The sequence below is a fragment of the Lampetra fluviatilis genome, chromosome 12, assembly GCF_964198595.1.
Source record: "Lampetra fluviatilis chromosome 12, kcLamFluv1.1, whole genome shotgun sequence".
Taxonomy (NCBI): domain Eukaryota; kingdom Metazoa; phylum Chordata; class Hyperoartia; order Petromyzontiformes; family Petromyzontidae; genus Lampetra; species Lampetra fluviatilis.
In genome coordinates this window covers 424,147-492,270 of record NC_136286.1, presented here as the reverse complement: position 1 = coordinate 492,270, position 68,124 = coordinate 424,147, and the positions used below count along the sequence as shown (strand labels likewise).

The window sequence follows — 68,124 nt, the reverse complement described above, 5'->3', positions numbered from 1 at the left end:
GCTCCCCTCTCCCATGGGAGTGCTCGCCGAGATCCCGCGGGATGGCCAAGGGTGTCGGAGCAGGGCGAGGGGACGATCGGAATCCCCACGAGGGGGGGCGGGGATGTGGGCGATGTCCCCCGCCCGACCTCCCCCCGTGTTTATCCATTCTCACAGCGGTGCCCGAGGAGGGCCGTGGAGGTCTCGGATTGTGCTCCGATTCCCAGGAATGGAGGAATCGTGTTTTCATTCCGAGACGATGCTGTCTTTGGCTCATTGGGGTCGGACGCACGCGGATTTATGGGGCAGCTTCGGAAAACAATCGCGGGGCTCGGCCCGCCCAGGAATGAGGGCAGCCGCGAGACTCGGGGGCCCCTCCTGCTCAAACACCGTCTCAGCCACAACGCAGAGACACCCACAGGAAAACAAAAAGATCCCCCGTGATTTTCCTAACCGACTGTTGGGGCAAGTGCTGTCAGCGAGCACCTATGAAGGCCGGCACGGCACACAACAGGGTGGGGTGACCCGAGCGACGATGTTTACAAACTCCACACGAGCACGAAGTGTGAGCTGTCGGTGACACTCATGCCTTGTGGTGCAGGGCACGTGTGGCCACTTCCAATAATGGGTGATTGGCTGTCACTGGGGTCATCTCTCACTTGAGTCTCCCCCCACCCTTAATCTCCCACCTGAGTCTCCCACCTGTGTCTCCTCTCTCCCCGCGGCTTGCTGGTTTCCTGTCCCGTGAAGCCACCGAGGCGGCGGCTTTGAAGCGCCGAGGCTGAAGTCTCGGTCTCGCCAGGATCGTAAAACAGCGGCTGGAGTTTATTTTCTTTATTCCGCTGTTTTCATTATCGCCAGAAGAAGAACAAAAAACGGGTCGCGGAATTTGCGTTAAAACACCGCGCAGTTTCCGTGCTGGAGAGCTCGTCCCCGTGACCCTGCCGCACCTGCCCTCCGCTCGCCCCGACGCACCTGGGCGCCCCTATCCGCATACCCCCCTCCTCCTGCTTTCCCCCCCCCTCCTGCAGCTCCCTCGCCTCCTCTAGGACCCCACAGCCATCCATTGATTTCTCCACCCTTGTTGAGAACTCGGTATATCCACTGTTTCGTCTCAACCATACTGTTGAACCACCTCACTGCAGGTCCCACCAACACACTCACTCACCCACCCACTCATGCGCACACTTATTCACGCACTCATCCGCTTCTCTCTTGTTCGTCCATCATAGTTGATGATGACCATGGCACGTTTGTCATTTTGTTGGGCTTACTCACCCAGTCACCCACCCATGAACTCACCACCCTGCCAGGTCACCTCACTCTTCCCTTTGAATCTTCCTCGCACTGCTCCGCTTTAGAATTCGCTTCAATTTGGAATTACCTCCCATCGTCGTCTCTTTACCGCAGCTCTTACAATAATAATGTCGCTCTATTACAGACACGCGTTACACTGTTATCTCCTACAACTCGGATAAAGGGTGCCGTCTATGGCTGGCCGCTTACGATTTTGGTTTTTGGGACTGTGCCCAAATCAAACCTCAGAATCTCGTCTCTCTGGGTGAAGGGTTCCTCCTCGGGACTCCGTCAAGGTGAGAGCCGTGACTCCAACTGAGCAGTGCCGCTCTCTGGCGCTGCCTATAAAGGGCCGGAACGTCACCAGCCTGGATTCACGCAACGCCTGACTCTGCTGATGCGACACTAAATGTCGAAACCAGTCCACAGTTTGTGTTTAACCAACGCTGCTGTAACGATACACTTACAGGCCGTGTGGCTGATGGGATGTGTCAACACAGACGGCTGTGTGAAGGAGGCGCATCGTCTGCGTGTTCCTGTTGCTATATTCTCCACCACGACGCTCATGATTGTGTGCCGATGATTGGGGGAGTGGTTCTTGGTCTGCGTGAATCCTGCCGTCTGATCCGTGGTCCCGAGTTCCTGTTCCCTGGTTACTTGGCATCTGTCTGCTGCTGACGGTACGGGAGAGGAGGGGGGCAGGCCTGCCCCCTGTGTTTGTTTAGGGGAGCGCCACGGTAGCTAGGAGATGTTAACTACCTCGCCTGCTATACAGGAGGTCGTGGGTTCGATCCCGAACCTGACGCCTGCTATTTTGACTTTTTCGCTGAGAAACATACGTTTGGAGTAATTGGCGCCGATACATTTCCACGCGATACGCCGCTTCGTTAAGCTATCATTTGTGGCCAGGTCGCTTCTGAAAATGACTCAGTGGGCCTTACCTGGCAAACAATTATAGTTAGGGAGTCGCTGCAGGAGGGAAAGAAGATTTATGTTTCATTTCAGGGACCAAATTTACTCAGCAGCAGCATCAGCAGCTGCATGTGACTCCGCTTTCCTGCACTGCTGCTTCTTCTGATGCTGCTGCACCTGATTGGGCTGTTCTACTTCTACTGCTGCCTCCAGACATCAACAGCCCGTTGTCGTCTGCCGTCCACAGGTGACGGCGATGAGGACCGCGGAGAGTTGGGGCGCAGGAGTGGGGAAGAGCAAGGAGAGTGGGGGTGATGGAAGAGAGTGGGGAGGATGGAGAAGAGTGGGGAGGATGGAGGAGCGGGGGGGCAGCGGGAAGGAGGGAGCGGCTAGAGTGGAATGCGTTCGTTGTGTTGTGAGAGCTGAGGCACGACTGGGCACAGCAAGGGTGTGTGGAGAAAGAGTAGGAGGAGAGGAAGCAGGAGCAGCTGGGGGAGGGAGGGGATCAGGGAGACGCGTGGAGTCGAGGAGACAGCCCCGACACGGATACAACGGCTACATCTCAACTACACACGCGCGCGTGGGAGTCGGGGAGGGAGAGCGGGGAGGAGGAGGGAGGGAGAGAGAGCTACTCTAGCCCGGCCTCATTAAATCAGCTGAGCTTGGCGTGAGGGAGACCCCGTCGCGGGGTCGGGCCGGGGATAACGAGGCGTGATTACGGGACGCGACCGGCGGAGCCCGCGGGACAGCGGGAGTCGCGCGCGCCCGCCACCCCCTCCCCCTCCCTCTAGCCCCCCCTCCTCCTCCTCTCCCCCTCCCGCCGCAGGGCTCCACAATGCACGTGTAGAGACGAGGCCTGGTGGAGTGGCTCTCCCTGGGGGGCGTCTGTCTCGCTGGTTATGGACGAAGTGCTGTGCTGGTCGCGGAGCACTCCGAACGCCGCGTTTATCGTGGTTTTGCCGAATTAAGATGGAGAGGGAAAAAACCCACACGAATTTCGTGCGATGGGTTTTTATGCAGTCGTCCGTGGTGACCTCGCCACGACTGAGAACCCGGATTGATCACGGGCGGCCGGAACCCGGCATCCGCGGTGCCGGCTCAGGGGATTCGTCACGACCATGTCAGAAATACTGAGCCGCCGGGGGTCAACCTATTGTGGGGACCTCTCACTGGGACCCTGACCAATGTCTGTAAACAAAGGCGTGCGCACGGGTGACGATAGTGAGGCGCGAGTCGCGTGCAATCAAATTTATTCTGCGTTCTGCAGATCAAGCAACACGATCCAGAGATCAGAAGCACCGCGAGACACAATCGGCAAGAGACGTCACGCACCGACCGTGCTACTAATTGTCCACGGCTTGGCCGTGACTGCAGAGGCACCCACAGCGGAGGTCGTGCCATCGGGGTCCTCCTTCAGAGCGCCGAGTGGAGCGCGGGACACGCGTGTCCCTTGAGACGGCGCAACGCGGCGCGCGCGGCCCCGCCGCCACCGCCGTCGAGGCGGAAGGCGGCCGTGAGCAAGAGGCGATGCCCCGCGCGGCGACCCATGACGAGGAGGGGAGCGGCCCCGCGAGGCGCATCGAGCTGCGGGCACGAGCAGCGCGCCCCGTTCTTCAGCGTCAGCACGAGGCGCCGCAGGTCCCGGGGCCGCAGGGGCCCCGCGCGCAGGATCCGCCGCCTCTTGCGGCTCCCGATGACGCGGCGGTCCCGCTCGGTGCGACGGACCTCCTTGATGCGCATTCTCAGGGCTGTAGGTACGGGAGGGCACGGCAGGTGGGGGCAGGTCAATGCTAGTACGAGGGGGCACGTGCGCGCACGGCAGGTCATGGGTGGTCACCGGAAGTCGTGGGCTCAGGGGAATCGCAAATGTAAGGAATGCCATGGACGAACTCCCAAGGAGATCACATCGCAGGTGGGCACAGGACGTGGGAGGTAACGAAGATCTTGCGAGGTCAGAGACCATCACTAAAAGCCATGACGGTCACGAAAGGTCATGGACGGGCACGGGAAGTCGCAAGCAGCCACAGGTGGTCGTGGGGGAGGGGCGAAGGAGTCTCGGTGGCTGGAAGCGTCTTCATGGCGGCATTTGAAAAAGGCGTTGTGGAAACCCACACGATAACAATGAGAATGATGATTCTAACGATGGTGATGCTTACCCTAAATATGTAAATGATTATTTAATTTGACCCTCAAATGTCCCCGGGACATAATACTGAGTGGGCAGAGAATCTCATTGACCTCCTTGCTCCCTGTTAAAGCGAAGGAGTAAGGGAACAAGAGACCCGTCTACCCCCCCCTCCTCATCTCCCTCCGCCCTCCCCTAAACCCGGGCACACCCTCCCAAGCACAAAGCCGCGTCTCTCTCCCTCGTGCAACTCTCTGCGCTTCCTGGGATGGAGGTGATGGAGTCGCGGCCTCTTCCGCGTGCCGGAGCCGAGGGCCTCTGTGCGGCAACAGCGGGGCCTTTGTCAGAGACAACTCCAGCGGGGCCTTTGTCAGAGACAACTCCAGCGGAGGAGGGGAGGGGGACGGGGGGGTCTCCCCCCGCGAGGAGGGGGAGGAGCGGCGCAGCCGAGGAACTATCTCACGCAGAGAGACGCATGGTGCAAATTCTAATTAACTTCTAGAAGGTCCAGATAACTCAAGTTTAGCACAGGTGCGTCTATCCCTGTAGTTGTACAACCTTTACATCAGTACGGTAGTTTAGAAGATTCGGGCCCACACAGGGCGAGTTGGTTTCATCCTATGTGCCAGACGAAAGTTTTGCGTCGCTATTACTCTCGTGCCGATCGTTTACGAAATAACCACCAGAATCGGCGAAGTCGTGGGGCCTCCACACCCGTCCGGTGTGACGCTAAAGCCAATACAAAGCGGCTGATGCGCGACTGCTCCTCTCGGAAATTCTCCACGAGTCTCAAGATTCTTATTCTCGAGGGTCCTGCATTGGCATGTTTGGCAAAATGAATGGTTGGCTTCGTTTAAAGAGGGCACTGAATTCCAAAGTAAAAAAAAATCACCACGCACACGACTGGAACGCACGAACCCACGTGTTGTGCCGAGCACCTTACAGCCCAGCGCGTGCGGCAGTTTCACAAGTCTCTGCGTGATCCACTAACCCTGAGCTTCGAAAGATCCGTTTCAGAGGCGCGTGACATTGCATCCGAAGGCCCAATCATCGCTCTCATTTCCGACAGCGACTTCCAGCCTTCCATCGTCGCAGCAGAACGCCCCATAACCACCCTTCTCATCCCATTATCGCCGCATTCCGTAGCGCATCTCCCTCTGCCCATCTCCTGCTGTGCGATTCGAGAGTTCGAGAACAACGAGTTGAGGGAGGAGGGGCGGGGGGTGTTGAGGCGCGGGGATTAATCAGAATCAGTCTCTTTTTCACACGGGTCCAGTAAGGGGCGGGTCCGAACCTCACAACAACAAACAAAGCAACGACACAATAGGCGTGTTAAGTTAGGAAAGGTAAACAAATCACTTTAAAAAACAACAAATATATAGAGTGTTTTTTCAGAAGCGATCTGGCCTCAAATCATAGCTCAACGAAGTGGCTCATCATGTGGACATGTATAGCAGCAGAATAATCTAAATGCATGTTTCTAAATGTGGATGGAAAAACCGGAGGACCCAGGAGGACCCAGAGTCCGCGTGCTGCTCCGCGTTCGTCTCACCGAACTCGCTGGCGCAGTACAGATCCGCGATGGTGTCGGGCAGGACGTCGCTCTCGCACTGCGGGCAGAGCTCGGAGGCTGAGGGGAGGAGGCACGGGATCCGAGTGAGGTGGGGGGGGCATGAGGGCACGGTAGTTAGGGGCCATGGGGGAACAAGGGGGGCAAAGGGTAGCGTCACTGTCACTCGAGATCTTGGGGCGATGTCTCCGTGGTGAGGGAGCGCGTCACCACACGGGACCCCTGACCCCGTCTCTGGCCCCCGTCCGCGCTGTGCCCCTCCGAAATATCTGACCCCCGTGTCCCTGTCCCCATCTCTGTTCCCACGCGTGCCCGTGGGCGAGTCCACGTGGCTGTGCGTGTGCACGTTCCTCGTAGCCCAGTGGCTGTGCGAGCGTGCTGCGCGACAAACCGGCGGCCCGACGTCAATTTAAGATCACGGATAACGTCACCTACGAGTGTAATCAGAATTATGCATGGGCCTCTCCAATGTCGACTAAGCCTTAGAAGAGTACCCGATTCGGTGTGGGAAGTGGTGCTGGCTACACAAGCTCCTCGTGCTCTGTTCTCGCCTTATGAGTCGCTCGCTAACAGCGCGTGTACTCACTCATGTGTCCAATGTGTGCGCGTGTACCCGTCTGCCCTATAGCCCTATAGCCCTGCACCTGTCAGTATACCCTCGGCTCTCCCCGCGTCCCCTTTGTGCGCCCATGCCGCGCCTCCTACCCGGCTGCGCCGCGTGTTGCCCGCCCTTGGACTGGAACTGGAGGCCGATGCAGAGATCTCGATCGAGCGGGAATCTCTCGCAGCGCAACATCTCGGGCCACGGGAAGCCGAACGCGTCCATGAGCGGAGCGCACGCGGCGCGCACGGACGCGCAGAGCGCGCGGCACGGCGCCACGGGCCGCGCCAGGCACACGGGCGCGAAGAGCGCGCAGAGCAGCAGCCGCGCGTCCGGATGGCAGCGCCGAGCCAACAGCGGGACCCACGCTCCCGCCTGCTGCAGCACCTCGCCCATGCTGTCGTGGTCCAGCAGGTTGGGGAGGCGCATCGACGCGTAGCCGATGCCGTGGCACAGCCGCAGCTCGGGAGGGATGGGCACGCACGCCGGCCGCCGCGGGTGGAAGGCCGGACCCCACGTCCATCCTCCAGGGCCCGCGGAGATCTCGGAGTCCTCGGCCTGCGCGTCGCCCTGCCAGCTGTACGCGTACTCGTAGACGTCGTCCGCTGGAGCGGCGGGCAGCGGCAGGGCAGCGTGTGTGCAGCGGGAGAGCAGCAGCAGCAGGAAAAACGACACCACCGCGTCCCGGAGCAGGGCCCCGGGAGGGCCCCGTGCGCGCCTCATGGAGGGAGCAGGGACCCAGGCGAAGGGCACTCTTCGTGTAGGGCCGCTCCTGGGTGGTTCCCTATGCACGAGATTGGCGATGAGTTGAAGAGCCAGCCCAGAGCCTCACTTTCCCCGTGAGTCTCAGATCCTCGTTTCGTTTCTGACCTAGCGAATTCGGACTCACAGAGGTCTCAAAATGTAGACTCTGTAAGCCGCCTCCCAGGCACAAAGCGACACACATCGACAGTGGATGTCCTTGCCCTGCACTTTGATCCTCCGCACAGAGATGTCTGCTGTATGTGCGTCTCTACCCTTGTCAGCGAATATATATATATCTCTGATTCTATCGGTGTGTGTGTGAGTGAGTATGTCTGTGAGTCTGCCTTATCGTCTGTGAGCTCGCCGTGGAGTCGGTGTCCCTGGGCCCCTGGGCGCTCCGCCCCGGGTCTCGAGACTCCGCTTTATTGAGTCGCGCCTGGTCCGGGGGAGGGAGAGGGTGCGGGAACTCGGCCAATCGAGGAACAGGACCCAGCTCTGACGAAGCGACTCTCGCCGTTGGTCCCCCATGCACCTGACCCCGCCTGGCCCCTGGGCGGGGGGACCCGGCTCCGTGGACTCCCGCGCCTCCCCGTTGCCCCCCGTCCCTCTCCAACACCGCGCCTACCCACGCGCCCGCCTACAGAATGATCACGATCCTGGCTGCCCCCGTGTCTATCTTTCTTGTGACGTTGCTGTTCCATGCATGCCCTGCTGTGCCTACCGCCGACGCTGCATCCCCACGACTTTAATTGTGGTCGACACAGGTGACGACACAGGTGACCCAACGGTGCTGTCAGGCGCAGTTGCTGGACCGAGCCACGTGCAGTGCTGCTCGTGCCCCTTGTCTCGGACAGGCGACAGGCACCGGGCAGGCTACAAATAGTGGACAGGGGCACGTTTGACAAGTAACATGTGACCTGTGACAAGTGACAGGTCTTGTGTGATGGGTGACGCGTGGGCTGTGATGTCTAAGTGACATGATGACAGTTTCGATGTTGCGGGTCACGTGTGCCGGAAAGCATGTTTAGCCTGACATATTACAGATGTCACGTGATATGCGACATATGAAAGGCGGTGTGCGCCAAGTCACGTGCAAGAGCTGACCTGTCACAGGCGACACGTGTCGCGACAGGTGACAGGGCGGGTGTCATCACTCCAGGCTTCACGGTACAGCCGAGGACTTTCCCGACGCGCACGAGTTTATCAATCAACAGGCGCGGGTGGTGGTTCATGCAGACCACTGGAAAACAAGGGGGGGGATGAGTGATTCCACTCTCCCGCTGCTCCATCGCGCCCCCTCTCCTACCAAACACGTGTCCGCGCCGCGGGTAATTAGCGCTAATTGGGAGCAGTCATGAACGCGGTCGCGTTCAACCCGCGCCTGTGCGACGTGGCTCGCGCGCTTTCACCTCCATTATCTCGGCTTTCTGCTCCGCTTAGTGTGAGATCGTTAGCGCTAATTAGGCAATAATAGCTTTGTTTAAAACGCCACGCGCTCGATTGTTGCTCCAAACTGCGGCGCGGGGGAAGGGAGATCGCAGCCTCATCTCGGCCCAATTAAGCCCCTCGCCATCCCTCCGCCCCGCGACGGTGGCGGCGGAAACGGGAGCAGCGGGGAGAGGCGCAGGAGAAACACATCCACCACTCCACGGCATCCTCCAATCCTCTCCTCGGGGCCCAGGTGAGAAAGTCCCAACCCCCAACCCCCACCACCAGAAATCTCTGGGGAGCCGGAGTGGTGTGGGGACCGTGCATGGGCAGGGGATTCTCCTCGAGTTCTCACAACATGCTTCAGTGGGCTGCGAAGATTCGTGAAGACTCACGAAGCCCCTCATGAAGACGCGTGAAGCTCCGTGCCTGCGCGCTGCCGGGCCGGATCCCGCCTCCGAGTCCGTGGGTCCAGGGGCCCAGGGGTCCAGGGGTCCCGTGTTTGTCCGCGGGGGAGGGGGCTGCGTGTGATTAATGGAGCCGCGCCGCAGTAGAAGGTCGCGACCCCCCCCCACCCGCGTCGCTGAAAGTACAAAGTGTGAGAGTGTTTGAATTGGCTGCTGGGCGCGATAAGCGAGAGGCGTTTAATGTCCCGTATCGCGGTTCTTGGTGAATCATTCATCGCGCCGCAAAGCCCCCCCGAGAACCGCACCCCGCACAGATAGGGAAGGGGGTGGGGGTAGGGGGTGAGGGAGGGGTGGATGGGAGGGGAGGTGGGTCCCCCCCCCCCTACGAAGCCCTTCGCGTTGAGGAGGAGGAGGAGGGGGCGTTACTTCCCCCACCGCGACCGTATCCGTTTTGAATCGGTGAGCGAAGGAGACCCGCGCAGCTCGACCTCCCCACCACCAGTGCAGCTTTGCGCGATATCGGGCGCGTTCCACATGCCGCACGGAACAACGTCTGATGAGGTTGAAGAGTGGTGGTGGGGGGGGGGTAGCGGGGGGAGTGTGGGGAGTGGGGTGGGGAATTCCCCCCACTGTCCGATGTCTCCACGTGCGGCATGAGCAGCAGCAGCAGCGACATCACCGCTCCCCATCGCTCCAAAACTAAAGCCACGAATCCAGGACCTGGGTCCGCCACGGGGCCGCCAGCGACGCGCGGGGCTCGAGCAGCGTCGCACTGCCCCCACCAATTGTTTTTTTACTTTGATGTCGGGCCCTGTTTAAAATGCTTGCTAATTCGCGATCGCCCCCCCCCCTCGCCACCCCCGCCATGTGTGAGTATGGGTCTCTATGTAAGTCACGGCTCTCTGTGTGAGTCTATGCGTCTGTGTGAGTCACGTGCAGTTGCGGACTGGGACAAAAACATCGGCCCACGATTTGTTGTAAACACAGCTGGTCCCGAATTGCCGTGGGATCTCATTCGCCCATTTGGGGCCGGGTCCAAAAACACATTGGCCGGTGAGGAAGAATCTTTGAGGCTGTCGAATATGGCACTTAATGCCAACTGATAGCATAAATAAGCAATGCAGTGTATCCATTACAGCTAATACAATATTTTTATTTAAAAAGTGACATTTTTTCTTACTCTGATCACATGTGCAATTTCCCCACACAGACAGACCCAGGGGTCCTCAATGCAGAGGTCACAACAGTCTCCGTTTGCAGTCAGCGCCTGGAAGGAGGAGGCGGAGCTGTACTAAAGGAACCAGGTTCTCCAAGGTCATCCCAAATTATTGTTCATTACACTCCTCCGTAGCCTTCCACAGTGGTGTGTTTGTGTGGATGATGGAGGGGTCTTCTGAGGCGGAGCTCTCTGACCTCCATTTTCATGATTTTGTGGGATGTCTCGATGCATTGGGCATCTTGCATAATGCACCCGTGTTTGTGTCTCCGTATTCATCGCTCCGTTTCACTGATATAGTTGGCAGATGATGTCCAGGTCCCCGTGATGTCCTGCAGGATTTATTTTAGCATTCGTGTTTTGTGTGCGTGGGTTCGTTCGTGCGTGGGTCGTGCGTGTTGCACCGGGACAGTCTCCTCCGCAACCGTGTGACGGTGTGAGACTGGGTCGCGAGAGTGCTGGAGGTTGCCGTTTGTCAGTTTCTGGAGAACACTGTTCCTGGAATTCACTTTCGATGTCATCGTCGTGATGCCATCAATGTCGTCGGTGTTTCGGTGGAACGTGCCGCCTCAGCCGCGCTGGATGCTGATGGTGCCACAAGGACTGTTCCATCTCGCGACGCCTGGCGCTGCCGCCTCGCCTGGTGGTATGCCAGCTGGAAGGAGCACACTCGCGGCTTGCTGGACTCGTACGTTGGCGTCTGATTAGTTAATACGTTAGACAATGCTATGCATTTGTCCACGAAAGCCTCGATGAGGCTCAAGATTATTTTGCTTGAGGGTCCTGCTACACAGGGATGTTTAGCCAATTCATGGATGAGCGTGCAGTAACACTGTAGATAAACAGAGAAAAGACGCACACGACAGGATAACACATGCAAAACTCCATGCAGATAGATACAATAATCCGTCTATCTACTGCCATCTCCTGGTCACCGCACAACGCCTGCTATTCCCAGATCGCTCCACCCAGCCCCATGTACTCAACCAGTAGCGGCGTAAGCAGCCTCCTCCGGCTATTCGGGATCGTTACGAATGTAATGGCTGCAGGAACTATGTTCACCTATTTGTGAGACTACGAATGCAACTAAACGATCATCATACCTGCGATGTATAGTATAGTGAGATGAATAATACAGGTAGGAACAACAGTTCCACACTGCCCACCAGGGATTATTTGTCTATCTGTCGTGCATGGCCCCGCCCCACCAGAGCCCTCCCATTGGCTCGGGGGCGCCGACCAATGGGAGCGGTGGGTTGGGGTTGGTAGAGGGGGGGGGTTAGTGGTGGGGGGGGGGGGTCACTGGTGGGGGGGGGGGCACCGCCGCGACTCGAGCCAATGAGGAGACGGGCGATGTTTCATTTCCAAATATTTAACTGGGGGAGGGTGGCTCCATTCATAAAATGGATGCCTTGAAAAGAAAAAAGCGGATCTTTTTGCCTCGTGTTTCTTTCAACATTCCCAGCCTTAAGGTGATTCAGTTGGGGGTGGGAGGGGTGGGGCTGGATGGAGAGGGGCTGGGTGGAGAGGGTGGGGCTGGGGGGTAGAGGGTGGGGCTGGGTGGGGCTGGGGGGTAAAGGGTGGGGCTGGGTGGGGCTGGGGGGTAGAGGGTGCGGCTGGGTGGGGCTGGGGGGTAGAGGGTGGGGCTGGGTGGGGCTGGGGGGTAGTGGATGGGGCTGGGGGGTAGAGGGTGGGGCTGGGGGGTAGAGGGTGGGGCTGGGTGGGGCTGGGGGGTAGAGGGTGGGGCTGGGTGCGGCTGGGGGGTAGAGGGTGGGGCTGGGTGGGGCTGGGGGGTAGAGGGTGGGGCTGGGTGGGGCTGGGGGGTAGAGGGTGGGGCTGGGTGGGGCTGGGGGGTAGAGGGTGGGGCTGGGGGGTAGAGGGTGGGGCTGGGTGAGGCTGGGGGGTAGAGGGTGGGGCTGGGTGGGGCTGGGGGGTAGAGGGTGGGGCTGGGTGGGGCTGGGGGGTAGAGGGTGGGGCTGGGTGGGGCTGGGGGGTAGAGGGTGGGGCTGGGTGGGGCTGGGGGGTAGGGGGTAGAGGGTGGGGCTGGGTGGGGCTGGGTGGTAGAGGGTGGGGCTGGGGGGTAGAGGGCGGGGCTGGGTGGGGCTGGGTGGGGGTAGAGGGCGGGGGTAGAGGGCGGGGCTGGGTGGGGGTAGAGGGCGGGGCTGGGTGGGGGTAGAGGGCGGGGCTGGGTGGGGCTGGGTGGAGGTAGAGGGCGGGGCTGGGTGGGGGTAGAGGGTGGGACTGGGTGGGGCTGGGTGGAGGTAGAGGGTGGGGCTGGGTGGGGGTAGAGGCTGGGTGGGGGTAGAGGGTGGGGCTGGGTGGGGGTAGAGGGTGGGGCTGGGTGGGGGTAGAGGGTGGGGCTGGGTGGGGGTAGAGGGTGGGGCTGGGTGGGGGTAGAGGGTGGGGCTGGGTGGGGCTGGGTGGGGCTGGGTGGGGCTGGGTGGGGCTGGGTGGGGCTGGGTGGGGGTAAAGGGTGGGGCTGGGTGGGGCTGGGTGGGGCTGGGTGGGGTTGGGTGGGGCTGGGTGGGGCTGGGTGGGGCTGGGTGGGGCTGGGTGTGGGTAGAGGGTGGGGCTGGGTGGGGCTCGGTGGGGGTAGAGGGTGGGACTGGGTGGGGGTAGAGGGCGCGGCTGGGTGGGGCTGGGTGGGGCTGGGTGGGGCTGGGTGGGGCTGGGTGGGGCTGGGTGGGGCTGGGTGGGGCTGGGGGGTAGAGGGTGGGGCTGGGTGGGCCTGGGGGGTAGAGGGTGGGGCTGGGGGGTAGAGGGTGGGGCTGGGTGGGGCTGGGGGGTAGAGGGTGGGGCTGGGTGGGGCTGGGAAGTAGAGGGTGGGGCTGGGTGGGGCTGGGGGGTAGAGGGTGGGGCTGGGGGGGGCTGGGGGGTAGGGGGTAGAGGGTGGGGCTGGGTGGGGCTGGGTGGTAGAGGGTGGGGCTGGAGGGTAGAGGGCGGGGCTGGGTGGGGCTGGGTGGGGGTAGAGGGCGGGGGTAGAGGGCGGGGCTGGGTGGGGGTAGAGGGCGGGCTGGGTGGGGGTAGAGGGCGGGGCTGGGTGGGGCTGGGTGGAGGTAGAGGGCGGGGCTGGGTGGGGGTAGAGGGTGGGGCTGGGTGGGGCTGGGTGGAGGTAGAGGGTGGGGCTGGGTGGGGGTAGAGGCTGGGTGGGGGTAGAGGGTGGGGCTGGGTGGGGGTAGAGGGTGGGGCTGGGTGGGGCTGGGTGGGGCTGGGTGGGGGTAAAGGGTGGGGCTGGGTGGGGCTGGGTGGGGCTGGGTGTGGGTAGAGGGTGGGGCTGGGTGGGGCTCGGTGGGGTAGAGGGTGGGACTGGGTGGGGGTAGAGGGCGCGGCTGGGTGGGGCTGGGTGGGGCTGGGTGGGGGTAGAGGGCGGGGCTGGGTGGGGCTGGGTGGAGGTAGAGGGCGGGGCTGGGTGGGGGTAGAGGGTGGGGCTGGGTGGGGCTGGGTGGGGGTAGAGGGTGGGGCTGGGTGGGGGTAGAGGGTGGGGCTGGGTGGGGGTAGAGGGTGGGGCTGGGTGGGGGTAGAGGGTGGGGCTGGGTGGGGCTGGGTGGGGCTGGGTGGGGCTGGGTGGGGGTAGAGGGTGGGGCTGGGTGGGGCTGGGTGGGGGTAGAGGGTGGGGCTGGGTGGGGCTGGGTGGGGCTGGGTGGGGCTGGGTGGGGCTGAGTGGGCTGGGTGGGGCTGGGTGGGGGTAGAGGGTGGGGCTGGGTGGGGCTCGGTGGAGGTAGAGGGTGGGACTGGGTGGGGGTAGAGGGCGCGGCTGGGTGGGGCTGGGTGGGGCTGGGTGGGGCTGGGTGGGGGTAGAGGGTGGGGCTGGGTGGAGCTGGGTGGGGCTGGGTGGGGGTAGAGGGTGGGGCTGGGTGGGGCTGGGTGGGGGTAGAGGGTGGGCTGGGTGGGGGTAGAGGGTGGGCTGGGTGGGGGTAGAGGGTGGGCTGGGTGGGGGTAGAGGGCGGGGCTGGGTGGGGCTGGGTGGATGTAGAGGGCGGGGCTGGGTGGGGCTGGGTGGGGGTAGAGGGCGGGGCTGGGTGGGGGTAGAGGGCGGGGCTGGGTGGGGGTAGAGGGCGGGGCTGGGTGGAGCTGGGTGGGAGTAGAGGGTGGGGCTGGGTGGGGGTAGAGGGCGGGGCTGGGTGGGGGTAGAGGGCGGGGCTGGGTGGGGGTAGAGGGTGGGGCTGGGTGGGGGTAGAGGGTGGGGCTGGGTGGAGGTAGAGGGTGGGGCTGGGTGGGGGTAGAGGGTGGGGCTGGGTGGGGGTAGAGGGTGGGGCTGGGTGGGGGTAGAGGGTGGGGCTGGGTGGGGGTAGAGGGTGGGGCTGGGTGGGGGTAGAGGGTGGGGCTGGGTGGGGGTAGAAGGTGGGGCTGGGTGGGGGTAGAGGGTGGGGCTGGGTGGGGCTGGGTGGGGCTGGGTGGGGCTGGGTGAGGCTGGGTGGGGGTAGAGGGTGGGGCTGGGTGGGGGTAGAGGGTGGGGCTGGGTGGGGGGTAGAGGGTAGAGGGTGGGGATGGGTGGGGCTGGGTGGGGGTAGAGGGTGGGGCTGGGTGGGGGTAGAGGGTGGGGCTGGGTGGGGCTGGGTGGGGGTAGAGGGTGGGACTGGGTGGGGGTAGAGGGTGGGGCTGGGTGGGCTGGGTGGGGGTAGAGGGTGGGGCTGGGTGGGGGTAGAAGGTGGGGGTAGAGGGTGGGGGTAGAGGGTGGGGCTGGGTGGGGGTAGAGGGTGGGGGTAGAGGGTGGGTGGGGGTAGAGGGTGGGTGGGGTTAGAGGGTGGGTGGGGGTAGAGGGTGGGGCTGGGTGGGGATGGGTGGGACTGGGTGGGGATGGGTGGGGGTAGAGGGTGGGGCTGGGTGGGGGTAGAGGGTGGGGCTGGGTGGGGCTGGGTGGGGGTCGAGGGTGGGGCTGGGTGGGGCTGGGTGGGGGTAGAGGGTGGGGCTGGGTGGGGCTGGGTGGGTGTAGAGGGTGGGGCTAGGTGGGGCTGGGTGGGGGTAGAGGGTGGGGCTGGGTGGGGGTAGAGGGTGGGGTGGGTGGGGGTAGAGGGTGGAGGTGGGTGGGGGTAGAGGGTGGGGCTGAGTGGGGCTGGGTGGGGGTAGACTGTGGGGCTGGGCGGGGGTAGAGGGTGGGGCTGGGTGGGGCTGGGTGGAGGTAGAGGGTGGGGCTGGGTGGGGGTAGAGGGTGGGGCTGGGTGGGGGTAGCGGGTGGGGCTGGGTGGGGCTGGGTGGGGGTAGAGGGTGGGGCTGGGTGGGGGTAGAGGGTGGGGCTGGGTGGGGGTAGAGGGTGGGGCTGGGTGGGGGTAGAGGGTGGGGCTGGGTGGGGCTGAGTGGGGGTAGAGGGTGGGGCTGGGTGGGGGTGAGGGTGGGGCTGGGTGGGGGTGAGGGTGGGGCTGGGTGGGGGTGAGGGTGGGGCTGGGTGGGGGTGAGGGTGGGGCTGGGTGGGGGTGAGGGTGGGGCTGGGTGGGGGTAAAGGGTGGGGTTGGGTGGGGGTAGAGGGTGGGGGTGGGTGGGGCTGGGTAGGGCTGGGTGGGGGTAGAGGGTGGGGCTGGGTGGGGCTGGGTGGGGGTAGAGGGTGGGGCTGGGTGGGGCTGGGTGGGGGTAGAGAGTGGGGCTGGGTAGGGCTGGGTGGGGCTGGGTGGGGCTGGGTGGGGGTAGAGGGTGGGGCTGGGTGGGGCTGAGTGGGGCTGGGTGGGGCTGGGTGGGGGTAGAGGGTGGGGCTGGGTGGGGCTGGGTGGGGCTGGGTGGGGGTAGAGGGTGGGGCTGGGTGGGGGTAGCGGGTGGGGCTGGGTGGGGCTGGGTGGGGGTAGAGGGTGGGGCTAGGTGGGGGTAGAAGGTGGGGCTGGGTGGGGGTAGAGGGTGGGGCTGGGTGGGGCTGGGTGGGGGTAGAGGGTGGGGCTGGGTGGGGGTAGAGGGTGGGGCTGGGTGGTGGTGAGGGTGGGGCTGGGTGCGGCTAGGTGGGGGTGAGGGTGGGGCTGGGTGAGGGTGAGGGTGGGGCTGGGTGGGGGTGAGGGTGGGGCTGGGTGGGGGTGAGGGTGGGGCTGGGTGGGGGTGAGGATGGGGCTGGGTGGGGGTGAGGATGGGGCTGGATGGGGGTGATGGTGGGGCTGGGTGGGGGTGATGGTGGGGCTGGGTGGGGGTGAGGGTGGGGCTGGGTGGGGGTGAGGCTGGGTGAGGGTGGGGCTGGGTGAGGGTGGGGCTGGGTGGGGGTGAGGGTGGGGCTGGGTGGGGTTGAGGGTGGGGCTGGGTGAGGGTGAGGCTGGGTGGGGCTGGGTGGCGGTGAGGCTGGGTGGGGCTGGGTGGGGGTGAAGGTGGGGCTGGGTGGGGGTGAGGGTGGGGCTGGGTGGGGGTGAGGGTGGGGCTGGGTGGGGGTAGAGGGTGGGGTTGGGTGGGGGTAGAGGGTGGGGGTGGGTGGGTGGGGCTGGGTGGGGCCGGGTGAGGGTAGAGGGTGGGGCTGGGTGGGGCTGGGTGGGGGTAGAGGGTGGGGCTGGGTAAGGCTGGGTGGGGCTGGGTGGGGGTAGAGGGTGGGGCTGGGTGGGGCTGGGTGGGGCTGGGTGGGGCTGGGTGGGGGTAGAGGGTGGGGCTGGGTGGGGCTCGGTGGGGGTAGAGGGTGGGACTGGGTGGGGGTAGAGGGTGGGACTGGGTGGGGGTAGAGGGTGCGGCTGGGTGGGGCTGGGTGGGGCTGGGTGGGGCTGGGTGGGGCTGGGTGGGGCTGGGTGGGGGTAGAGGGTGGGGCTGGGTGGAGCTGGGTGGGGCTGGGTGGAGCTGGGTGGGGCTGGGTGGGGGTAGAGGGTGGGGCTGGGTGGGGGTAGAGGGTGGGCTGGGTGGGGGTAGAGGGTGGACTGGGTGGGGGTAGAGGGTGGGGCTGGGGGCAGAGGGCGGGGCTGGGTGGGGCTGGGGTGTAGAGGGCGGGGCTGGGTGGGGCTGGGGGTAGAGGGCGGGGCTGGGTGGGGCTGGGTGGGGGTAGAGGGCGGGGCTGGGTGAGGCTGGGTGGATGTAGAGGGCGGGGCTGGGTGGGGCTGGGTGGGGGTAGAGGGCGGGGCTGGGTGGGGGTAGAGGGCGGGGCTGGGTGGGGGTAGAGGGCGGGGCTGGGTGGGGGTAGAGGGCGGGGCTGGGTGGGGGTAGAGGGTGGGGCTGGGTGGGGGTAGAGGGTGGGGCTGGGTGGGGGTAGAGGGTGGGGCTGGGTGGGGGTAGAGGGTGGGGCTGGGTGGGGGTAGAGGGTGGGGCTGGGTGGGGCTGGGTGGGGGTAGAGGGTGGGGCTGGGTGGGGCTGGGTGGGGCTGGGTGGGGCTGGGTGGGGCTGGGTGGGGGTAGAGGGTGGGGCTGGGTGGGGGTAGAGGGTGGGGCTGGGTGGGGGTAGAGGGTGGAGGGTGGGGCTGGGTGGGGCTGGGTGGGGGTAGAGGGTGGGGCTGGGTGGGGCTGGGTGGGGGTAGAGGGTGGGGCTGGGTGGGGCTAGGTGGGGGTAGAGGGTGGGGCTGGGTGGGGGTAGAGGGTGGGGCTGGGTGGGGGTAGAGGGTGGGGCTGGGTGGGCTGGGTAGGGGGTAGCGAGTGGGGCTGGGTGGGGGTAGAGGGTGGGGGTAGAGGGTGGGGCTCGGTAGGGCTGGATGGGGCTGGGTGGGGGTAGAGGGTGGGGCTGGGTGGGGGTAGAGGGTGGGGGTAGAGGGTGGAGGTAGAGGGTGGGGGTAGAGGGTGGGGGTAGAGGGTGGGGGTAGAGGGTGGGGGTAGAGGGTGGGGGTAGAGGGTGGGGGTAGAGGGTGGGGCTGGGTGGGGGTAGAGGGTGGGGCTGGGTGGGGGTAGAGGGTGGGGCTGGGTGGGGGTAGAGGGTGGGGCTGGGTGGGTGGGGGTAGAGGGTGCGGCTGGGTGGGTGGGGGTAGAGGGTGGGGCTGGGTGGGTGGGGGTAGAGGGTGGGGCTGGGTGGGGGTAGAGGGTGGGGCTGGGTGGGGCTGGGTGGGGCTGGGTGGGGGTAGAGGGTGGGGCTGGGTGGGGCTGGGTGGGGGTAGAGGGTGGGGCTGGGTGGGGCTGGGTGGGGGTAGAGGGTGGGGCTGGGTGGGGGTAGAGGGTGGGGTGGGTGGGGGAAGAGGGTGGGGGTGGGTGGGTGGGGGTAGAGGGTGGGGGTGGGTGGGTGGGGGTAGAGGGTGGGGATGGGTGGGGATGGGTGGGGGTAGAGTGTGGGGCTGGGCGGGGGTAGAGGGTGGGGCTGGGTGGGGCTGGGTGGGGGTAGAGGGTGGGGCTGGGTGGGCGTAGAGGGTGGGGCTGGGTGGGGGTAGCGGGTGGGGCTGGGTGGGGCTGGGTGGGGGTAGAGGGTGCGGCTGGGTGGGGGTAGAGGGTGGGGCTGGGTGGGGGTAGCGGGTGGGGCTGGGTGGGGCTGGGTGGGGCTGGGTGGGGGTAGAGGGTGGGGCTAGGTGGGGGTAGAGGGTGGGGGTAGAAGGTGGGGCTGGGTGGGGGTAGAGGGTGGGGCTGGGTGGTGGTGAGGGTGGGGCTGGGTGCGGCTAGGTGGGGGTGAGGGTGGGGCTGGGTGAGGGTGAGGGTGGGGCTGGGTGGGGGTGAGGGTGGGGCTGGGTGGGGGTGAGGGTGGGGCTGGGTGGGGGTGAGGATGGGGCTGGGTGGGGGTGAGGATGGGGCTGGATGGGGGTGATGGTGGGGCTGGGTGGGGGTGATGGTGGGGCTGGGTGGGGGTGATGGTGGGGCTGGGTGGGGGTGAGGGTGGGGCTGGGTGGGGGTGAGGCTGGGTGAGGGTGGGGCTGGGTGAGGGTGGGGCTGGGTGGGGGTGAGGGTGGGGCTGGGTGGGGGTGAGGGTGGGGCTGGGTGAGGGTGAGGCTGGGTGGGGCTGGGTGGCGGTGAGGCTGGGTGGGGCTGGGTGGGGGTGAGGGTGGGGCTGGGTGGGGGTGAGGGTGGGGCTGGGTGGGGGTAGAGGGTGGGGTTGGGTGGGGGTAGAGGGTGGGGGTGGGTGGGTGGGGCTGGGTGGGGCCGGGTGAGGGTAGAGGGTGGGGCTGGGTGGGGCTGGGTGGGGGTAGAGGGTGGGGCTGGGTAGGGCTGGGTGGGGCTGGGTGGGGGTAGAGGGTGGGGCTGGGTGGGGCTGGGTGGGGCTGGGTGGGGCTGGGTGGGGGTAGAGGGTGGGGCTGGGTGGGGCTCGGTGGGGGTAGAGGGTGGGACTGGGTGGGGGTAGAGGGTGGGACTGGGTGGGGGTAGAGGGTGCGGCTGGGTGGGGCTGGGTGGGGCTGGGTGGGGCTGGGTGGGGCTGGGTGGGGCTGGGTGGGGGTAGAGGGTGGGGCTGGGTGGAGCTGGGTGGGGCTGGGTGGAGCTGGGTGGGGCTGGGTGGGGGTAGAGGGTGGGGCTGGGTGGGGGTAGAGGGTGGGCTGGGTGGGGGTAGAGGGTGGACTGGGGGGGGGTAGAGGGTGGGGCTGGGGGCAGAGGGCGGGGCTGGGTGGGGCTGGGGTGTAGAGGGCGGGGCTGGGTGGGGCTGGGGGTAGAGGGCGGGGCTGGGTGGGGCTGGGTGGGGGTAGAGGGCGGGGCTGGGTGAGGCTGGGTGGATGTAGAGGGCGGGGCTGGGTGGGGCTGGGTGGGGGTAGAGGGCGGGGCTGGGTGGGGGTAGAGGGCGGGGCTGGGTGGGGGTAGAGGGTGGGGCTGGGTGGGGGTAGAGGGTGGGGCTGGGTGGGGGTAGAGGGTGGGGCTGGGTGGGGGTAGAGGGTGGGGCTGGGTGGGGGTAGAGGGTGGGGCTGGGTGGGGGTAGAGGGTGGGGCTGGGTGGGGGTAGAGGGTGGGGCTGGGTGGGGCTGGGTGGGGCTGGGTGGGGCTGGGTGGGGGTAGAGGGTGGGGCTGGGTGGGGGTAGAGGGTGGGGCTGGGTGGGGGTAGAGGGTGGAGGGTGGGGCTGGGTGGGGCTGGGTGGGGGTAGAGGGTGGGGCTGGGTGGGGGTAGAGGGTGGGGGTAGAGGGTGGAGGTAGAGGGTGGGGGTAGAGGGTGGGGGTAGAGGGTGGGGGTAGAGAGTGGAGGGTGGGGCTGGGTGGGGCTGGGTGGGGCTGGGTGGGGGTAGAGGGTGGGGCTGGGTGGGGCTAGGTGGGGGTAGAGGGTGGGGCTGGGTGGGGGTAGAGGGTGGGGCTGGGTGGGGGTAGAGGGTGGGGCTGGGTGGGCTGGGTGGGGGTAGCGAGTGGGGCTGGGTGGGGGTAGAGGGTGGGGGTAGAGGGTGGGGCTCGGTAGGGCTGGATGGGGCTGGGTGGGGGTAGAGGGTGGGGCTGGGTGGGGGTAGAGGGTGGGGGTAGAGGGTGGGGGTAGAGGGTGGAGGTAGAGGGTGGGGGTAGAGGGTGGGGGTAGAGGGTGGGGGTAGAGGGTGGGGCTGGGTGGGGGTAGAGGGTGGGGCTGGGTGGGGTTAGAGGGTGGGGCTGGGTGGGGGTAGAGGGTGGGGCTGGGTGGGGGTAGAGGGTGGGGCTGGGTGGGGGTAGAGGGTGCGGCTGGGTGGGTGGGGGTAGAGGGTGGGGCTGGGTGGGTGGGGGTAGAGGGTGGGGCTGGGTGGGGGTAGAGGGTGGGGCTGGGTGGGGCTGGGTGGGGCTGGGTGGGGCTGGGTGGGGGTAGAGGGTGGGGCTGGGTGGGGCTGGGTGGGGGTAGAGGGTGGGGCTGGGTGGGGCTGGGTGGGGGTAGAGGGTGGGGCTGGGTGGGGGTAGAGGGTGGGGTGGGTGGGGGTAGAGGGTGGGGGTGGGTGGGTGGGGGTAGAGGGTGGGGATGGGTGGGGCTGGGTGGGGGTAGAGTGTGGGGCTGGGCGGGGGTAGAGGGTGGGGCTGGGTGGGGCTGGGTGGGGGTAGAGGGTGGGGCTGGGTGGGCGTAGAGGGTGGGGCTGGGTGGGGGTAGCGGGTGGGGCTGGGTGGGGCTGGGTGGGGGTAGAGGGTGCGGCTGGGTGGGGGTAGAGGGTGGGGCTGGGTGGGTGGGGGTAGAGGGTGGGGCTGGGTGGGGGTAGAGGGTGGGGCTGGGTGGGGCTGGGTGGGGCTGGGTGGGGCTGGGTGGGGGTAGAGGGTGGGGCTGGGTGGGGCTGGGTGGGGGTAGAGGGTGGGGCTGGGTGGGGCTGGGTGGGGGTAGAGGGTGGGGCTGGGTGGGGGTAGAGGGTGGGGTGGGTGGGGGTAGAGGGTGGGGGTGGGTGGGTGGGGGTAGAGGGTGGGGATGGGTGGGGCTGGGTGGGGGTAGAGTGTGGGGCTGGGCGGGGGTAGAGGGTGGGGCTGGGTGGGGCTGGGTGGGGGTAGAGGGTGGGGCTGGGTGGGCGTAGAGGGTGGGGCTGGGTGGGGGTAGCGGGTGGGGCTGGGTGGGGCTGGGTGGGGGTAGAGGGTGCGGCTGGGTGGGGGTAGAGGGTGGGGCTGGGTGGGGGTAGCGGGTGGGGCTGGGTGGGGCTGGGTGGGGCTGGGTGGGGGTAGAGGGTGGGGCTAGGTGGGGGTAGAGGGTGGGGGTAGAAGGTGGGGCTGGGTGGGGGTAGAGGGTGGGGCTGGGTGGTGGTGAGGGTGGGGCTGGGTGCGGCTAGGTGGGGGTGAGGGTGGGGCTGGGTGAGGGTGAGGGTGGGGCTGGGTGGGGGTGAGGGTGGGGCTGGGTGGGGGTGAGGGTGGGGCTGGGTGGGGGTGAGGATGGGGCTGGGTGGGGGTGAGGATGGGGCTGGATGGGGGTGATGGTGGGGCTGGGTGGGGGTGATGGTGGGGCTGGGTGGGGGTGATGGTGGGGCTGGGTGGGGGTGAGGGTGGGGCTGGGTGGGGGTGAGGCTGGGTGAGGGTGGGGCTGGGTGGGGGTGAGGGTGGGGCTGGGTGGGGGTGAGGGTGGGGCTGGGTGGGGGTGAGGGTGGGGCTGGGTGGGGGTGAGGGTGGGGCTGGGTGAGGGTGAGGCTGGGTGGGGCTGGGTGGCGGTGAGGCTGGGTGGGGCTGGGTGGGGGTGAGGGTGGGGCTGGGTGGGGGTGAGGGTGGGGCTGGGTGGGGGTGAGGGTGGGGCTGGGTGGGGGTAGAGGGTGGGGTTGGGTGGGGGTAGAGGGTGGGGGTGGGTGGGTGGGGCTGGGTGGGGCCGGGTGAGGGTAGAGGGTGGGGCTGGGTGGGGCTGGGTGGGGGTAGAGGGTGGGGCTGGGTAGGGCTGGGTGGGGCTGGGTGGGGGTAGAGGGTGGGGCTGGGTGGGGCTGGGTGGGGCTGGGTGGGGGTAGAGGGTGGGGCTGGGTGGGGCTCGGTGGGGGTAGAGGGTGGGACTGGGTGGGGGTAGAGGGTGGGACTGGGTGGGGGTAGAGGGTGCGGCTGGGTGGGGCTGGGTGGGGCTGGGTGGGGCTGGGTGGGGCTGGGTGGGGCTAGGTGGGGCTGGGTGGGGGTAGAGGGTGGGGCTGGGTGGAGCTGGGTGGGGCTGGGTGGAGCTGGGTGGGGCTGGGTGGGGGTAGAGGGTGGGGCTGGGTGGGGGTAGAGGGTGGGCTGGGTGGGGGTAGAGGGTGGACTGGGTGGGGGTAGAGGGTGGGGCTGGGGGCAGAGGGCGGGGCTGGGTGGGGCTGGGGTGTAGAGGGCGGGGCTGGGTGGGGCTGGGGGTAGAGGGCGGGGCTGGGTGGGGCTGGGTGGGGGTAGAGGGCGGGGCTGGGTGAGGCTGGGTGGATGTAGAGGGCGGGGCTGGGTGGGGCTGGGTGGGGGTAGAGGGCGGGGCTGGGTGGGGGTAGAGGGCGGGGCTGGGTGGGGGTAGAGGGTGGGGCTGGGTGGGGGTAGAGGGTGGGGCTGGGTGGGGGTAGAGGGTGGGGCTGGGTGGGGGTAGAGGGTGGGGCTGGGTGGGGGTAGAGGGTGGGGCTGGGTGGGGGTAGAGGGTGGGGCTGGGTGGGGCTGGGTGGGGGTAGAGGGTGGGGCTGGGTGGGGCTGGGTGGGGCTGGGTGGGGCTGGGTGGGGGTAGAGGGTGGGGCTGGGTGGGGGTAGAGGGTGGGGCTGGGTGGGGGTAGAGGGTGGAGGGTGGGGCTGGGTGGGGCTGGGTGGGGGTAGAGGGTGGGGCTGGGTGGGGCTGGGTGGGGGTAGAGGGTGGGGCTGGGTGGGGCTAGGTGGGGGTAGAGGGTGGGGCTGGGTGGGGGTAGAGGGTGGGGCTGGGTGGGGGTAGAGGGTGGGGCTGGGTGGGGCTGGGTGGGAGTAGAGGGTGGGGCTGGGTGGGGCTGGGTGGGGGTAGAGGGTGGGGCTGGGTGGGGGTAGAGGGTGGGGCTGGGTGGGGGTGAGGGTGGGGCTGGGTGGGGGTGAGGGTGGGGCTGGGTGGTGGTGAGGGTGGGGCTGGGTGCGGCTAGGTGGGCGTGAGGGTGGGGCTGGGTGAGGGTGAGGGTGGGGCTGGGTGGGGGTGAGGGTGGGGCTGGGTGGGGGTGAGGGTGGGGCTGGGTGGGGGTGAGGGTGGGGCTGGGTGGGGGTGAGGGTGGGGCTGGGTGGGGGTGAGGATGGGGCTGGGTAGGGGTGAGGAAGGGGCTGGGTGGGGGTGAGGGTGGGGCTGGGTGGGGGTGAGGGTGGGGCTGGGTGGGGGTGAGGCTGGGTGAGGGTGGGGCTGGGTAGAGGGTGGGGCTGGGTGGGGGTGAGGGTGGGGCTGGGTGGGGGTGAGGCTGGGTGGGGCTAGGTGGCGGTGAGGCTGGGTGGGGCTGGGTGGGGGTGAGGGTGGGGCTGGGTGGGGGTGAGGGTGGGGCTGGGTCGGGGTGAGGGTGGATCTGGGTGGGGGTGAAGGTGGGGGTGAAGGTGGGGCTGGGTGGGGGTAGAGGGTGGGGCTGGGTGGGGGTAGAGGGTGGGGCTGGGTGGGGCTGGGTGGGGGTAGAGGGTGGGACTGGGTGGGGGTAGAGGGTGGGGCTGGGTGGGCTGGGTGGGGGTAGAGGGTGGGGCTGGGTGGGGGTAGAAGGTGGGGGTAGAGGGTGGGGGTAGAGGGTGGGGCTGGGTGGGGGTAGAGGGTGGGGGTAGAGGGTGGGTGGGGTTAGAGGGTGGGTGGGGGTAGAGGGTGGGGCTGGGTGGGGATGGGTGGGGCTGGGTGGGGATGGGTGGGGGTAGAGGGTGGGGCTGGGTGGGGGTAGAGGGTGGGGCTGGGTGGGGCTGGGTGGGGGTAGAGGGTGGGGCTGGGTGGGGCTGGGTGGGTGTAGAGGGTGGGGCTAGGTGGGGCTGGGTGGGGGTAGAGGGTGGGGCTGGGTGGGGGTAGAGGGTGGGGTGGGTGGGGGTAGAGGGTGGGGGTGGGTGGGGGTAGAGGGTGGGGCTGAGTGGGGCTGGGTGGGGGTAGACTGTGGGGCTGGGCGGGGGTAGAGGGTGGGGCTGGGTGGGGCTGGGTGGAGGTAGAGGGTGGGGCTGGGTGGGGGTAGAGGGTGGGGCTGGGTGGGGGTAGCGGGTGGGGCTGGGTGGGGCTGGGTGGGGGTAGAGGGTGGGGCTGGGTGGGGGTAGAGGGTGGGGCTGGGTGGGCGTAGAGGGTGGGGGTAGAAGGTGGGGCTGGGTGGGGGTAGAGGGTGGGGCTGGGTGGGGGTAGAGGGTGGGGCTGGGTGGGGGTAGAGGGTGGGGCTGGGTGGGGCTGAGTGGGGGTAGAGGGTGGGGCTGGGTGGGGGTGAGGGTGGGGCTGGGTGGGGGTGAGGGTGGGGCTGGGTGGGGGTGAGGGTGGGGCTGGGTGGGGGTGAGGGTGGGGCTGGGTGGGGGTAAAGGGTGGGGTTGGGTGGGGGTAGAGGGTGGGGGTGGGTGGGGCTGGGTAGGGCTGGGTGGGGGTAGAGGGTGGGGCTGGGTGGGGCTGGGTGGGGGTAGAGGGTGGGGCTGGGTGGGGCTGGGTGGGGGTAGAGAGTGGGGCTGGGTAGGGCTGGGTGGGGCTGGGTGGGGGTAGAGGGTGGGGCTGGGTGGGGCTGAGTGGGGCTGGGTGGGGCTGGGTGGGGGTAGAGGGTGGGGCTGGGTGGGGCTGGGTGGGGCTGTGTGGGGGTAGAGGGTGGGGCTGGGTGGGGGTAGCGGGTGGGGCTGGGTGGGGCTGGGTGGGGGTAGAGGGTTGGGCTAGGTGGGGGTAGAAGGTGGGGCTGGGTGGGGGTAGAGGGTGGGGCTGGGTGGGGCTGGGTGGGGGTAGAGGGTGGGGCTGGGTGGGGGTAGAGGGTGGGGCTGGGTGGTGGTGAGGGTGGGGCTGGGTGCGGCTAGGTGGGGGTGAGGGTGGGGCTGGGTGAGGGTGAGGGTGGGGCTGGGTGGGGGTGAGGGTGGGGCTGGGTGGGGGTGAGGGTGGGGCTGGGTGGGGGTGAGGATGGGGCTGGGTGGGGGTGAGGATGGGGCTGGGTGGGGGTGATGGTGGGGCTGGGTGGGGGTGATGGTGGGGCTGGGTGGGGGTGAGGGTGGGGCTGGGTGGGGGTGAGGCTGGGTGAGGGTGGGGCTGGGTGAGAGTGGGGCTGGGTGGGGGTGAGGGTGGGGCTGGGTGGGGGTGAGGGTGGGGCTGGGTGAGGGTGAGGCTGGGTGGGGCTGGGTGGCGGTGAGGCTGGGTGGGGCTGGGTGGGGGTGAGGGTGGGGCTGGGTGGGGGTGAGGGTGGGGCTGGGTGGGGGTGAGGGTGGGGCTGGGTGGGGGTAGAGGGTGGGGTTGGGTGGGGGTAGAGGGTGGGGGTAGGTGGGTGGGGCTGGGTGGGGCTGGGTGAGGGTAGAGGGTGGGGCTGGGTGGGGCTGGGTGGGGGTAGAGGGTGGGGCTGGGTAGGGCTGGGTGGGGCTGGGTGGGGGTAGAGGGTGGGGCTGGGTGGGGCTGGGTGGGGCTGGGTGGGGCTGGGTGGGGCTGGGTGGGGCTGGGTGGGGGTAGAGGGTGGGGCTGGGTGGGGCTCGGTGGGGGTAGAGGGTGGGACTGGGTGGGGGTAGAGGGTGGGACTGGGTGGGGGTAGAGGGTGCGGCTGGGTGGGGCTGGGTGGGGCTGGGTGGGGCTGGGTGGGGCTGGGTGGGGCTGGGTGGGGGTAGAGGGTGGGGCTGGGTGGAGCTGGGTGGGGCTGGGTGGAGCTGGGTGGGGCTGGGTGGGGGTAGAGGGTGGGGCTGGGTGGGGGTAGAGGGTGGGCTGGGTGGGGGTAGATGGTGGACTGGGTGGGGGTAGAGGGTGGGGCTGGGGGCAGAGGGCGGGGCTGGGTGGGGCTGGGGTGTAGAGGGCGGGGCTGGGTGGGGGTAGAGGGCGGGGCTGGGTGGGGCTGGGTGGATGTAGAGGGCGGGGCTGGGTGGGGCTGGGTGGGGGTAGAGGGCGGGGCTGGGTGGGGGTAGAAGGCGGGGCTGGGTGGGGGTAGAGGGTGGGGCTGGGTGGGGGTAGAGGGTGGGGCTGGGTGGGGGTAGAGGGTGGGGCTGGGTGGGGGTAGAGGGTGGGGCTGGGTGGGGGTAGAGGGTGGGGCTGGGTGGGGGTAGAGGGTGGGGCTGGGTGGTGGTAGAGGGTGGGGCTGGGTGGGGCTGGGTGGGGGTAGAGGGTGGGGCTGGGTGGGGCTGGGTGGGGCTGGGTGGGGCTGGGTGGGGCTGGGTGGGGGTAGAGGGTGGGGCTGGGTGGGGGTAGAGGGTAGGGCTGGGTGGGGGTAGAGGGTGGAGGGTGGGGCTGGGTGGGGCTGGGTGGGGGTAGAGGGTGGGGCTGGGTGGGGCTGGGTGGGGGTAGAGGGTGGGGCTGGGTGGGGCTAGGTGGGGGTAGAGGGTGGGGCTGGGTGGGGGTAGAGGGTGGGGCTGGGTGGGGGTAGATGGTGGGGCTGGGTGAGCTGGGTGGGGGTAGAGAGTGGGGCTGGGTGGGGGTAGAGGGTGGGGGTAGAGGGTGGGGCTCGGTAGGGCTGGATGGGGCTGGGTGGGGGTAAAGGGTGGGGCTGGGTGGGGGGTAGAGGGTGGGGGTAGAGGGTGGGGGTAGAGGGTGGGGGTAGAGGGTGGGGGTAGAGGGTGGGGGTAGAGGGTGGGGGTAGAGGGTGGGGGTAGAGGGTGGGGCTGGCTGGGGGTAGAGGGTGGGGCTGGGTGGGGGTAGAGGGTGGGGCTGGGTGGGGGTAGAGGGTGGGGCTGGGTGGGGGTAGAGGGTTGGGCTGGGTGGGGGTAGAGGGTGGGGCTGGGTGGGTGGGGGTAGAGGGTGGGGCTGGGTGGGTGGGGGTAGAGGGTGGGGCTGGGTGGGGGTAGAGGGTGGGGCTGGGTGGGGCTGGGTGGGGCTGGGTGGGGGTAGAGGGTGGGGCTGGGTGGGGCTGGGTGGGGGTAGAGGGTGGGGCTGGGTGGGGCTGGGTGGGGGTAGAGGGTGGGGCTGGGTGGGGGTAGAGGGTGGGGTGGGTGGGGGTAGAGGGTGGGGGTGGGTGGGTGGGGGTAGAGGGTGGGGATGGGTGGGGCTGGGTGGGGGTAGAGTGTGGGGCTGGGCGGGGGTAGAGGGTGGGGCTGGGTGGGGCTGGGTGGGGGTAGAGGGTGGGGCTGGGTGGGCGTAGAGGGTGGGGCTGGGTGGGGCTGGGTGGGGCTGGGTGGGGGTAGCGGGTGGGGCTGGGTGGGGCTGGGTGGGGGTAGAGGGTGCGGCTGGGTGGGGGTAGAGGGTGGGGCTGGGTGGGGGTAGCGGGTGGGGCTGGGTGGGGCTGGGTGGGGGTAGAGGGTGGGGCTAGGTGGGGTTAGAGGGTGGGGGTAGAAGGTGGGGCTGGGTGGGGGTAGAGGGTGGGGCTGGGTGGGGCTGGGTGGGAGTAGAGGGTGGGGCTGGGTGGGGCTGGGTGGGGGTAGAGGGTGGGGCTGGGTGGAGGTGAGGGTGGGGCTGGGTGAGGGTGAGGGTGGGGCTGGGTGGTGGTGAGGGTGGGGCTGGGTGCGGCTAGGTGGGGGTGAGGGTGGGGCTGGATGAGGGTGAGGGTGGGGCTGGGTGGGGGTGAGGGTGGGGCTGGGTGGGGGTGAGGGTGGGGCTGGGTGGGGGTGAGGGTGGGGCTGGGTGGGGGTGAGGATGGGGCTGGGTGGGGGTGAGGATGGGGCTGGGTGGGGGTGAGGGTGGGGCTGGGTAGGGGTGAGGGTGGGGCTGGGTGGGGGTGAGGGTGGGGCTGGGTGGGGGTGAGGCTGGGTGAGGGTGGGGCTGGGTAGAGGGTGGGGCTGGGTGGGGGTGAGGGTGGGGCTGGGTGGGGGTGAGGCTGGGTGGGGCTAGGTGGCGGTGAGGCTGGGTGGGGCTGGGTGGGGGTGAGGGTGGGGCTGGGTGGGGGTAGAGGGTGGGGCTTTGTGGGGGTAGATGGTGGGGCTGGGTGAGCTGGGTGGGGGTAGAGAGTGGGGCTGGGTGGGGGTAGAGGGTGGGGGTAGAGGGTGGGGCTCGGTAGGGCTGGATGGGGCTGGGTGGGGGTAAAGGGTGGGGCTGGGTGGGGGTAGAGGGTGGGGGTAGAGGGTGGGGGTAGAGGGTGGGGGTAGAGGGTGGGGGTAGAGGGTGGGGGTAGAGGGTGGGGCTGGCTGGGGGTAGAGGGTGGGGCTGGGTGGGGGTAGAGGGTGGGGCTGGGTGGGGGTAGAGGGTGGGGCTGGGTGGGGGTAGAGGGTTGGGCTGGGTGGGGGTAGAGGGTGGGGCTGGGTGGGTGGGGGTAGAGGGTGGGGCTGGGTGGGTGGGGGTAGAGGGTGGGGCTGGGTGGGGGTAGAGGGTGGGGCTGGGTGGGGCTGGGTGGGGCTGGGTGGGGGTAGAGGGTGGGGCTGGGTGGGGCTGGGTGGGGGTAGAGGGTGGGGCTGGGTGGGGCTGGGTGGGGGTAGAGGGTGGGGCTGGGTGGGGGTAGAGGGTGGGGTGGGTGGGGGTAGAGGGTGGGGGTGGGTGGGTGGGGGTAGAGGGTGGGGGTGGGTGGGTGGGGGTAGAGGGTGGGGGTGGGTGGGTGGGGGTAGAGGGTGGGGATGGGTGGGGCTGGGTGGGGGTAGAGTGTGGGGCTGGGCGGGGGTAGAGGGTGGGGCTGGGTGGGGCTGGGTGGGGGTAGAGGGTGGGGCTGGGTGGGCGTAGAGGGTGGGGCTGGGTGGGGCTGGGTGGGGGTAGCGGGTGGGGCTGGGTGGGGCTGGGTGGGGGTAGAGGGTGCGGCTGGGTGGGGGTAGAGGGTGGGGCTGGGTGGGGGTAGCGGGTGGGGCTGGGTGGGGCTGGGTGGGGGTAGAGGGTGGGGCTAGGTGGGGGTAGAGGGTGGGGGTAGAAGGTGGGGCTGGGTGGGGGTAGAGGGTGGGGCTGGGTGGGGCTGGGTGGGAGTAGAGGGTGGGGCTGAGTGGGGCTGGGTGGGGGTAGAGGGTGGGGCTGGGTGGGGGTAGAGGGTGGGGCTGGGTGGGGGTGAGGGTGGGGCTGGGTGGGGGTGAGGGTGGGGCTGGGTGGTGGTAGAGGGTGGGGCTGGGTGCGGCTAGGTGGGGGTGAGGGTGGGGCTGGGTGGGGCTGGGTGGGGCTGGGTGGGGCTGGGTGGGGGTAGAGGGTGGGGCTGGGTGGGGGTAGAGGGTAGGGCTGGGTGGGGGTAGAGGGTGGAGGGTGGGGCTGGGTGGGGCTGGGTGGGGGTAGAGGGTGGGGCTGGGTGGGGCTGGGTGGGGGTAGAGGGTGGGGCTGGGTGGGGCTAGGTGGGGGTAGAGGGTGGGGCTGGGTGGGGGTAGAGGGTGGGGCTGGGTGGGGGTAGATGGTGGGGCTGGGTGAGCTGGGTGGGGGTAGAGAGTGGGGCTGGGTGGGGGTAGAGGGTGGGGGTAGAGGGTGGGGCTCGGTAGGGCTGGATGGGGCTGGGTGGGGGTAAAGGGTGGGGCTGGGTGGGGGTAGAGGGTGGGGGTAGAGGGTGGGGGTAGAGGGTGGGGGTAGAGGGTGGGGGTAGAGGGTGGGGGTAGAGGGTGGGGGTAGAGGGTGGGGGTAGAGGGTGGGGGTAGAGGGTGGGGGTAGAGGGTGGGGCTGGCTGGGGGTAGAGGGTGGGGCTGGGTGGGGGTAGAGGGTGGGGCTGGGTGGGGGTAGAGGGTGGGGCTGGGTGGGGGTAGAGGGTTGGGCTGGGTGGGGGTAGAGGGTGGGGCTGGGTGGGTGGGGGTAGAGGGTGGGGCTGGGTGGGTGGGGGTAGAGGGTGGGGCTGGGTGGGGGTAGAGGGTGGGGCTGGGTGGGGCTGGGTGGGGCTGGGTGGGGGTAGAGGGTGGGGCTGGGTGGGGCTGGGTGGGGGTAGAGGGTGGGGCTGGGTGGGGCTGGGTGGGGGTAGAGGGTGGGGCTGGGTGGGGGTAGAGGGTGGGGTGGGTGGGGGTAGAGGGTGGGGGTGGGTGGGTGGGGGTAGAGGGTGGGGATGGGTGGGGCTGGGTGGGGGTAGAGTGTGGGGCTGGGCGGGGGTAGAGGGTGGGGCTGGGTGGGGCTGGGTGGGGGTAGAGGGTGGGGCTGGGTGGGCGTAGAGGGTGGGGCTGGGTGGGGCTGGGTGGGGCTGGGTGGGGGTAGCGGGTGGGGCTGGGTGGGGCTGGGTGGGGGTAGAGGGTGCGGCTGGGTGGGGGTAGAGGGTGGGGCTGGGTGGGGGTAGCGGGTGGGGCTGGGTGGGGCTGGGTGGGGGTAGAGGGTGGGGCTAGGTGGGGTTAGAGGGTGGGGGTAGAAGGTGGGGCTGGGTGGGGGTAGAGGGTGGGGCTGGGTGGGGCTGGGTGGGAGTAGAGGGTGGGGCTGGGTGGGGCTGGGTGGGGGTAGAGGGTGGGGCTGGGTGGGGGTAGAGGGTGGGGCTGGGTGGGGGTGAGGGTGGGGCTGGGTGGGGGTGAGGGTGGGGCTGGGTGGTGGTGAGGGTGGGGCTGGGTGCGGCTAGGTGGGGGTGAGGGTGGGGCTGGATGAGGGTGAGGGTGGGGCTGGGTGGGGGTGAGGGTGGGGCTGGGTGGGGGTGAGGGTGGGGCTGGGTGGGGGTGAGGGTGGGGCTGGGTGGGGGTGAGGATGGGGCTGGGTGGGGGTGAGGATGGGGCTGGGTGGGGGTGAGGGTGGGGCTGGGTAGGGGTGAGGGTGGGGCTGGGTGGGGGTGAGGGTGGGGCTGGGTGGGGGTGAGGCTGGGTGAGGGTGGGGCTGGGTAGAGGGTGGGGCTGGGTGGGGGTGAGGGTGGGGCTGGGTGGGGGTGAGGCTGGGTGGGGCTAGGTGGCGGTGAGGCTGGGTGGGGCTGGGTGGGGGTGAGGGTGGGGCTGGGTGGGGGTAGAGGGTGGGGCTTTGTGGGGGTAGATGGTGGGGCTGGGTGAGCTGGGTGGGGGTAGAGAGTGGGGCTGGGTGGGGGTAGAGGGTGGGGGTAGAGGGTGGGGCTCGGTAGGGCTGGATGGGGCTGGGTGGGGGTAAAGGGTGGGGCTGGGTGGGGGTAGAGGGTGGGGGTAGAGGGTGGGGGTAGAGGGTGGGGGTAGAGGGTGGGGGTAGAGGGTGGGGGTAGAGGGTGGGGGTAGAGGGTGGGGCTGGCTGGGGGTAGAGGGTGGGGCTGGGTGGGGGTAGAGGGTGGGGCTGGGTGGGGGTAGAGGGTGGGGCTGGGTGGGGGTAGAGGGTTGGGCTGGGTGGGGGTAGAGGGTGGGGCTGGGTGGGTGGGGGTAGAGGGTGGGGCTGGGTGGGTGGGGGTAGAGGGTGGGGCTGGGTGGGGGTAGAGGGTGGGGCTGGGTGGGGCTGGGTGGGGCTGGGTGGGGGTAGAGGGTGGGGCTGGGTGGGGCTGGGTGGGGGTAGAGGGTGGGGCTGGGTGGGGCTGGGTGGGGGTAGAGGGTGGGGCTGGGTGGGGGTAGAGGGTGGGGTGGGTGGGGGTAGAGGGTGGGGGTGGGTGGGTGGGGGTAGAGGGTGGGGGTGGGTGGGTGGGGGTAGAGGGTGGGGGTGGGTGGGTGGGGGTAGAGGGTGGGGATGGGTGGGGCTGGGTGGGGGTAGAGTGTGGGGCTGGGCGGGGGTAGAGGGTGGGGCTGGGTGGGGCTGGGTGGGGGTAGAGGGTGGGGCTGGGTGGGCGTAGAGGGTGGGGCTGGGTGGGGCTGGGTGGGGGTAGCGGGTGGGGCTGGGTGGGGCTGGGTGGGGGTAGAGGGTGCGGCTGGGTGGGGGTAGAGGGTGGGGCTGGGTGGGGGTAGCGGGTGGGGCTGGGTGGGGCTGGGTGGGGGTAGAGGGTGGGGCTAGGTGGGGGTAGAGGGTGGGGGTAGAAGGTGGGGCTGGGTGGGGGTAGAGGGTGGGGCTGGGTGGGGCTGGGTGGGAGTAGAGGGTGGGGCTGAGTGGGGCTGGGTGGGGGTAGAGGGTGGGGCTGGGTGGGGGTAGAGGGTGGGGCTGGGTGGGGGTGAGGGTGGGGCTGGGTGGGGGTGAGGGTGGGGCTGGGTGGTGGTGAGGGTGGGGCTGGGTGCGGCTAGGTGGGGGTGAGGGTGGGGCTGGATGAGGGTGAGGGTGGGGCTGGGTGGGGGTGAGGGTGGGGCTGGGTGGGGGTGAGGGTGGGGCTGGGTGGGGGTGAGGGTGGGGCTGGGTGGGGGTGAGGATGGGGCTGGGTGGGGGTGAGGATGGGGCTGGGTGGGGGTGAGGGTGGGGCTGGGTGGGGGTGAGGGTGGGGCTGGGTGGGGGTGAGGGTGGGGCTGGGTGGGGGTGAGGCTGGGTGAGGGTGGGGCTGGGTAGAGGGTGGGGCTGGGTGGGGGTGAGGGTGGGGCTGGGTGGGGGTGAGGCTGGGTGGGGCTAGGTGGCGGTGAGGCTGGGTGGGGCTGGGTGGGGGTGAGGGTGGGGCTGGGTGGGGGTGAGGGTGGGGCTGGGTCGGGGTGAGGGTGGATCTGGGTGGGGGTGAAGGTGGGGGTGAAGGTGGGGCTGGGTGGGGCGGGTGGGGCTGGGTGGGTCACCCCGTGGTGCCCTTATAAAACTCAACGTTTAAGCTACACACTACACTATACACGACACGATACACTACACTTATACAGGTAGTAACAGCTTCCACACTCCCCACCAGGGATTGTTTGTCTGGCTGTCGTGCACGAATGCGCTGTCCAACCAAGTTCCTACCTGCCCACTCGGAAGGAACGTGTTCGATATGAGATCACCATACTTCAATGGGCAATGGGGATTACCGTTGAACAGACTAACAGGTGATCGTGCTATTTTAGTGCACATAATCGACAAGAGGTACAAGAACAATGGGCTTGTATAATACTGCATAATATGCATCAATAAGGTATTTTGATTACCATTATAAATAACCCAACCGGCAATGGATACCCATTGTCATATGCATTCATTAACCCCCCCCCCCCCACTTCGCTCAAGAAGGGCTCACAAGTGATGTCATCACATCTACCCTTCTAAGGAACGAAACAGGAGGATTGCTCCAAAAAACCTGGCTGTCGCCTGATGAAGCTAGTTGTAATTACTGGAGAAACGTCGTACTCGGATTGTAAATCTTGTGGCTTTGCTCTCCAACACACCAGTGTGCTGTATTAGTACCGAATTGGCATGTTCTGTTTAGGCGACAAACCTTAATTGGCTGTGTCGGGTGGTGGCGGGTTTAACGACAAATATTTACGCGATCTAACAAACAAAACCTGTATTATGAACAATATAAGATGATGAATAATCGCATCTTGACTCGCCTTAGACCAGGATAAAGTCTGCTGAGCTTTAGAAATCAGTGGAACTGAGTGCATTCATCCAGTGCCGGATTATTCCAGTAGCACAAGTAGCTAGCTACACATGCTACGGGCCCCGCACTTTCAATGGCCCCGCGCTAAATGCTTTCAAGCTATCAATTTCGGTTCAGTGATTCTGCACTTGCTCTATTACTAGAGTACTATACTGCCTTCAACTTTTATGAACGACTGGATGTTTAAGGTTAGCGATTTTTCGTATTATCTGGCTGTAAAGCAAATGAGAAAATACAATTGCTTTACGATGCAAGTAAAAAATATATATTTTAATATCTATTTAAATTTAGGGCCCCTTTTATAACATATGCTACAGGCCCCGCACTAGCGTAATCCGGTATGTGAGTTAAATAGACTGCGTGAACTCAGCCGTGGCCGTCCTTTGAACGAACCGATCCTCACCACTCGCTCGGGGCAAGGCAGGAGGGGGCGCAGCGCCGCCTCGCGTTTGCTTGGCGCGGCGCGGCGCGGCGAGGGGACGCGGACCCGAGCGGCTCCGCGTCGCCACCGCCTGGCGGCGCCCGGGAGCGGACTCCGCTCGTGCAGCAGCAGCAGCAGGTGCGGCAACAGCAGCAGCAGCAGCTGGCTTGATTTGTTACCAAGGCAGGGCCGTGAGAGGTGGCGATGGCTTGAGGAGAGCCTTCATCAGACGTGGAGTGACTATGGCTGAAGACTGGGTGTCCAGTACTTTATTTACAAGGTGCACCCAATCCCGCTGCTTTTACAAGGTGCACCCAAACCGTAATTAGTTGTTTACAAGGTGCATCCAAACCGGAATACTTTCACTAGGGTCACCCAATCCATAGCGTTTTTACAAGGTGCAGCCGAACCATAGACACATTTACAAGGTGCACCCACACTGATTTGTCCCGTCTCATAGAAGAGGCACGTGGGCTCATTGCTCCACTATCCCGAGCGCTCGCACACCTCGCGTGGCCACCTCATTAATCCACTCATTAATCTCCCCATGAATCTCACCAATCTACTCATTAACCTCATCAATCAGCCAGCATCTGTCCCGCGCGCCGCCGCTGATTGCCGCCCGTGAGCGCCACGCAACTCGCCCATTAATAACCGCCGCCACTTAGCGTCCATCACCCGCGCAGTGTGACTCGCTAATTACTAATTCACTAATTAGTGTTCACTCATTACCCTCACTAATGAAGCTCACCAATTACGCTTACTCATCGTCCTCGGGTTCTTAAATATACGTGTAAAAATATACGGGACAGGTTACTCGTTTAAACATCGACTTGGTACAGGGCTGTCACTTAAATGATGGGAAGACGTACAATGAGTCTCAAGACTCTGCAGAATGGTGTCCTGCACCGATTTGGGGGGCGACGATTGTTGGGTTTTCCAATGTGCGAGTTTAAAACATTTGGCAATGGCCTACTCCTCCTTGAATGACGTCACGGAATCTTTCGCCTCTCCTGCGAAGCAGACGGAGCGTTGTGTAGTCGTGTTAATACTCAACTATAAAACTCTTTTACCAGGTAAAACCCACTGAGCTATCTAGCTACGTTTCAGAAGCGACCTGGCCGCCACAAATGATGGATCGACAAAGTGGCTTATCACGTAGAAATGTATAGCAGCCAACTACTTTAAACGCGTGGTGTTGATTCTAAATGTGGAGGGGAAACCCGGAGGAGAGGACCCGGAGAAAAATCCACGCGACAACGAGGAGAGAAAGACACCGCAAAATCTAAATATACAGCAGGCGTCAGGGTTGGAATCGCACCCACGACCTTCTGCGGTGTTAAACATGGTGGCCTGCGCGGGTCGAACCGTGAAACTCAACAACCAGCGGCGAACACGCTACCGCTCGGCCGAGTCCACCGTCCGTAGTACTGCGCACTATGGGTGGCTCGTGGAGTTTGCTGTAGCTCAATAGAGGTGGGCCGCGTGGCTGGTATGGGCCTAGGTGCAAGGAAATGACATTGACGCCTCCTGTACAATCCACCCCATCCCCCTCCCCTATTCGTGGTCGGGCACCTGGGCCACTTTGGTCCGTGCAGTTGCACTGACTGCACACTCGCTCGATAATACCTCCACCCACAGGGGAGACGGCGATAGAGATAAGGGGTGTGCCAGTTGCTCAAGACAGATTCGGCTGCGTCAATATCACGGTGGAACATTGGCAGTAACCTGGGTTCTCTGTGCATGGCCCCTGGCACGGGAGGGCGCGGGGAGGCTTGAGAAACCGGTATCAGATCAGGCCGATAGACGTTTGGAATCGAGCCGCGTCCTTGGCAGGTGCGTGCCCGGGTTGTTGCGTAATGTTGTATAACAGCGCGAGGGTTATGGCGGTGGCCGTGCCTCCAATCAGAGGGCAGCAGCACGCCTGTAAATGGAGAAATGCTGCCTGAGGGGGGGGGTGTGACTTATACAGGCGCATATGAGTGGGGGGGGGGTTGAGCAGCAGATAAAGAAGTTGAAGCCGAGGGCAACGTCTCCTCGTGGCTCCAGGTTGAAGAGGTTATGACCTCCACCTCGGGTGCTTCAGTCTCGGGCGTGCAGGTGGATTCGGCGAGGAACTGGATAGCGCGCTGGCAGTGGCGTCATAGTCGGTGCTTCCAATAGCCCCAGGGAAGGACCCGCAGAGACACTCACTGGAGACGCAATACGCACGCTAGGACGTGTGGCCGTGACATGGCCCAGCGGTAGCACATTCGCCACTCATTGTAGATGTTTGCAATGTGAATCCGGACGGTCGCCCTGGTTAATACTGCTGGTATAGAAACCATACAATATGCACCATCTGCTTCACAGTGGACGTTAAGATCCCATGACGTCATTCGAAGAGGCCATCGTGGAGCGGCGTCGTGGTCCAATTTAGCCAAAAATAAAAAAAAATACTCGCAAAGTACTGGATGTGTAAGCACGACAGATCGCGCCCCTTCTGCGAAAACATAGCAGGACCCTCGCGAACGAGCCTTCAGATTAGATGAGATTTCCTGTCAAAAAAAAGTTTGGTAATAACAGATTCACAGAATGAGTACTGGAAGTGGCTTCCCAGGAGACCTGGTTTGGTGGAGTTGGAGCAGCAGCAGCATGCTCATCATCGAACACTGCCTTCGTGCTCCAATCATTAATCCACCAGACTGCAACACCAGGGGTGGTGTTTGTCCCCAATTTTTCTACCACACCTTGCTCTAGAATTATATTTGCACGCTTTTTTTTCAATTCGCGTCTTTCGTTTACCAACGTTTAATACCTCCCTTGTTGAGCAATACTCCTTGTCGGACCCTGTCCTCGTTCTCTGTCGCCTTCGTGTTTTTATCGTTTTTTTGTTGTTGCTGTGCCTGCGAACCACAGATCTCCTCCATTGTACAATAGCCGGGGAAATGGCTAAACGGGATCAATACGTGTGACAAATATAATTAACTTAACCTGTGGTTGGAAGGTTGCTCGGTGTTTGGCCATCGCTCCACCACGCCAGTAACCTCCACCTTGTGCGATTTGCTCAATCCAATTTCGCTTAATAATGGCGCAACTAAACATTGGCAGTTGATGCAGTCGTCGCCTGTAACTGGGCTGGCACGTGGGCCATGGAAACCCGGTATCAGATCACAACTTTGGAGTCGAGCCGTGCCCTTGACAGGTGTTTCGCTCGGCTGTTGTGTAATGTTGGTAGAGTGAAAGCGAGGGTGTGCGTGATGCCACATTTCAGGGGGCGGGGGGGGGGGCGACGTGGCACTGTGCAGGGGGTGATGTGGGGTATGATGTCGAGTCGAGCGGCAGTCTTTTCATCAGCTGCGTAACGCTGTGGATCATACCCAGACCCCTGTCGTTCCATACAAAGCTTTGGGTCCTCACGGTCACAATTATGTCCTTCCTCCCTTCTCTGTTTGCGAAACATTGAGCACTCTAAAGGAACATCTGCGCCGGTTTGAAACATTCAGGCTTGCCTACGATAAATCCTGTTTTTTGGAGGTTCACAGAACATTTGAAAGATATGGACACATTCCCATCGGTGAGCTCCTTCGGCAAGCGAGGCTGCGTTGGCTGGGTCATGTAGCTTGCATGCCCAGTCACCGCATGCCCAAGCAGCGGATAGAGGGGGTAAACGCACACAACAGCGGCTAGAGAAGAGATGGACTGTGGTACAAGATGTGGAGTTGATTGGACTTGTCGATGACTGGTGCCAGCATTGTCAAGATTGGCCTTTGCGGAGGTTCGTGAAGGTCACCGCTGGTGAATTGGCAGTCAACGCTCACGAGCGGAGCGCCGGATGGCTAAAACTCACAAGAGTTGGCAGTGGGGAGCATAGTCGGTTCATCTAACAGTCATCTCAGCCAACCAATGGCACCTAGGTCTGTGACCTGCCAGCGGGCCTTCAACCCTTCACGTGGCCTCAAAATGCACCTCGCCCTGGCCACATGCGCCGTGGTGACATCACCGCCACTTAGTGGTGAACCACGGCTCTCGTTGAGAGGTGGGGTCAGGCCGTGGGTGCGGGATGTTGACGTGTCACCGCGCAGAGCGGGAGTTTGGCGACTCGGGGTAACGAAATCACCGGGAAATATTGACGCCGCGAGGGCCTCGGTGACGCTCGCGTTTCGCAACCCGCGCTAAGGCTCGCGGGAGAGGCCGGCACGACGACTCGCTGCGGCAGCCCCTCCGACACGTCCCCGACATCCCTCGCCGCGCAGGCAGCGCCGGCTCCGATCCATCGCCATCTCGCAGAGCGCGGCGCCGCCACCACGTGGGGCACCGCCGCACCACGTGAGGTACCGCCAGCGCGCAAAGCATCACGGGGACCACACCGCCGCCATGAGGCGGTGGTGGGGCAATTAGTGACGACACATCCGGACACAACACCGGCGTGTGACGTCACGTCCGGTCTGCAACCTCATCCCCCACCCCACGGATTCCGGGGGCGGGGCTCGCGCGGTGGGGTCGCGATAGAAGAGGGCGGGGTCCAGTGGGGGCGGGGCCAGGGCCAGAGGGGGCCAAGCGGGGGCGGGGCCAGAGCCAGGAGGGACTACGCCGGGCTCCCATTGGTCGTCGCTCTGCGCGTGGATCGCGGGCTGCTGAGTTCGCTGCATTACCATCATCGGCCGTGGTCAATCCACTGCTGGATGAAGGTTTTGTTTTAGCTGCCACCACACTCCCCACGTTCCTGCGATGTTAACAATCCACTTGGCACCTGTACACGAGCTGATTTAATTGCTGCAACTGTCCACTCGGATGCGTTCAATTCATTGGCTGTTTCTCCGTAATTGAAACTATAAAAAACAACTATCAGCAGATACAGCCCTTGAACGTCGTCCATCATCCTTAGTAGCCGTGTCGTGTATCTTACAATGCCATCTAACTGGATACGCATGATGCCTGTTACCTAATGCGTGTGTGTCTCAATGCAATTTCAGGCATTTCACCTCCACGCTACCTTACGCAATTTGCAGTGTTCCGTATGTTGGTTAATGACCATGTGTCGCAACCATATGCGGTAACAGCAGGCAGTGCGCCCTGATTAAACAAGTCTTACTTTACAAGCATCAACTCGTTCGTGTCCACAAGCCGTTATGTCGATTCGGCAAGGCTTAGGTAACTACAGATCATTGCAGGACTTCGCAAAGAATGCCGTAACGTGGGCCAAAGATAAAACTCAATTAAAACTAAAGCTATGTGCACCGAGGTGACTGGGTAAATCATTGTTGGAGGGGCCCGGTGGGACCGCAGCAGAGTGACGACCTAAGGCAGACAAGCCCTGGGTCGGCGTGAGCACCGTGGTGGTGGTGGTCTCGGCTTCACGTTTTATATTGAAAGGTAACAAACTTGGGAGCCCAAAGGGAAACGGTCTAAACTAAGTGTACGCTACTGTAAAAGACTGAGCACAAAGATGGAGAAAACAATTTAAAATGTGCGCAAATAAACGTGGAAAGATTAATAATCTGTGTTTTTGTTCATTGGTGGACGGCACGGTGGCTAGGAGATGTTAACTACTTCGCCTGGTATGCAGGAGGTCGTGGGTTCGACCTGACCCTGACGCCTGTGTTATGTGCAGTTTGCATGTTTCTCTGCCTGAAATCGCGTGGATTTTTCTCCGGGTCCTCCGGGGTTTCCCTCTACATTTGTAATGTACACGCGTTTAGAGTATTCGGCTGCTATAGATGTTTCACGTGATGGGCCACTTCGTTGAGCTGACATTTGTGAAAGCCAGGTCGCTTCTGAAAAAGAGCTGTGGCTCGATGAGCCTTGCCTGGTACAATAAAAATAGTAAAACAATTAATTGTGCTTGTGCACCCCCACAAAACACTCCTTAACTATTCCCTCTCGCCCCCTGCCACCACAACTGCACTCTTACTTTTAATAAACCCACTCCTTTATTTAAACCACCAAATGTCTAAAGGATAATGATGGCCGATGCTCAAGAACGGTAAGGGAATACGCCGAAGGGGACGTGTACGGAGGAGATGGAGCGATTGCATCGGCTGTAGAAGGCTTTCATCCAGCACGTGTTTGATGGCAGCCGGTGATAACCAACTGATGGATGAAAGCCTCCCCAGACGCCCTGCAGTCACGGGCAGACAAGGGGCGGGCGAATGGTCGAGATTTAAGTAAAGGTGCAGCCCTGCAATGTCTTCATATCGTCGCTGCTGGCGAAAAGGGCCTCCGTTTGAGAAAGCTCTGAAGATAGTCTCTCATTAGGGGCACATGGGGCCCGCGGCAACCACATTCGCTGTCCGACCTCACAGATATCGGGCGTATCAACAAGGAGAGAGGCGACATCACAGACGATGTTGTAATCGACTCGGGAAGAAGGAATTCGTCGATTATTATTATTGATCCCTAAGCTGGGATTGGGCCGCGTGCTGAGAGCGGCGAGGTGGACACAGGCGCAGCTCGGAGGCCTCCATTGGCCGAGGCTGAGCGGGTGGGCGCGGCCTCGCGGCGTGGGTGGGGGGGGCAGTGTGGGTGTGTCCGCGCTCTCCCATTGGCCGAGGCGGCGCGGAGTGTGTGCGCTGGCGGTGTTGTGGGCGAGGCCTCGTCGCCCATTGGCTGAGCGGGACGCGAGAACCCGGCGCGCGCGGCCGCCTTCGCGCACAGCGGCGGCGAGCGGAACATGGCGACGGCGCGGCCCGCGCTGCTCCGACTGCTGCTGCTGCTGCTGCCCCTGCTGCTCCTGCTGTTGCTGCTCCATTGCGCGGCGGGGCTCTCGGAAAGTGCGCAGGCCGGTTCGGGGCCCTGGGCCCTCGGAGACGTAGTGGTGGACGGCAGGCCGCGCTTCGTGGGCGTGCGGCTGGAGGACAAGGGCCAGGGCGCCTATGTGCAGGACGGCATCATCAAGGTGCAGGAGCGGAGCCGCGCGCGGCTGCGTCTCTTCGTCTACCGCAACGGCAGCGGCGACGGCGACGGGGGAGGCGGCGGTGGGGAGCCGTGGCCGCCGCCCGCAGAATGGCTGGCCTTCGCCGACGCCGAGCAGGTGCAGCAAGGCCCGGGGCCCGAGGCATGTCCTCGCAGCTCGGACATCACGTACGTGGGCTATCTCGCGCGCAACGAGTACTCGGTGGTGGTCGAGGTGGACGTGAAATCTCTGCGCAAGAGCGAGACGGAGCGATTGTTCTACCTTTGCACGAAGGGCATCGCCGGCCCCGCGGGGCTGGAGACGGGAGACAACTGGGTGGCGCACATGGGAAACGACAGTCGCATCGCCATGGTGGAGGAGAGGACGTCCATGCTGCCGCGCTGGCTGCAGATCCTGTTCATCGGCGTGCTGCTCTGCCTGTCGGGGATGTTCAGCGGCCTCAACCTGGGCCTCATGGCGCTCGATCCGATGGAGCTGCGCATCGTGCAGAACTGCGGCACGGCCAAGGAGAAGGCTTACGCCAAGAAGATCGAGCCCATCCGCCGACAGGGAAACTACCTGCTCTGCTCGCTGCTCCTGGGCAACGTGCTGGTGAACACGACGCTCACCATCCTCCTGGACGACCTCATCGGCTCCGGGGTGGTGGCCGTCATCGCGTCCACCGTGGGCATCGTCATCTTCGGCGAGATCGTGCCGCAGGCGCTCTGCTCCCGCCACGGCCTGGCCGTGGGCGCCAACACCATCGTGCTCACCAAGCTCTTCATGATCCTCACCTTCCCCGCGTCCTTCCCCATCAGCAAGCTGCTGGACGTGGTGCTGGGCCAGGAGATAGGCACCGTCTACAACCGCGAGAAGCTCCTGGAGATGCTGAGAGTCACGGACCCCTACAACGACCTGGTGAAGGAGGAGCTGAACATCATCCAGGGCGCCCTGGAGTTGCGCGTCAAGACCGTGGAGGACGTGATGACGCCGCTCAAAGACTGCTTCATGCTGAGCGCCGACGCCGTGCTCGACTTCGGCACCATGTCCGAGATCATGCAGAGCGGCTACACGCGCATCCCCGTGTACGAGGACGAGCTGAGCAACGTGGTGGACCTGCTCTTCGTCAAGGACCTCGCCTTCGTCGACCCCGACGACTGCACCCCGCTCAAGACCATCACCAAGTTCTACAACCACCCGCTGCATTTCGTCTTCAACGACACCAAGCTGGACGCCATGCTGGAGGAGTTCAAGAAAGGTGAGGTCACCACCACCACCACCCCCCGCCTCCTCCTCCCCCTGGTCTGCATTGTGTTGTCTCCAACCTCCCCACCTAGGCAGGCATGGCTTAATTTTTAACCGGGTCTGTCCAGATCGGCGACAAAAATATTTCCCCACCACCGGCATACCACATCCAGTATACATGTCGCCATGCGTCGCCATGCGCAGTGGCGCTTAGCAAGGTGCCTTCAGTCTATTGAAGATTAAAGACGTCATGGCGAGAGCTGTTGATGTCACTTTTTTCACCATCGTCTATTGGCGACTGCAAAAAAAATCGGTGAGAATTAATCCCCTTGCCCTTAGGTGCCTGGGGTGGGCTTTCTCCCCCCCCCTCTTCCCCACCGCCTTCCTCCCGTGAGCCTGGACCCCTCATGTTTTTGAACCCCCCCCTGTGTTAATGTCCCCCCCACCACCCCCGGTCTGTGTGTGAGTGCCCCCCGCCGCACTCGGGGCCTATTTCACCACAACCCACCGCAGTGCGTTTAGCAACATCTCTGAAGACGCGGAGAAGACGTGGGGGTTCCACGCCCCCCCCCCCTTGTGTGTGCGCTCACTCGCAGTGCTGGGTATGGATGAGTACCAGGTGTGGCTGTGGGTACAGGTGTGGCTGTGGGTACAGGTGTGGCTGTGGGTACAGGTGTGGCTGTGGGTACAGGTGTGGCTGTGGGTACAGGTGTGGCTGTGGGTACAGGTGTAGTCACAGGCACGGCCGTGTCGAAGTTTTACTGAAGTGGACGCCAGCTGTTGCCCTGCAAGGCGGCTCTCTCGTTAAAATTGTATCGAAGGAGCGTTAATGAATGACGTCGTTGAATAGAGCAAACATTGCATTGTATTAATGGAGCGGACTGTTAACGCACACGGGAGTCTTAATGAACGGGAGTAGTAACGAAGTGAGTCGGGGGGTGGGTAATAACGGGTTGGATGTGGTCTCTGTGGTGTGGATATGTGGTGGTGGGAGACGGGTGGTCTGTCCGAGGGGTTGTGCCGAGGTCTGCTCGGCCCCTGTGACGGGACTGACCCCCCACCGCGGCGACAACGACGACGACGCTGTTTAGGGGATGACGACGACGACGCTGTGCGGCAGCAACCGCTGCCATGTTGACGGCGTTGATGCGACGCATATTTAAATAATGAATGCCGTGGCTGCTCCCGTATTCGGGACCCGCGATGGGGATTTTACAGCTTGGGCGTGTTTGTGTTTGGTGAATGTTTACCCAGGATATAAAGTTACACCTTACTAATATTGCAACACAATGTTCTGGAAAATTACACGAAAGGGTTGCTCATTAATAACCGTATCGTAATTGCCTCTTAACGATTAGATAGCCATTAAAATTGCGTGTCTGCAATATTTGTGACCTCTCGACCTGTGGGGGGCGTCGTTATTGGGCGCACGTGCCAGCTTGCTTGTTTGTCCCTGTGCTGGCACTGTGCCACCTACTCCCACGGAGCCGGCCCCAAGGGTGGGTTGTTTGAGCCACAGTAGGGGTCAACCAGCAAGCAGATGGTAGCTGCCTTGCACGATCCTCGTCTGGTGAGCCCTCAACACAGCGCTGTGGTGACAGCGGGTGAGGAGGGGAGCGAGATCTTGTTAAAGCGCCGGGAGTGACTCCGGTCCTCATTCTTCATTTGACAGACGTTCTCATTCATCCAGTGTTTGCTGAAAATATGCCACTGACCCCCCCCCCATCACCAACCGTGGGACAAATTATTGAAGCGATGTCATTTCGGTGACCAACGTTTCATAGGACTTGAAATGCTCCTTAATCACTCTGGGTGGCGGCTGGAGATGATGACCGCGCTTACATTGTGCAGTGGGCAAGTGAGCGTCGGGCGAACCTGAGGAATCTGCAGCGGCATGAGCCTCCCGCTGGCGAGCAGCGTGCGGGTGGCTCGGCGTGCGACTTGCTGGGACCCTTCCTGTTGTTGCTCCCGGTTCAGATACCCACTTCCCAGCGATAACAAAATCCCACCGAAAAACGGCCGTGTGAATGCGTGTCAGTGCCTGGGAAGAAAATAGACAAATAATTCGGACAAATCAATTATTTTTAAACAGGAACCTTGATTTTGACAGGTGGTGATATCACTTTGCAATGTTACAAAAACATGCCCCGTCTTGTTGAATGTTTGCCTAAGTGGCATTCCCAAGCTCTGTTAGTCGTTAGTAGTTTCCTCTGTCACGTATTCCTGGGCCATTGTTACCTTGTTCAGCGAAGGTGAGAGAAGAGTCGGGATTCCAGTAATTAATTCAATTTGGTTGTCCCAGAGAAGGTGGTCCAATGGCCCAGAGCAGATATTTCACTTAGCAATAACTACCTGGGTGGAGAAATTTGTTTTTGAAAAATCTACCCTCGTTATGATGGTAATATTTAAATGTGGCAACCATTTTAAAGGTATCACGCTAATTAGCCGTTATTGGCCTCCTAAATAATTCGGTAGCATTAATGTTTATCGACATTTGGTGCTGCCAATTTCTGCACTGGCCCACGGGCTGCAGAACACTAAAGTGAGGACCTTCTGGGTGGGCCTTGTACGCTTGTGGAAATATACTGACCCTTGTGTACATGCACAAGGTTGGCAGAAAGGTTTTAAATCAAAAATTAATTGATCGATTAGTCATGTATTTGGATCTGCAAAACATTTACTGTGAAATTGCTGAATCTGGAGAAAATATTAAATGTATGCACCAGTGAGTCGAAAGAGTAATTTTCCAAATTATTTTCATTAATTATTCATTAAAGATCCTCACTTAATCATGTGCTGTTTTTGTGACAGTGTTCAGTGAAAAGTGGAAATCGGTGTTTCATTAACAGCGTCCTTCTTGACAACGCGCCAATGATGTGTATATATATGGATCATTGTAACAGGTTAGGTATGTAAACCTTATGTAAGAGGCAGGGGAGATGGGGGCTGGACTGCCGTGCGGTGCGAGTCTCCATGTCAGGAGTTCTCCTGACTCAGACTCCTGTGACTAACTCGAGGCCTGGGCTGGGAGACCTCCTCCCTACTTAGTGTGGCGCAGTGGATACACAATAACCGCCTGGGTTTGATTACTGACTCTTTTGACTTACTGTGCGCAGTTCGTATGTTCTCCCCCTGTTCTGCATAGGTTTCCTCTGGTTTCCATCCATGGCTAAAAAAACACGCACACAATGTAACTGGTTGTTGGCTAAAGATTCCAATGCTGAAAATTTTACCTGCAAATCACTCAGTTGGGATTACACACGGCAGCAACATCATCCCCTTTTGCGGAAACTTGGCAGGACCCTCCTGAAAGAGTCTTGAGACCAAGGAAGTCCTCCTTTGGGTAAACAAGTGTAATAATTAATAATAATATTTCCGCAGGCATCCACGGTGCCCATTCGCTCCATTTCACAACTTTTGGAGCGCGGCGTCCACTCTGTGTATCACAGCCATAGAGACGTTTGCTGCCGGTTACTATGTCAATGCGTGTCCTGTTGCCGATGCCCAGACTTTTAAAGGAAGACGCAGCCCAAAGAACCAAACAGCTCGTGTAGTTGCACACCTAGGCATTGCATCAGACAGCCACAGGGGAAGAACTTTTGAAAGTAAATAAAACTGTATTGATATATTAAGGAAAGTAGATGGACCTGGACAGGACACATCGCAAGGCAGGATGGTGGTCTGGATAGGACAGGTGACAGAAGGGCAGACTAAGACTGAATGCAAGAGGAGAATTGTCATGGAGATGGAGCGATGAGATGAGTTTGTATGCAGGAGTGAGATGGATGGTAGCAGCATTGGGGGACTGTGAGGGATGGCAATGGCGTGGGGAATCCTTGATCCAGCAGTGGATATATTGGCTGATGATAATGAATAATTTGCTTCTCCTTGTCAATCCACTGCTGGATGAAGGCCTCTCTGGCTTATCAGTCATGGGGTGGGTTGGTTGATCCTACTTCCACGCTGGCCAGTGCTGTTGGTAAATGGACACTAGTTATGCCCACCTCTGGTAATTTCACTGAACCGTCATTTTTGTATGATGTCGGTACAGTCGACTTTTTCTTATCGTTAAGCTTGTTTACACAGGATAACCTCACGGAGTCTCAAGTCTCATTCGGGAGGATCCTGCTAAGTTTTTGGTCATGGCGAGACTATTTGTTTTCCAGGAAAGTAATTTGTGGTAGAATATTTTTTTTGCATATTTGGACTATGACACTGGCATACAATGGCTTACAACTCTTCGAATTATATTACGGGATCTTTAATGTTCACTGAAGCAGACAGCAGGTAGTATTTGTATGTTTAATAAACTCGCAGCATTAACTGGTGTGGCCTGACGGGATTCATACCGCAAACCTTCGCAACAAGTGGCGGACACTTTACCACTGGGTGACGTCGCCGCCCCTGATTTGGATCGTTTGTGCTGTGCGGTGGCGTACACGGGTTGAACCCGTGACCGTGGTTGCCTTTTGAGCGAGGCATTGAACGCCACAGGTTCCAGATGTGCCCCGATAGGGTAGGCCGGCCGAACTGTGTGGCGGGAATTGCAACACGCGCGTGGGACGACGGCGTGTTTTGTTTTCCCAAGCTCGAGGCTTTTCCCGAGGTAACCTTGCTTTGGACCGGGTGCCAGGGCCACAGTATCACAGAGCCGACTTAAGTCAAAGAATGCCAAAAATGCAAGCGAGACTAAAACAGTCTGGGAAGGAAATGTCATAAGGAAGCCGTGTCTGCGTTGTTTATTGTGGTAAATTTAAACGTAATGAACCACATTTAGCTTCGCTACCCATGGGACGAGCAGGAAATGATGGTGGAGCTGTTAATGCGTGTGGCGCGGGCTTGTTGCTCTATTCGGCTGATATTCCTGCCCAAGCAATTATTAGCAGAGCCGCTTGTTTTCTCGTCGGTGGTGAGCGGAGATGGTGCCTTGGCCACTTTCCCTGTGCCGAGGAGCAACTCCATCCCATCCAATTAGATGTCGAGAGGGATTAGGTTGTTCTCCTGGCACCTGCAAAGTGTCCGGGTTTGGGCTCTTTAGGGAAGGTAAAAGCCAGCGGGACTGATACGAGCGGCATCTTCGTTAGCATTTGGCTCGGAAGCAAGTCATTCCAGTGCTGGCCTGTGCAGTCATTCAGGGCTCCCGATTCCTTATTTCTTTCTCAAAGTAAGAACTTTGCACTGCTCGCATCACTTCTGGGCCCATTTGGCTCTTGTGCTACCATTTTGTAGAGCTGGGAGAGCTGCCTGCTGCCACCGGGAGCGTGGCGCTTGTTGAGTGGCAGGGTGGTCACACAATGTGGGAGGCACAGCTGCTCGCCTCTATTAAATTTAACCTCGATCGTCGCCCCATTCGTCTCTACAGTCCTGTGATGATGCCCTCCCCGCGGGGCCCACGCGTGGCACCTGCGTTAGTCACGCGGACATTGATGTGTGCTGCTGGGCCGCTCTATGATTTACCCCCCCCCACCTCCTTAGCACATTCTGTTCAGGTACCTTGCTGCTGAACTTTGACCTGGGTGCTTAAAATAACATTGTGGGCATGCGGTGCCTGGTGGTCTACCAGGGCCGCTTCATGACCGGTGGTACATTTTGAGAGAGAGTCCAAACCCAAAATGTTCTCTAGAATTGTCAATGAAAACATGGCTCCCTGACGGTGCACGCTGCCACCACCACCGAGGTGGGTAGGAAATGTTGTCATGTTTGCGTTCGCGGTTGGTCGTGGCTGCGGCACAGTATCACGCCGCTGCAAGCGTGCTGCCAAGTGCCTCGCGGTGTGTACATAAAATAAAACCTTCAAATACGCCTCGGGAACCTTGGCAGACTCCCCACTGTACAGTGTTAAAATGCTTTCTAACGTGACAAGCCAGGGCACGCAGTCAATATAAAAAATACAACAGGCACTGTGCGGTGAGGTGAGAGCAGTGTGTTATTGAAGTGCCGGGTGGTAAAGAGTGCGTTCTCATGAGTCCCAAGTCCGTGCTGCTGTCATGCAGAACTCGTAACGGGACAGTTTAAGAGGCGTTAAACATCGCCGACCTGACCCGTGAATTAGTGGGGAGGGAGGGTGTTTTGTTTATTTACATAGTTGTTTATTTTCATTCGGCTCTGTTACAAAAGTGAAATCTGCACAGAGCTGTGGTCAGCGCCAGTGCGGGGCCTCGCGGTGATGAGGAGGGGAGCTCGAGCGCGCCCGCTCACCCTCAGGTGCGTGTCGCATGTTTGAGGCCGGATAAGATCGCTGTGTAAGCACCGCTTAATCTACGCTCGCAGCCCACAAGCGCAGCCACTGTTTAGCATAACTCGCTTGCAGGCCGCTCCGCAGTTACAGTGGCGGCACGGGGAGGTGGGGGGGGAAGCGGTGGGAAGAAAAAGTGAGATACGTATCATGTTCAGCTTCTCTTCCACCCGACGTGCCATTCTCTGTGTTGCGTCGTTGCTGTGTAAATTTGTTTTCCCCTTTTGCATGTGCTTAACCGGAACCTGCTGCTTAACCGGAACCTTGCGCTACCTTTGTTCAGGGACGAGATGGCGCTGCTGGCGGTGTTTGTTTGCGCACAGTGCAACTAGTCAGTGCCAACCCCTAGGTCTTGAGGGACGTCACCCCACGAATGCCACCACCAGCAGCAGCAGCGCAGCAGCAGCATGATCAGCGCTGTCCCTTGTGTCACGTCTCAGGACACACCTCGTGGGACCCAATTAAGTGGCGTTTTGTTGCTTGGCAACACCCAACTCCGTTAGGTGCCACATCCGGCCAGTGCCGTACGCACGTATGTTGAACTTTTTTCGCACCATACCTAGCCAATCATGCTCATCGGAGGTGGGGAGGAAGGGTAACAGACCAAACACAAAAAACAGTTCTAATTAAATGAGTTTTCAATCTAGAAGCACATCACTCAAGCAGCTAACTAATATGCCGATGGTTATTACACCAATTCAGATTTTTTATATAATTAATCACATGAGGTTGGCTGTCACCACTGCTTGCCAGCTGCAAAACATGATTCCCGCATGGGGATTATTTGTTTTGACCTCGCACAATTGTGACAGATGACCGACCTTTATAAATTTGTGGCCCAGATGACTCTCTTTTTCCGTGAAGGGTCTTTTTCCACATCAGCTGGCAGCTTGGGGTAGGCCCAGGCAAATGCGCCCCACAGATACGGCTCTTTAATGACCTCCCATTAAAGCTGGAAAGGCTGCGGTGGCGCCCAGGCCGCGCAGCTGCGGTTGTGGTGAGCGCGTGGGAGCTTCGCGCTGCCCGTTATAACAGCCGCCGCCGCTGTTGTGCTCTTACTCACTGTCTGGGGCTTAGAGACGCACTCGTGATTACTTCTTGCGGTCCGGCATCTTCTTATCATCATTCTCATATATTTGGTTGGGCCAGAGGTGGACGGAGCAAATTTTTCTCTTGCATTTAGCGCCAACCTCCTTAACTTGCTGGGGTTAATCCGTAAACGGGTTATTGGGGGGGAGGGGTTGAGGGGTGGGATCCGGCTGCGCACCCTCGGGAGAGAGGGGCGATGTGAACTTACTTGTGCACCCAACGAGAATGGGGTTGGAGTTTTCCACTCTGCACTGAGCCCCCCCCCCCGCACGCTCATTAGCACGCCTGATATTCGGAAAATCTTGCAGGGGATGGAAAAAGTGGCCATGGTATGCAGCGGTTAGAACGGTGGCACGTACGGCTCACCCCGGGAACTTTCTTTGGATGGAGTGGGGTGGGGAGACGCGTAGCATCTGCTTGGTTTGATCTTGGCCATGTTGTGCGATGTTACCTGTGATGAGCTTTACTTGGGTCCAAATCCCCCCCCTCCCCGGTTGATTACCTGGCTATGTCGATCCTTCCTTACATTTGCCATCATAAACTGACTTACTTTCTCCTCACTTTTGCTGCCATGTACACGCAAAAAACACGTTCCGTTTTCAGGCAAGTCTCACCTGGCCATCGTCCAACGAGTGAATAATGAGGGGGAAGGCGACCCCTTCTACGAGGTGCTGGGCATTGTTACCTTGGAGGACGTTATCGAGGAGATCATCAAATCCGAAATCCTGGATGAAACCGACATGTACAGTGAGTCGCAGCACCTGCTGGAATCACCCTGCCTCCCCTCCTGCCTCCCTCCCTCCCCTCCTCCCTTCCTCCCTGCCCCTCCCTACTTCTGCTGCCCCCCACAACACTGATCACCATCGCCCTGACCATACAAGTATTGCTTTTAACATCCACAAAACATTCTCAAGTAATTAAGTTGTGCGCATCCAACATTGTTATCCATTACGTAACCAAAACAATTCACCAAATAAAAATAGACTAGACATGAATGACTTGCTGGTCGAAAAATAGGCGGGTACCAGAAAAAGCATAACACAGAGGCGCTAGGCCACAAGAAACCAGTTTAACTCGAAATAATGTTCACCTCCACCCTGCCGCTCCACCCTTCGCTGTGCCCTGCAGCTGACAACAAGTCCAAGAAGAAGGTTCTGCACAGAGAGCGCAAACAGGACTACTCTGCGTTCAAACCGTCGGAAAGCCAAACGAAGATTAAGATTTCTCCTCAGCTGCTGCTCGCCACTCACCGCTTCCTTGCTGCAGGTGCGTCAGGGCCTGGACGGGGGGGCCCATGAGGCCACTTGGGATCTTCGCTTCGCCGATTAAAGATTTAATCTAATGCGGAGTGGCGCAAGTTATCTGTGAACTTGTTTTTTTCTACTTATGTTGCAGCTACCGCACACCTAGGCTGCGTGTCCAAGGCTGTCCATTGATAGCAGTTCATAGCGTCGTTGGGGAGGAGATTTTCAAGTGACTTTTAGGCGTGGTGCATGGAGACCATTTTGTTGTTGCTGCCACCCTTTTGGTACAAATTACTGCAATGACATCGCTAGGGTGGTGTCCCCGAAATTCGCTTTAAATTGGGATTCTTTTCTTTCAAAACTGAAGGTTCAGCCTCGTTGCCAGCTAGGACCCTCAGCCTGGGATCTTGTCTACAAGATAAGAACATTTAGTGGCTAAAAAACAACATTGCAGTTTGTTAACAACAAATGGTATTCTAATCCGAAACTGTTTAGAATGGGTAAACGGCTTCGATAGTGAAGGCCACGAATGCATAGGTCATTGGGTACTGGCCCCGTCGCCGCCACTACCCCAGCCTCCATGTTGACCCCATCCTCTCTGCCATCCGTCCGTCTGCCCCAGAGCTTGAGCCTTTCAAGCCGGCGCAGGTATCGGAGAAAATCCTCCTGCGGCTTCTCAAGCATCCGAACGTGTTTCAGGAGATCAAGTTTGACGAGAAGAACCGCAAGGCTCCAGAACACTACCTCTATCAGCACAACAAGCCAGTCGACTACTTCATTCTGGTGCTGCAGGTACTGCCCCTCGTCACTTCCTCAAACCTAGGAGCCGGAGACTCCTCCCTGCCCCCCCCCCCACCTCGGGTAATGAAACCAGTGGTGTACTGTAGGGTGCTGTGTCTGGTGGAGTGAAAGCTGCTGTTGCCCATTTCCTGACATTAATGGAAAGAATTGCAGCTGTGTCATTGGTAATGATTGAAAAACGTCCATGTTAAAGGCAGGAATGAGCAGAAGGCTTTGTTATCGGGCGTTAATGTCAGGAGTTTGGCGTGAGGTCATGTTAGTGGAGTGTGGGCTAGGAAGCCTAATCTTTGAGCATTATACTTCGAAAGCCTTTGAAACGCTACCTAAGCCAGCCATACAGAGAGAATGCGCCCACAATGGAGCGTGGCGGGGCCTGACGTTACTGAAAATCGCTTGTCAAATTTGGAATTTTGTGCAATTGAGGGCCCCGTTGCAGTGGCGCCAACCTCCAATGCAGACTTTGACGCGCGCGTGTGCGCCGCTGTCTTGGTGCATCCTGCTGCGCACGTGACTTTCCTGCTCGTTACAGCTGACCTCCGATGGTGATTTCCCACGTTACACATTCTGTGGTGCTGGCTGACATGCGCAGAGCCTCAATGTGCAGCATTGTTTTCTGATAGAGGTTCCATTTTACTTGACACAGACGGATCGACACCATCAGATTAGCACGTCCAGCAGCACAATTTGTCAACGCAAAAATGAAGATATTTAACTCGAGACATTCGTTAGTGACTTGGCAGACGAACTGTAGTGGTTCGTAACTTAACATCTTCTTGGAGTTTAAAGAATCTCCACTGTTAATAACATTTTTGCTTTTCAAGTTTAAGTTAAGTTTGTCTCACCTGGTGAGAACTCAAGAGACCAGGATGGCCTCATTTGCAGAAATGACAAATGCAACGGCATAAAACAAGTACTAAGATTAAGCAAATCATAATTATAACAAAAACAACTTTCAGAGAAGCAATCGAAAAACGGTGCACACGCATGAATCAATAATAAATTAAATGAATTTCCTGTTTCAAGAAAGTTTGCTTGGAGGAATTTCTTTTAAAAAGCATGTAAAGTAAGTTTCAGAAACCATTAGCTTCAATTTCAGGCAATTATTGCACAGGTATTTAGCAAACGGATATATGTGGTGAACTTTTGAGTGTGTGTGTAAGGGCGCGTGTGTCTCTGGACAAAGTAAGCGGTAGGGTAGCAGTTAGCGCGCTGCGCTATCAACTCGGAGATCTGAGTTAGATTCGTGCTCAAATGAGTACTTGGTGCCATGTGTAAACATCGCTACTGAGGAGACAAAGGCGACGGGGTGTGGTGCTGGCCACCGACCCCCTCGTGTCCCGTGCCGGCCTTCATCGGTGCTCGCTTACAGCACTTGCCCCAACAGTCTGTTAAGGCTATATGGGGGATCTTTGTCTTTGTCTCTCAACAAAGGGCAAAGTGGAGGTGGAGGTCGGCAAGGAAGGAATGAAGTTCGAGAGCGGGGCCTTCTCATATTTTGGGATCCCCATCCTCACCTCATCTCCGCCTACAGGTACGTGCCCCCCCCCCCTGGCTGCAGCGCTCGCTCACCATGACACAGAAGCAGGAGGGGTCTGCAGATCTTCACTCATGAGGGCGGCCGCCCACACCCCCGCGACGCAGCAGGGCGTGCACGGCACCTCCATCGGTTACTCACAGATGGAGGTGCCGCTGTGGAGGAAGCGTAATGCTGTGGCCCTTAAGCGTTAAGCTGCCATCATCTTTGATAAGAACAACAAAAAAACGAGTTCTAACAGATTCATTCATCGTCTTCTTCGTGTGTGGCGGGGAAGAAGAATGCATGAAAAAAGGCACATTAGGTAGACTGATGGCAGCTTAATGCTTACAGGCCAGAGCTTCACATGTCTTGCTCTGTGGCTCACGAGTTGAGATGCCACTGAACGCATCCATTGATATGTTGGTAATAGTCTTGCTTAGCTATGTCAAACTTGGATATGAACGGTATGATGTGAAAGTAATTTGAGATGGTGTTTAAGTGCCCTCGTCCGTAGAATAGCAGTGCGAGGATGTAGACCAGAACAACGGTCCTTTGGTTTAGCCATCGGCTATTAAAGGTGACAAGCGGAGTTAACTCTCTGTTGGCCCTGGGTTTGGCTTTTTGCCGTTTTGGGCATTCAGCAGACAACACTCACTCGTGTCGGAGACATCAACTGAACACGTGTGTTCAGGGCTCCTGTACTAGCAGGCGGCTGGCTGCCTGTGTGGGGCTGTCGCCAACTTGCCTTGCCTTGCTTCGTGCCTCATTAATTCTCCTCCTGCGCTACCTCCTTGTCTGCCTGCACTCTGTAGCGGCGCCCCCGGGGCGGTCACTGCAGTCTGGTGACCCCGACGCCATTTCATTCCCACTGCCACCGTTTGGAAAGTGCCGGCCCGTGCACCGCGCGGCGTACACACGCGCGCGTGGGTGAGGCTGGGCAGCGTGCACGCTGTACTCTGTACGCCTCGCGCCAGCCCTTGGCCGGCGCATACGTACGCGGTGCACGATTGCGCTCTCTCCACACGGTCCAGCCTTATTCACGGGCCGGTGATTTGTCGCACTTTTGTTTTTTGTGTGTTCTTTCCATTATGATGTTTTTAAAGTATAATGGTCACCATAACCACCGGCTCTCGGAGAAGCTGGGTGGGCTCTGCTGATACCAATGGCCTAAAAACCAAACTTTTATTTGATTCCCTACACTGAGACATGGGCATTGATTGTCCTCTACCGAGCGTGTTATTGTCCGCTTGAGCGATCATATTTTTCGTATGGCGTTTGGTGCAGATCCGTCCATCGTGACTCGTTAGCCGACACGGCAGCCAACGTACCCCGACGACCTGCTGTCGTTCAGCATGGTGCCCTGAGCTAGGAGCCACCGCAAGGCCTCCCCACACAATGCACAATATTTTATTTGCACAATACCAGATCCAAAACTATGATTACACTGCATTCGGCCCAAATAAAACAATGATTGTCTAAAGAGTTGAACTTCATGAGGATCCAAGGATAGAAATGTCACTGTAGGAAGTGTGCTTTCTTGTGTCACTAGTTATTTATAGCTGAAAAAAATCTCCGGGAGATTTAACTTTTTAATATCAAACAGCTTTTGGTGGAAACATGCCCAGGTGCGAGGGCCACCGTCAAGGTCATGAGTGCTTTCTGCCGGGACGGAAGTGCTGAACGGAGCTGTGGCTCTGCTGCCTGTGAACAAGCGCTATCCAGACCACGTTAATCAGAGCCACCCAGTTCTGAGCACCTGTTCCATTGGTCGTGCAGTATTCTCTTTCAGAGCTGTTGTTTTAGTTCAGGAAAGCGCGCATGGTTGAAGTCTCAATGTTTAGCCGTCTGTCCTCTGACCGAAGGGACTTTCCTTGGCACTCGGCACAGGCTTAGGTAGTCTCTCTTGTCCGGTCATCCCCTGGTATTTGCCTCTATACCATTTAAAGGGGCGGGTCCGCGGCCAGTCGTTTGTCCAGCCGTGCCAGGTGAGGGTCCTGAGCAGACGAGTCTGGGCTACCACAAGCTCGCAGTCCTACTATTGAAGGCACTTTCATTTGTGGAGATAACTTTACCTTGTGACACACACAAAACAAGTACTGTGCATAACTTGTTGGTGCTGGTAATTGTTGTGGAAATGTCAATGTATTGACGTTTCCACTGCGATAACGGAGCGCCGCGATGTAGCGTTGACTTGTACCGGTGTTCTGCCTAGCGCTGTCTTGTACGAGTCTTCTGCCCATTGCTGTCCATGCCAAACGCTGTGCTCAAAGTCGTCTTGTACCAGTGTTGTGCCCCACGCATCTCTTGCCACCGCTGTGCTTCGTCCTGTCTCGTGTCAGTGTCGTGTTGTTTCCGGCAGACCGTCTGCGCCCCTGTTGTACCAAAATTGTCGTACGTTGCTCATGCCTTTATCCTGCTTACGGTGAGAGCGCGTCGCCACCCCGATGCGTGTGTCTGGCCGACAGGTTTAGAGATGCTGAGGTTGAGGAAATGGTCATCGGGGACCTTCTGGTGTACGTATGCCACTGATGTTGCATTGCTCACAACTGGTTTCACTAAAAGAAGGAGTTGCCGTTTAAAAAGTTTGTCCTCACCCCCAGAACTGCATTAATACTCACCGTTTGTATAACCTTTGAGAGGCTTGCCTCGCGCTGGTGATGCCGACCCTTGTGCCCGGGTGCTGGCGCGGGGCGCCTGTGCCGCGTGAGGCTGCCCGCACGGCGCCTGTGCCGCGTGAGGCTGCCCGCACGTTCTACCGCCGCCCGTTTGTAGAACGAGGATCCCCGTTCATGCCGCTCGAGCTCGCGGCGCTTTCTGCCGAATTGAAACTAGTGGTGGGGGCTGGGCGCTCGCGAGTGCGGCCCCAGGCTGCGGATGCGCTGCCTGGCGTCGCGGCATGAGGAGTCGCCAGCCTACAGCACCGGGCGGCCCCTGAGCTTTGGCCGTGCGTGTCCCTTGGGCTGGCCGGTGTGCAATGCATGACCGGACTGACTCACTCGAGGATTACATAATATTGAGCCCACGCGTTTGCATGCGATCACCGGCGTGCGTTCCTTGTGATTAAACCGTGTGCATTAACTGTGCCGTTGCCGCATTGGGAATTTTGCACCACAAAGGGAAGCTGTCTGCTAAGTATGAGCAGCTTTTAAACAGCTGCACGCAGCGTCCAGCGTCCATCGGGGATTGACGCTGCACTGGCAGTCACACCCTCGCAGCAAGAGGGCAGCAGCGGTGTCGCGTCTGTTCTTTCGCCCCGCTGGGCGAGGTGCAGCCCGGCCAGCACGGTTTCCCAGTGTGCCCGTGGGCTTCTTGTCGCCCCGGTGATGGTGCAGCCTCGCCCGAGTGCAACCCCTCCAGCGGAGCTGGAGCCGCATCCACCCAGAGGGAGGAAGGGTGTCAGGCGGACGGTTGCGTGGAGCACGCTTTGAGTGTCGCTGGGCCTGGAAGCCGTGCTCTCGGTTAGGTTGCAGCACCACCACGGTGGAGCCTATTGGGGGGTGTCCCTAACGTGGCGGTGGCCACAGAGCATCATGGTAAAGGAGGGGAGAGCAAGGTGCCGACGGATAACGCGTGGCTTGTGGTCGAGATGGCTTTTTGCAGAGCAGCCTTTGGGTCTGAGAGACCCAGTCAAGTCCGTTGGTGTGCCTTGTTTAACCGAGAGGTGAAACTCATCGAAACTTGTGAAACATCTTGGCCTCTTTTGCAAGGGTGACCTGGATTACATCAAGACATAATATACAATTTATTTAAATTTAACAAATTTAGACTTCATTTCGAATAATATAATAAAATGTAAATAAGGCTTGAATAAACAACGTGCATTGCAATACAAAAAATCCAATATATAACAATATTTATAATATGTACACGTGGGTATTTCTTTTAGTACAAATCGTAGTAGGAGAACGAGTGTGGCGGGGTTTGACGTGAGGGCCACTGCAGCACCAAGGTGGTGGTGGTGATGACGGGGACCGGCTTTTCTGCCGTTGTGCAGCTTGGATAAGGAATGAAAAGCCCCAAAGCCACATTACAGGTCCGCATGCGGTAAGAGTCTGTTAAACCCGGAAGTGAGCTTTTAACACAATAAGATGATCGCCGTTCATTGAGACGCACGTTCCCCCATGCTTCCACTTCACCAAGGCTGTGCGCTGGGTTCGCGAGTCCTACGCCTGCACCTGCCGTCTACCGCTGACGCGTCGCCGCATTGTGAGAGCCTTCAGTGCGATCACTGTGCCCTCTTTCTGCTGGGCGCTCACGGACACCATTAATATGAGCAGCTAACACTGGTCCCGTGCTGCCGGTCCGTCAGAGCCAAAGCTGGCGCTGAAAACACCTCGTGCCAACAATGGTGTCGTGATGGAGATCTCTGGTGTCCGGTAATGGAGCCGTTTGTCCTTGGCTCTCACGGCTGCTTGTGCTGGGACTGGCGCTGCGGTTGAGTCTGTGCCTATGCGATGCGGAACGTGTGGCTGTAATGATCCTGTGTACCCTGCATCTTTTCCCCCTCTTCCCCGGAATCCCGGAACTCCCTTCACCCCCCCCCCCCCGCTCCTCCAATCCTGGTCCACGTCACGGCCACCCTCATAGTGCCCTACTCGCTCTCCCGAACCCTGGTCCTCAGCCGGGCCGAGTCGCTTGCCGGCTCCCCAGGTAATGCGACGCGCACCTCGTGTACCCCACACACCCCCCTCTACCCACGTGCCCCCCTGTGCCCCCCCCACACCCAGCGCCGCTTGCAGCTGCATGTCCCCATCCATTGGGTTCCCATTCGTACTTGAGGTCCACACGCCTGCATTGTTCCATGAGCTCCGTGCTGTTATTAACCAGTCTCTCTCGACGACGCGACCTTCTCTGCTGCTTTTCTACCCCCCCCTCCCAAAACCTCCCGAGCACATAGCTCACCGTGCGCCGAGTTTGTCACAACGCAGGCGAGGGGCACGCGGGCCGCGGTACGCAGGCCGCGTCTCGATTAGGGCGCCCGTGGCGGCGCGTCGTGTCGAGAGGGTCGCGTTGTGGCGCGTTTCCGTTGCGCTTGCATGCGTGTTCATCCCACCCACGGTGTGTCGGCGCATCGTACTTGCGTTGCGCAAATTCAAGTGGGTGTGTTTTTAATACATTTCTTTTGCTGGCTGTTTGTGCTTTGCATTTTGTGTTCTGTGTCTCTCTGGCTGCGAAGTAGTGGAACAATGTGGAGGTCAGTACCCGGAAATTTAACGTCCCTTTCCCCCACCCCGCTGACCTGTTATGCAGTCACCAACGCCTGCATGGCTGCCAGTGCCCCCCACCCCCCCCTCCACAAGTGTCTCCTCTGTCCATGCCACCCTGTCCGCTGTACAAACCCGCACGCTGTCGATCCGTCGAATTTTTTTTTTAGCGGTGCTCGTCCAAGGGTCCCCAGGCTGAGCCGTCGGGGCCACTGGTCTGAGCAGTTGCTCACAGCGCATATTGGATGGGTGCACTGCTGGATGATTGAAGTCCAAGGCGGTCGGGGGTTGTGCACTGCTAGCCAGGAGTCGTGCCTTCTTGACTCCTGCACCTGTGAATTGCCTTCCTCTAATGGCGCCAATTACCCCTGTAAAAATACTTTCATGATTGATGGCTTCCTCTCAGTTCTCAGTAGTAGAACTGGCAATCCCGACCCGTACGCAGGGAACACAGCTCGTTGTGCCAGTGCCCGTCCCACAGTTAACCCCCTTCACTCGGCCACACGCCGGCAGAAAACTCCATTATTATCGTTTTTGTCGCAATGCGTTTTCTCGGCAGTGAATCCATCACCATCGCACAGCTTGGCCCTGAACCGCTCGGACTCCCTGAACCGCACGGAGCCGACGGGCGGCAGCAACAACCAACTCAACATCCCGCTGCTGCAGCCCTACGTGCCCGACTATTGTGTGCACGCCGTCACCGACCTGCAGTACGTGAAGGTGAGGCCACTGCGACGCTCGTGCATACGACGGCAATGCTGTTGTTGCCCCGCGGTTGCCGTCCCCCCACCTCATTCACTTGTGTGCCGGGAGGTGACCCGAGTGTGCGTGCGCACGTCACCCGCAGATCACGCGGCAGCAGTACTGGAACGCGATGGCGGCCTCCAAGCTGGACAGCTCTCCCCACTCCCCGGACACGGCGGACGGCAGCCCGCCAACGTCCGCGCGCGAGCTGTCCAACTCTGTGCACAACGAGACGGCCCACCTGCTCAACGAGCACAACTGTGTGGCGCGTAAGTCAGCGCAGGGCTCCTACACCGAGAGCTCAATATAGGAGAGCTGCGCTGCAGAGACTTTCCCTAACGTGGAGAGAGGGGAGAGAGGAGGGGGAGAGTGTAACCTTAACGAATCGCAGCGGTAATGATAATTTAAAAAACAAAAACGACACATATTTAAGAGACTTTCCCCCCCCCCCCACGCCTGCCACCCACCGACCCAGCACGTGCATGCAGCACTGAGCTAATCGGGAAGTTTTAACGAGCGAAGAACAGCAGGACTGACGATTTCAGCGCCGCTGAGCGGCACGCCGCGGCCCGCTTGCTTTGTCTTTGACTGCTGCCCCGTGTGGTCGTCGTTCCCCTTCTCCGCCTGCTCACCGCCGCCGCCGCCTGGTGATTCGGAAAGGCAGCCGTCGCACACGCGCTCTCTCGTGCCACCGCCAACATCGAAACCATGCATCGCTGCTGATTGTACCGGCTTGTGAGTCTCCTTGCCTGAGCCAAAAAACGTGTTTATACCAAAGATACGCTATTACGGTGACAGAATTTAAATGGGACGTCTATGCAGTAAGTTATATTGGAAAAACATAACACCCGACCGACCTCACGGTTCAAAATTACGTTTCAACCCACGGACGGCACGTGTGTCTGTCCGTACGGGTGCATTTTACGTACCGTAACGTGTAACTCGTACGTGTACACGCACGGCTGTAAAACGTGTGCGGCGTCGAGCTGCCATGTGACTGGCTGCAGGCAACAGAGAGTGTGAAGGGCTGCTTGTTTGTTTGTTGGGAGCAGTAACGAACACAGGCGGTCGGGGCTTGCTCGCCCGAGTGCTCTTTACGGCTTGTCCTCGTTTTTAATTGACTAACATTTTAAGCTGTTGTGTTGGACACAGAGTTGGCATGCCGGAATTGTGAATGTACCCTAACGAGCTTAAGAGAAAAATGAATGTAAGTTGACCTGGGGTGAGCTCGCCGTGTGTGGTTCGGCCCTCCAGTTAAGGCATTGTGCAATTTCATTTTTTTCCGCCAAGTTTGTGAACGTGCTCCGCAAACCGGCTACGTAAGTGAGCATTTGGCGTGGACGTGTCGGTGCGCCAGCCGCTAGTTGCTGCGCGCTGGGAAGAGTAACGGGGGGGGGGAAGGGGGTTGGGTGGTGGTGGCTGTGCGCTCCGCAGGCCGCTCAGGAGCTGTGCTCCGGCCTGCGTCAGCCAGGTTGCCAGGCCGCGTGCCATACGGCACTGCGTGCCAGCGCTGCTAGGGGTTGTGACGATGGGAGGGGGGGCGGGGAGCGGGGGGGGCAGTGTGGCGACGCCGTCCCGGTGACTCGTTTCGCCCAGTAGTTGGAAGTTGCTGATGAGTGCTTAAATCTCAAACGCGGGGCGATGAGAAACAAAGTGTCAGGCGTCGTGGTATTGGACAAAGGCTTCCGAGATGTTTCACACTCACGAGCGTTGTAGTGGAAGGCAGCGTAATACCAGCTGCTCGCGTAGGAATGCAAATTGTCTTAGACGTCCCCCCCGAGAAGGACTTTAGCTGAAATTGGCTGCGTAGAAGTAGAGTTTTTTTTTTTTCCATGTTCATTTATTTATTGTTTGTTTGGGGGGAGAGGCAGGGCAGAGTTTAATATAAGCAGTGATTTTTAATGAAGCAATGGTGGGGTGGGTGTGTAAGGCCAGGGGGCGAGGTTTTTCTGTCTGCTAACGTGGGGGGCTTTGCCCCCTTGCTGTGTATTTACCCGACCTACAGTGTGGTAGTTATAAATATTTTTGCGCAAAATCTTGTACCTAATTGTACCTAAGCATAATAACGTTTTATCAGATTACCTGATGTCTGTAAATAGTTAATTCTCGTCAGAAATAGCCACAGAATGGAGCATATGTTCATTTAATGTTATGTATTTAAAGTTTAAACTATTGGGTTGTTTTTCCACGTCTGATGTGAATGCATAAGGGTGACTAGCAGGTTAATGGCACCGCGCGTAGAGTAACGTGTACTAAATCCATTGCTTTGTATATGCTGTAATAAACACGTACCATTTTGGTTAACTGGTGCACCGTGTGTCCCTGTCGCGCGGCCATGCTCGCTCGGGGTGATGGCGCCGCAATGCACCCCGTCCGCTCCATCCTCCTCATCGCTGCCGCCTTCGTCGTCACTGTCGCTGTCCGCGTGGCGTAGAGAGGCGCCGCTCGGTGCGGTGTCGCACCGGCTGCAGTTTTTGTCAGTTTGGCAGTGCCTTTAAATTCGAGGTGTTTATTGGACAGTCACTTTTTTTAAAAACGAGTGAAATAATCCCCAGAAGAAAGTTCATCTCCGAAATTCCTATAAAATAAATGTAATATTTGCTCAACGTAATTTCTAACTTTAACGTCGGGCATGGGGTTTGCGTGCGCGCCGGCCCGCCCGCCCTAAATCAGGTCAGGGTGCAGGTTGGGTAACGCTTGCCCTGACGGCTAAATGTCTAACTCAAACGTGATTTATTGATGAACCTGCACACATGTTGACTACTAACCCCCCCGCATCTTCCCTGCAGTGACGCTTGGCGGCGTCGCTGCACTCGGCACGTGAGTGTCCGGTGCACGGCAGCGTTGTTGAGAGGCATGGGTGTGCAACTCCCATCTCCACTCCACTTCTTACCTTCCCCGATTTGAGATGCAATCGCTGACAGCGTCTAAAGTAGATGTTCCATACTCCCGGTTCTCCTCTCTCCTCACCTCCCCCTCTCATCACCGACCCCTGTCTTCTCGTCTTTCTCCCTTTCCTCACAACGCAACTGCTCACCTGACCCTCACTGCTCACTCACTGCTCGATCCCTTATCCCCTCACTCTCCTTGTTTGCATCTGTCTCCCTCTCCTCACCTGTCCTCGCGTGTGTGTGGCCACCGCCTTGTGAGGATGTGTGTGCGCGCGCGCGTGTGTGTGTGCGCGCGTGTGTGTGTGTGTGTGTACATTTCCTGTCTTGCAGAAGGTAAACAGGCCAGCCCCGACGGCCACACTGATGTGTTGATCGCCATTCCTGAAGCGTTCAACAGAAAGGGTACCCATGATGCAGCACTGAACGTGTGCGTGCGTGTGTAATGTGTGTGCATGATTGTGTTTCTAAGTGGGGTTCAGTAGTGCAGTAGTTGGTGCACTGTGCATAGACCTTGCGATTTGTGTTCACTTTCTGCTCGCGGCCAACATCAGTAATGAATCGGCCATGGGTCTTCTGCGGCGTGTGTAAACATCAGCACTGGAGAGACAGACGGCCGGGCGTGGTTCCGGCCGCTCCACCCCCTGAGTGTGCCGTGCCGGCCTTCATCGGTGCTCATTAACAGCACGTGCCCCAAAAGCCTAAAAAGGCTATTTGGGGCATCTGTCTTTGTTTCGAAATGTGTGTGTGAGAGAGAATTACAGCATATATGTAAACTGTAATTACCCTGCTGAAGGAAATTATTAAACGAGTAGCATTGTGTTTCACAGGCGGTTGCGTAAATAGGTGTGCCGTTAATGTCCATTAGGGTTCTGTGCAAATTGCATATACTGGAGCTAAAGCTGCTCGAAGATAATTCATTGAAAAGCAATGGTCTGTTTTCACCAAATAAAAAATAAATAGCATTTAGCCCCATAAGCCCATAGGCCTTTTGGGCCAATGTTTTCCAGCAGAATATTTTTATTCGGGTGCTCTGGCCAAGTTTTTGCTCGCTGAGTTTCATCGGCAGATCATGACTCATTATAATGAGATTTAGAGTTTATGAGACTCATAAGTTGAAACCAGGATAAGTTTACTATTTTAGCAACTGCTGCTGGAAAACGTGGGTTGAAAAGGCCTGTAGGCTGATGCAGAAAGTGTAATTTGGATTTTACTCTGGTGAAGCTGACCACAGTCGATGATTGCATTGCCCCCCCACACACAATCCACCGTGACGGTGCGTAGCAAACTCTGTACAATGCTGATAGCAATGTCCCAGGATGAAGCCTGAAGCCTGGGGATGGGTCCACTGCTTCAATTAAAATAAATTGCTTGGACCTAATTGGAGCCTTGGGCGTCCCACTGGTCCGAAAAGGGTCACGGTGGTGGGATTTTAACTCTCTCGCCTAGTATACAGGAGTGTGTGGGTTCGATCCTGACCCTGACGCCTGCATATTTGGAGTTTGCATGTTCTCCCCGTGGTCATGTGGATTTTTCTCCCGGTCCTACAGTTTTTCCCTCTACATTTAGATTCAACATGGTTTTAGAGTATTTGGCTGCTATAAATTTCCACACGATAAGCCACTTGAGCTCTTCTGAAAAAAATAGCTATATAGCTCAGTGGGCCTTACCTGGTAAAACATTTTTTTAAAATTAGTTTGTTGTTTTAGAGACGCAATGAGTCACAAAAGCTCCACATCGGTTCTAGGCCAAGTAGGCACAGTGACGGACCCCTCTTCACAGTGACCGTTTAAATATAGTTTAAGATTTAAATGGTAAAGTAAAAATCATGAGGAATTCCTCTACCCTCAATCCATTGAAGCCAAGCAGAGGATGAGGGTTCAAGCCAAAGCGCCGTGGGTCAAGGCTCGGTGCTTTAAACCTGTGGTGACGTAAGAATCTAAATGAGAAGTGCCGCGCTTAACGGTGCTGACGGCGCAGAGGCACAGGGAAGCACCGAGGCGGAGACGCCAAACTTGTCACCAACGCAGTTGTGTGGACAACAAGATCTCGGCTGTGTGAGGACCACCATGACCTTGCTCAAGCATTCGTGCCACATCACATCCCTCTGGCAGTGAAGTAGCCATAGCCACAATAGAATACATTTTACTGTGAAGGTGGCAGTGGACGCCACGTGCGGCTTGGCGCAACGCAGAGCGGTGCTGTATGGTCCACAGACGGCGTTGGCAGAGGGGCCGCTGAGAGTGGCGGCGGCGGTGACGGCGGCAGCGGTCGGGATGGTAGTGTGGTGCGGAGTGGAGGCCGGGCCGGGGCAGTGGCGGACACAGAAAAGTCTCCCTTGGACGAGGACGGCCACGAGTCGATGGGGAAGAAGCTGATGCGCCATCTGAGTGAGTCGCCTACGCCCCGGTCTTATTTTCTCCCCTCCCCCCCTCCCGCTTGGCTAAGAGCACGCAAGGAGTTTGCTTCAAATTCTTCGAGGTGTAAAATAGCTCGTGTACAAGACCATCATTTAACGAATTCTATTTTTTTCCTGGTTACCTCCACAATGTGCCAGAGACGTTGAAAAGCGAAATTTCCATTCAGACCTTGAAGAACCTGGAGTGCAGGGTCACATTATGTTCAACAACGACCCCAGAAAAAAACGGCGCAGAACCGCTTCTGCAATCTTTCCAATGGGCTTATTTACCACCAGCTAGGGGGGCACACTTCTTACCTGCAAAAAGAGGCTTTGATGCATGGGGATTTTTTTTTATTATTCGTCCTGAGATCAGCGGTTCCCAATCTGTGCGGTGCTCTGCAAGGCCCTGGCAAGTGTCCATGGAACCGTGAAGGTGCAGTTTTTGTTCACAAGACACCGTATTCTGCATATTGCACGGCTATTTAGAGTTTATTCCCAACTTGTCAAGTGACTGCTGATTGCTGCCATTGTTGAGTGACATCATTCAGTATGCAATTTCTGCGTGGTGATCTGTGGGTCCAGAAATAGAGAACTGCTGCCTTAAAGCATAAATATACAAAAATGTGTCAACCAACTTTGACAGCTTACCAAGTCATTTGGTAAACGGGTTGATAAAAGGACCTCGTCACGTTGCAGAGCCCGCATGGTTAACAGGTGTTTTGATTTAAACTTACCATCTCGGCAGTGCCAACTCAGGTCCGGCAATGGTTATATAGCCCTGACAGAAATAATCGCTTGATATCAGCTGCTGGACATTTCTTGTGGCAGGGCTATATCGTGGCTTTTTAGGTGAGTGGCTCTGAAGGATGTCGCGGTGGCTGTTTCTACGGTGTGTGCAGGTGGCAGGAGGAGTAAGAAGAGCCGCGAGCGGGAGGAGTGGCTCCAATCCGAGGCGTTTTAGGCTGCCGCCCGTCACCACTCGCCGCTCCCAGAGCGGTCCCGAGTGTGGCGCGTCGCTCGGCTTGGTCACTTCTACAGAGGCCGCTCCGCTGCATGGGAGTCATCACAGCAGAGGGAGAGAATCTGTATGCAGCGTGAAACTCAGTGGTGCCACCCTCTGATTAAGGGACATTGCGAACAATCACTCGCTTATTGTTAATTGCGGATAATTCTCATTCTGATTGGAAATGGAAAGAACCGACGAGTGCACACGTACAGACGCACACTCTTACACAGTTGCACATTACCACGCACGCAGTCAACCACGTCTAAACTGGTGCCAGTGCAGCTTAAGTGGGTGATGGTGTAGCTCAGTGATTCCCGTATGGTTGCTGTAGCTGGCTCTTGGTAGCTATAATTGTTGGTTGCTATGTGTATCCTGCATTACTGCACAAGATTGACATAACAAGGCTGGCCTACATAATTGTATATGCTTCAGCTCTTGGGGTCAAATTAAAATAAATGAATGTAAAATCATTGGCAGAGTGCATGTGTACAAAACAGAATTCCCTTTAATGCAAGCAGCCACCCGCACGCTCCTAGAGTTGGGAAAACTTGAGAGGACAGAAGAGATAGTGAGGCTTTATCGGCTTTGGTGAACTTGGTGTGTGTGTGTAGCTATACACGCGTATACACAGTAGCACACACAGTGCATTTACTGCTGGTGTACATATAGGATATATTCTTTACCTTAACGTAGTACGTTTGTGTATATAATGCATGTGTGCACATATACACTTAGCGCGTGTATGTGTGGGGAGGTCAAATGACACACACAACGGCAATATTGTGGACGTTCGCCATTTGAAGAATATTTGGTTTTTATCACCGGTGGCCGCAAGGGCTGAGGTGTGGGGGGGCTGTGGCGGGGGGGAAGGATGGACGCGTCGGTGCCGCGCCGCCCTCGGCTTGCCAGATGTTTTGCCTTTTTTAAAAATTATCGCTCCACGCTGTAGAAATCTTCAACCAAAATTATTACATTTGTCACCCGTGTTTTTAAAACGTTTAAGCGGATGCTGTGAGTGAGTTTGTCAGGTTCCCGTTGAACACGCTCGCCTGCGCCGGAGCCGCCACAGCCCAGGCGGCCGTTCGGGAGCGCGGCAGTTTGTGTGCGGCGTGGAGCTCTGCGCGTCTTGAGGATGGTGAACCCTGAAACCCGGTGCCTTGCCTGGACCGGTCTTCACGTTGTTTCCAAGTGGAGCCCAGTGGGCATGCTGGATCACGGCCACGCCTGCCGAGTATCGCTGGGAGCATTCGCTCGTCGTCACCGAGACGGTTAACGGGGATTTGCCACCCCCTGCGAGATCCCTGGGAGTCGGCTGGGGTTGGGGGGGGGGCTCTAGGCACGTGCAGGGCTCCACTTTCTGTGCGTGTTTGTTTTGGGGCTTGGCATTGCCAGCCTCAGGTTTTTGTGCCATGGCAAAGGCAGCTGCTGTGTAATGTTAAACTGGCAGCCTGGGCCGGGCGGTCGAGAGTTGCTACCATGTGCAGCTAAGCACACAAGGCCGGACCGTCATGGTGCTAGACTTTGACATGTCCTTATATCCAGTCCAAACGCCTTAATTGTGTTGACTTTGCAAATCGCAATACACGTGTGTGTGTATATATGTGCACTGTATGTGTACTTATGCATGTGCATGTGTTTTGCATGTACATGTTGCACATGGAATCATTCTCTTGATGGTACATTTCCATTGATCATACGGGCCCTGTGCAGGAGACAGTGCCGCAGATTTATATTCGTAACCCTTATTTAAGGATCAATATTTAAAAACGTTGCGGTCTTATGCAATCTTGTACTTCAGTCTATTTGGGAAATGTGCGCAGTCTTCGGATGTCCGGCTGGTCCGACTGAACGCCGTGTGGGCCGATGCCAGGGACCTGTCTGTGTGATAATCCACCAAGGCCGACCGCAGTCGACTCAGGAACCCCCCTCTCAATCCTCACATCCCTGCTCGCGGACTCGGCCCCACGCCCCATACCAGAGGGCTCCTATGGGAACAGATTGGCGAGTGCGGGTCCGCTCCAGCAATATGATTGTGTGACGCTGCTTCACGGGAGCCCTAAATAGTGTTCTGTCGTGTATAGGAGGCCCTTAAAACGTAACGTGGCATTGTCACAGTTGGGCCGCTGTCTACACACAAGTGTCGTTATGTTGTGGGGTGTCTCAGCGCAACAAGACTGTACAGTGTTATCTTGTGTCTGGAGTGCCATGAAGTATTATGTCATGTGTCCGGGTTCCTAAACACAACACGGTGATGGCAAATACACCACCACCGAGTGATGTGATGACGATTTATTTACACATCTCGTCAAACCACCTGCCGTGTCAACTTTCCGTGGTGATCGTGGGGGGGTTGTTTCATTAGACTTCACCATGATGGCCATTGCGAGTTGAAGTGATGGGGCGCCCAAGACCAGTTCAGATATCACTCGCCACCTGATGTTAGCCATGGCTGGCAATTCAACTCGGGTCACTAGATTCAGTGCAGTGGTGTGAACCAGTGCTGCATTGTGCCACGTGTGGTGTATGGGTCAACGGACGTGATGCCATGCTGTTTTTGTGTCACGCTCATCTCAACGGAATAAAGAGTAACATCTGAAGCACTTGTTCGTTGCTTTGGGGAGAAGTTTTTTGCCGAGCGTGGGCGAGACGGGGAGATGCTGAGTGTTTAAACTTGCACGTTCACAGCCAGTGGCGTCACACGTGAAGCGGTCTTTGCATACACGAATTAAGTTTTTTTTGTGTCCCTTGTTCAAATAACTCACGGCTGATGTGGCGCCTGTAAACCTGAGGCACAGCTGCAGGTAAATATAC

At 60.3% G+C, this 68,124-nt stretch overlaps 2 protein-coding genes across 6 annotated transcripts; one reads left to right on the top strand and one right to left on the bottom strand.

Annotated features, from left to right (window-relative positions):
* Positions 1-3,600: 3,600 nt before the first annotated feature.
* Positions 3,601-7,206, bottom strand: LOC144934918 (secreted frizzled-related protein 5-like). The gene is made up of 3 exons (XM_078861182.1): positions 6,588-7,206; positions 5,865-5,942; positions 3,601-3,935 (listed from the first exon to the last, which is right to left on the bottom strand). The coding sequence occupies exons 1-3, from the start codon at positions 7,204-7,206 to the stop codon at positions 3,601-3,603; spliced, it is 1,032 nt and encodes a 343-aa protein (XP_078717308.1).
* A 33,459-nt stretch (positions 7,207-40,665) lies between these two features.
* On the top strand, positions 40,666-67,907 carry LOC144935000 (metal transporter CNNM2-like). Of its 5 annotated transcripts, none has more exons than XM_078861277.1 (12): positions 40,668-42,198; positions 50,113-50,256; positions 50,638-50,775; positions 51,376-51,545; positions 52,986-53,085; positions 57,658-57,720; positions 58,250-58,264; positions 58,834-58,994; positions 59,122-59,287; positions 62,240-62,311; positions 64,123-64,296; positions 65,207-67,907. In XM_078861277.1, the coding sequence occupies exons 1-12, from the start codon at positions 40,719-40,721 to the stop codon at positions 65,266-65,268; spliced, it is 2,745 nt and encodes a 914-aa protein (XP_078717403.1). In that variant the 5' UTR covers positions 40,668-40,718; the 3' UTR covers positions 65,269-67,907. The 5 variants fall into 5 exon arrangements, with proteins under 5 accessions (XP_078717406.1, XP_078717403.1, XP_078717401.1 ...); XM_078861275.1 differs by having other exon boundaries at positions 58,247-58,264; XM_078861278.1 differs by lacking the exon at positions 58,250-58,264.
* Positions 67,908-68,124: the final 217 nt, after the last annotated feature.

Coding starts and splice junctions, on each gene's coding strand:
- LOC144934918 (XM_078861182.1), bottom strand. CDS start 7,206: ATGAGGCGCGCACGGGGCCCTCCCGGGGCCCTGCTCCGGGACGCGGTG. Junction 5,943..6,587: donor GCAACACGCGGCGCAGCCGG/GTAGGAGGCGCG, acceptor TCCTCCCCTCAG/CCTCCGAGCTCTGCCCGCAG. Junction 3,936..5,864: donor GTACTGCGCCAGCGAGTTCG/GTGAGACGAACG, acceptor CCGTACCTACAG/CCCTGAGAATGCGCATCAAG.
- LOC144935000 (XM_078861275.1), top strand. CDS start 40,719: ATGGCGACGGCGCGGCCCGCGCTGCTCCGACTGCTGCTGCTGCTGCTG. Junction 53,086..57,657: donor CACCTCATCTCCGCCTACAG/GTACGTGCCCCC, acceptor CCACCCTCATAG/TGCCCTACTCGCTCTCCCGA. Junction 58,995..59,121: donor CCGACCTGCAGTACGTGAAG/GTGAGGCCACTG, acceptor CGTCACCCGCAG/ATCACGCGGCAGCAGTACTG.